At 37.9% G+C, this 68,270-nt stretch overlaps 3 protein-coding genes and 1 non-coding gene across 6 annotated transcripts; 1 reads left to right on the top strand and 3 right to left on the bottom strand.

Annotated features, from left to right (window-relative positions):
- Nucleotides 1–22,634: 22,634 nt before the first annotated feature.
- LOC132599806 (glyoxylase I 4) lies at nt 22,635–24,108 on the bottom strand. The gene is made up of 2 exons (XM_060313006.1): nt 23,723–24,108; nt 22,635–23,049 (listed from the first exon to the last, which is right to left on the bottom strand). Exons 1-2 carry the CDS (start codon nt 24,038–24,040, stop codon nt 22,786–22,788), a joined length of 582 nt encoding a protein of 193 aa, XP_060168989.1. The 5' UTR covers nt 24,041–24,108; the 3' UTR covers nt 22,635–22,785.
- Nucleotides 24,109–31,826: 7,718 nt separating this feature from the next.
- LOC132644197 (uncharacterized) lies at nt 31,827–32,772 on the bottom strand. Its single transcript, XM_060360773.1, has 2 exons — nt 31,893–32,772; nt 31,827–31,846 (listed from the first exon to the last, which is right to left on the bottom strand). Exons 1-2 carry the CDS (start codon nt 32,770–32,772, stop codon nt 31,827–31,829), a joined length of 900 nt encoding a protein of 299 aa, XP_060216756.1.
- A 1,862-nt stretch (nt 32,773–34,634) lies between these two features.
- Nucleotides 34,635–44,897, top strand: LOC132644814 (uncharacterized). 3 transcript variants are annotated; one of them, XM_060361427.1, is made up of 8 exons: nt 34,638–34,948; nt 36,841–36,954; nt 37,056–37,124; nt 37,239–37,258; nt 37,333–37,385; nt 37,523–37,553; nt 37,644–37,725; nt 44,041–44,897. In XM_060361427.1, exons 1-8 carry the CDS (start codon nt 34,756–34,758, stop codon nt 44,265–44,267), a joined length of 789 nt encoding a protein of 262 aa, XP_060217410.1. In that variant the 5' UTR covers nt 34,638–34,755; the 3' UTR covers nt 44,268–44,897. The 3 variants fall into 3 exon arrangements, with proteins under 3 accessions (XP_060217411.1, XP_060217412.1, XP_060217410.1); XM_060361428.1 differs by lacking the exon at nt 37,239–37,258 and having other exon boundaries at nt 34,635–34,948; nt 37,523–37,549; XM_060361429.1 differs by lacking the exons at nt 37,239–37,258; nt 37,523–37,553 and having other exon boundaries at nt 34,636–34,948.
- A 17,342-nt stretch (nt 44,898–62,239) lies between these two features.
- LOC132601003 (small nucleolar RNA R71) lies at nt 62,240–62,344 on the bottom strand. Its single transcript, XR_009567455.1, has one exon. It is a non-coding gene; the product is annotated as a small nucleolar RNA R71 (small nucleolar RNA).
- Between the last annotated feature and the right edge of the window lie 5,926 nt (nt 62,345–68,270).

Below are 68,270 nucleotides of genomic sequence, written 5' to 3'. Positions count from 1 at the left end.
GGCAAGAATTTACTGAAGAAATTTGCAAGAGATTTTCAGATGCAGATAACAATAAATTTAATTTGATAGGGGATTTTAAGAAGTTAGAACAAAAAGGGACTGTAGATGAGTATCTGGAAAAAATTTGAGGACCTAAAAGCATGGGTACTAATTAGAAATCCAACAATTCCTGAGGAATTTTTCTTAGAATTCTTCATTGAGGTCCTAAAGGAGGATATAAGGAACATAGTTAAATATTTAGAGCCTTACTCATTTATGAAAGCAGTAGCGAAGGCCAGACACCAGAAGAAAGTGTTAAGACTCTGCTGCCAAGAAGAGTAAAATCCAGTGGTCTAGAGGGTCAACTTCTAACAGTGGTGGAAACAATGGTTATAGAGGACCAACTAACAACAATGGAGGTAACATGGGTAATAAGTTGTTTGAAACTAAAAGAGCACATAGATAATGTTACAAGTGTGGAGAAAAATACTACCCTGATCACTAATGCAAATCAAAGCAGCTCAATATTATGGAGGTTTGCATAGAAACAAATGAAGAGGATCAGAGTGATGTTATACCAACAGAAGAGGGCATGGGAACAACTGACACTAATGGACGAGAACTGAGCACATAATTCCAATATGGAGAGGTTATAGATGGAGCCATAAGTCTAAATACCTTGTCTGGTAGTGAAATGCCAAACACAATTAGACTGAAGGGTGAAAACAAGAAGAATAAATTGATTATGTTATTAGACTCTGGAAGCACTCTCAGTATTTTGTATCTAGAGACTGCTAAGAAATTGGGGTGTTTGATTAAAGAAGCAACTCCCATGAGAGTAACTACTGCAGATGGAAACCAAATAATGAGTCTCCACATCTGTCACAACTTTAAGTGTAAGATTCAAGATATTGAATTTGAAAACTCAGTAAGACTTATCAGAATAGTTATGGTTCTTGGGGGTGATTGGATGAGGAGCCATAATCCAATTTTATTAGACTTTGTGAAGTACAAGGTGCAAGTGACTCACAAAAGGAAGAGGATGGAACTGAGTGGCATCTATCATCAAGCAAAACTAAAAATTATGAATGCTACTAGTGTGAAACAGTTGCTAAGGAAGGGGCATACTATATGGGCTCATTTGTTTACATTATCAGCTGCCGAAGTACAAGATGGTGCAAGCATACCTGGGGAGATCAATCAACTTATTTAGCAGTTCCCAGATGTATTTGCTGAACCGACCTCACTTCCTCCACCAAGGTAGGATGACCATTTCATTCCATTAAAACTTGACTCAATTCCGGTAAGCATCAGACCCTATAGATATAACTACTTCCAAAAAAATGAAATTAAGAAACAAGTCAAGGATATAATGAATAATGGCATCATCCAACCTAGCCATTCTCTTTTTTCCTCACCAGTCCTCTTAGTCAAGAAAAAGGATGGTAGTTGGAGATTTTATGTGGATTATAGGGAGCTTAATAAGATGACAGTCAAAGATAAATTTCCTATTCCATTGGTAGATGGTTTGTTAGATTAACTGAATAGGTCTTATGTGTTCTCTAAAATTGATCTAAGGGCTGGATATCATCAAATTAGAATGTTTGAGGGGGATGTTTATAAGACAGCCTTTAGAACTCATTTAGACCATTATGAGTTCAAAGTCATGCCATTTGGGTTAACAAATGCCCCAGCAACATTTCAAAGTCTCATGAACCATGTATTTAGAAAATTTTTTAGGCAGTTTGTGCTAGTGTTCTTTGATGACATATTGATATATAGTTCTAATGTGCAAGAGCACATTTACCATCTCAAGGAAATACTACTTATACTCAAGAAGGAACAATTGTTTGCCAAAATGTCTAAATGCTCATTTGGATAAGAGAAAGTTAAATATTTTGGTCATATTATCACCGGTCAAGGTGTTTCTACTGATCCAACAGAGATAGAAGCAATGACCAAATGGCTTGTTCCTAAGTCACTCAAATCATTGAGAGGATTCTTGGGGCTTACTGGTTACTACAGAAGATTTTTAAGGAACTATGGTATAATAAGTAGACCACTAACCAATCTATTGAAGAAAAATGCTTTCAACAGGTCTAAAGAAGCTACTGTGTGCTTTGAGCATCTTAAACAGGCTATGACTACTGCACCTGTCTTGGCCTTAGCAGATTTTTCCAAAACTTTCATCATTGAGACTGATGCTTGTTCTAAAGGGATGGGGGCTGTATTAATGCAAGAGGGCAGACCCTTAGCATTTTTTAGTAAAGCTTTGGCACCTAAACATCTTGGGTTGTCTACCTATGAGAAGGAATACATGGTTGTACTCTCAGCAGTTTATAGATAGAGACATTATCTCTAAGCTGGTCATTTTATCATAAGAACAAATCATCATAGTCTCAAGTTTTTGCTTGAGCAAAGGGTGCCTACTGCTTTACAACAAAAGGGATTAACCAAGCTATTGGGATTAGACTATGATGTTCAGTACAAGAAAGGCGCTGAGAACAGGGTAGCTGATGCACTATCAAGGAGACAAGAAGATGAGGCATATTACAATACAATTACAACTGCAGAGCCTACTTGGATGTTGGAGGTTTCCCAGAGCTATGAAATGGATCCTACAACCTTGCAACTAGTGACAAAGTTAATTACTGATCCTACAAGTAAGCCTGACTACGCTTTACATCAAAGCATAATTAGATACAAGGGAAAAATCTATATGGGAAGAGCTATTGATTTGAGATTCAGAATTTTCACTGCATTTCACACTTCTCCCTTGGGGGGTCACTCAGGACAACAGGGCACTTATAGAAGAATTGGTATGGTTATTTATTGGCCTAATTTGAAAAGGGACATAATTGCTTGGGTATCTGCTTGTGATGTTTGTCAAGGAATAAAAACTGAGCATGTGCATTCTCCTGGGCTCTTATAACCTCTACCTGGTCCTGATTTTCTATGGCAAGATATAGCCATGGATTTCATAGAAGGACTTCCGTCTTCTGGTCATAATAATTCTATCTTGGTTGTTGTTGACATATTAACCAAGTATGGTCAACTTCTACCCTTAAAACACCCATATACTGCTAAAGAGGTGGCAGATTTGTTCTTACAGGAGATTTACAAGTTACATGGTCTTCCCAAGTCTATTGTCTCTGACAAAGATTCTATTTTTACTAGCCAATTCTGGCAACAACTATTCAAATTCACGGGGACTAAACTCAACATGTTTACTGCTTACCACCCCCAGTCTGATGGTCAGACTGAGAGACTCAATAGGTGTCTTGAGTCTTATCTGCGAGCCTGGCATTTTCCAACCCAAAACAATGGATGAAATAGCTCCCTCTAGCAGAATGGGGGTATAACACTAACTTTCATACTACTCTAAAAACTACGCCATTTGAGCTGCCTATGGTTATGCCTCACCCCAAATTCCTATGGGTTTACTACCCCACTCTACTCATACTCAGGTAGGTGTTTGTCTTGCTCAAAGACAGAGTCTTTTGCACTAATTAAAGGACAATCTACATACAGCACAAGCCAGGATGAAATTTTTCGCAGATAAAAATAGGACTGACAGAGTTCTACAAGCAGGTGATTGGGTATATTTGAAGCTCCAGCCCTATAGGCAAGCTTCTGTGGCAATTCCCAAGAATCTTAAGTTGAGCGCTAAATTCTATGGTCTTTTTCAAATATTAGAGAAGATCGGGTCAGTTGCTTACCGTTTGGATCTTCCCGATGGGTCGCAAATCTACCCAGTGTTTCATGTTTCCTAACTGAAGAAGCGTGTTGGTCCCGAGATTACTGCCATACCTCAACTTCCTATTTGTGAAGAAGAGGGTCGAGTATTGATTCGACCGTTGGCTATACTTCAACATCGCATAGTCAAGATGAACAATGCTGCGGGGGTGAAGGTTCTTGTGCATTGGTCCAATTTGAGTGAGGATGAGGCTACTTGAGCAGATTGGGTTACATCAAAGCCCAATTTCCCGATTTTATTGCTCAGCTATGACCTTGGGGTCAAGGTCGTTGTGAAGGGGAGGGTATTGTTATGCAGGTGCAATTGATTTAGGGTTTCTATCGAATTGGGAATTTGGGACTAATTTTAGGAATTAGGGATTTAGTTGATTAATTATATAAAGGAGAGGTCATGTAATGGCCCTTTTGGTTGTTATAGTGTTTTGACCTATTTAATCTTGTTGACCCTTCCTCAGAGTCCCGTTAGTACGATGTATGACTTAGTGAAGTCACTAGGTTGGTTCCCGCAAGGTTCAAGTGTAAATTGAGTCATTGATGGAGAAACTAGTTAAGTTAATGAGTTAGAGTTGACCACGGTCAACGCCAGGTTAGAATGACCTCGTGTCAATGTTTTGAAAGGTTCAACGAGTTAGTATGATAATTTTGAACTTGTCCACAAGTTTTGGTGAGGGTCCGAAGAGTTTCAGATGGGTTTGGGTTTTGTCGCGCTCGTATTCGATGTTTTCTCTGTAGGTCTTTGGATAGAAAGGGATCCAGATTGATCAAACGACCTTTGTTTTGTGTAAGGTTTGAACCATTAGATCCGTATCGTAATTACGAAGCTATAAAAAAAAGGAATCATCACGTTTCGCCTCCGTATGAGGGAGTTATGTCCTTTTTTGTTCTGGCTGTTCTGGTAGGTTCGCAGTAGCGGGACTGCCGCAGCGGCCATGGTGATCGTTACAGCGACCGTCGGGCCAGAACACCCCATTTTTATATACCAACTCCAAACCATTACCCACAAGACCCTAAAGTCAGTTTTCAAGAGAGAAAGAGGCAAACTTCATTCCATTCATTGCTGAAAGCATCTTGGAGGGTAAGTCACCTTTATTTGTTCCTTTCCCTTTCTTCTTCAAGTTTCATGATTAGTTTAAGGTCCATCAATGGTGGGTAAAAGTCCTAGAACCCTAGAATTAGTAAACCCTTAAATAATTGATGGGTTATTGATTTTGTTGTGATTAATCATCTAGGAGTATAGATTATCACTTTCTAGGAAGGGAATTTGATTTCTTATGGTTGAAATCGCATGTTGAGACTTAGGGTTCTAATAAAAATGGAAATTTTGTCCTAAAATATGTTTGAAAGGGTAAATTGATTAGAAACCTATGAATTGAAGGTTAATGATTGTAGAGATAGAAGTTATGATAAATGCACCATTAAAGGATGATTTCATCCATTGAAAAGGGTAGAAGTAAGTGGGTCTTCTTCCCCAAATTTTTGTTCTTATTTAAATACATGGTTTTTTTCTTGCTTAGCATCATATTGTTAGACTTTGACCGCTATGAGGCTCTTCGAAAATAGAAGACTCGTATGGGGTAGTTCGTGGCTCCTGTTCTGCATTCGAGGTAAGTTATGGCTTACTTTAGTTAGACTTTGATTAGCGAAACATATGTATTGTGTAGAATTGATAGGAGAAAGCATGATTAGGTCTTCGAACATGGTGTTTTGGTTGGATATTAGCTAGGTTAGTATGACTTCTGATTTTGTGGGCTCGTCGCCATTACTTTATGTATTGAAATATGAGGTGCAGTTGTATTCATACTGTGGCGACTCGGGATGGATTTCTATTAGGTTGATTGTTGTTGATGGTGGCTCGTTGCCCTGCTATTGTGATTAGATTTATTACCTAAATTTCGTGTTGTACCCAGTTCTCTCTTATTGTTACACATATCATCGGAGAAAGGAAGGATAATGAGTTTAGACTTGAATTGTGATATAAACTTATGACAGTACGTAGATGAAAACTTGATGTATGATTTACTGTTGATGATAATATATAGAAACATGGAGCATCTTGGTGATACAAGACTTAGTTGTGAGGCGTACTTGCTATATGTGGAAGTAAAGAGGGACATAGACTCTTATGTTGGTTGAGATGGTTTGTATGATTCATTTCATGGTTGAGTTGATCTAAGTCTTGATACGACTTGTGGCTTTTGACTTGTACCTTCACTGTTGCTTTATGGGTTTGCATTGATTTACCATGTTTACACTCATTCATGCATTCATACACTCATACATGATGGAAATAGTTTGGAAATGATTCATGAAAGACTTATGGCATGAAGCCTTGTGTTTGACATTGATATTGCTAATTATTCATAGTCCATACATACTAATGAACTGGAATACGTTGAGATATACATTGTGATGTGAAATTAGTGAAGAAGTTAATATAATCTTCTTGTGATACTATTTGATTCATGGTACTTGATAATCGCTCATTAAAAGTGACGTGACAATATATAGATATATGTCTATGAAAAGGCATATTTGAACGGGGGTGGGGATTCTACCTAGATTATGAGCTCATAGTCCGAGGTTCGTCCCGGAAATGAGTGGTACATGAGGTGAATCAGTGTCCGAGGTTTTTTCCGGAGCGGAGGATTTATGCTCGGGTCCGATGAGTATCCGGAACGAGTGGTATATGGGCACCATGGGTCCCCTGCAGGTCATGACTATTGGGAAATGACACCAATTAGCATGTATGTACAGTTCGAGTGATTGGCCAGTGCATTGCATTGTATTGCACATCATCATACATTGCATTGCACATCATTACATTTTATTCTACATTATTATATGCTCGTTTACTTCTGATTTTGGTATGGTTGTTGAATGGCTATTACGATATAGATATGATCATTGATTGAGTAAATTTGTAGGTTAGTGATTCTACCTAGGGTCGGAACTTGGACTTGTGATTATTATGTGAGATTATTGAAACTTGACAGACTTGTGGTTTAGAAGCTCCATCTTAGGCTGTGACTCTGTTATGGGATATTCCGTGACTTGGATTTGAGTATTAAGTGCCTATCTGTTTATCTTGTTGATTTTATTTTATGCTTATATATGTGAACTAATCTTAGTCGGCCTATGATGCTTACCGGTACATAGTGTTTGTATTGATACTACCTTGATGCACCCTTTTTGAGTGCAGATTGTGTTCCAGAGATTTCATCCAGACTACATCTCTAGCTTGAAGCTAGTTTATTCGATCAGATCCGAGGGTGAGCTTCTACCAATGCCATGCCACCTAAAGATCTCTCTTTCCAGATGTCTACTTTCATTCCAGACATTATTTGTTATTATATTTGACATATATTTTATTCTTTAGACATTGTTGGTTAGAGTCCTTGTACGATGTCTTTCAGATTTTGGGGGTGTAATAGTTAAGACTTCCGCACTTATATTATTTATTATTTATGACTTGGTAGACTATTTATTCATTAACATGTTCATTGATTGTTTAAGTATAAATGATTAAAGAAGTATAAATTGGCTAGTGATTAATGAATCAATAGGTAAGGGTTCACTTACTAGTGATAATAAGTTAGGTACCCGCTCGATTAGTAATTAGGGTCGTGATAGGTCATGTGCGTTGCACAGGTCAGTGGGCCAATTCATTAATCTGGCTCAGCAATCCACGTGAGAGCTGATCAAGGGCCAAGATTAGAAGATCATCAACGGCTGAGATCTCATTTCAACCAACTGAAGTTGCTAAATAACTACCTTGCCAGCTAAGAGGGCAATCATTGATCTGGTAATCATGTTCTTCTATCTTTCTTCTTCTTCTTCTTCTTCTTCTTCTTCTTCTTCTTCTTCTTCTTCTTCTTCTTCTTCTTCTTCTTCTTCTTCTTCTTCTTCTTCTCTCCCAAATTCTCTTCTTTCTAACCTAAATTCTCCATTACAGGAATCCACTGAAGCTCGAAGTCATCACATTGGAGTTTCATTCTTGGATTGAGTTCTTTTATCCAATTCCCCATCATTGTAATTGTAACCTGCTGAGTTTCATTAAAATACCACTGTTTTCCCCCAATTGTCAGTTTTCTATTACAATTCCAATTTCATATTCTCGAGTCCATTACACACAGTTCCTTGCATTAGAATCTAAACCACAACCGACAAAGGCATTTAAGTGAAACTCAATGTAGATAACGCCAAATGCTTTGAACCAGTGCATCCATATTATAAACAGAGGCAATGGTATAAATAGAGGATGAAATCACATATCTAAATCGATAGACATGTACCTTATCATCCTATATTACTAATAAAAGTCTCTCTCTTCAATTGTCCATAATTGAAGTTATTTGATCTTTGAAGAGATCCATTCAAGTTCTTCATAAATCACAACCAATATACGTTTATTTAGTAAATAAACCTTAACATGCCAAGCATAAAAATTGGAGTTTCGGTCTTCCTCTTCTCAAAGCTATTTGCAAGACTTAAAACACATCTGGCTTATTTGATATATTAGGTTAGGTCACATTTCCGTCTTCTCCATCATCATATTATAAGATTAAAACCCAGAAGATTTTTTTATGGCATTCATGCACACAAAATTTCAGAGGAACTGACGGGTTAGGATATTTTAAATTTGAATGTTGGGTTTATTTATGGACGGTTTGGGTCCTATGGATGGGGTTAAAAGTCTACGTGGACCAATAAATTAATGCCTCTTGTTTAATTAAAAGACCCACTAATGCCATGTCATGATTTTGTTAAAAGAAGGGCATTTTTAGACCTAAAGCAAACGTTAAGGGCAATTTTGAACCAATGGGTGGATGGAGGGCATTTTTAGACCATATTCAATACGTTAAGGGCATTTCTGACCTTTTTTTCGATATTTTTATAGTAAGACTTAGACCTTATTTGTTTGCACTTCAATGGAGGTCTGATCTGAATGGTTCAGGCCTTATTTAGTTTTCGATCTATCCGTTAAATAAATATTTGTTTGCATTAAGATTTGAAAAATTATTTGGTCTGAATCTTAATCATTTAGATCTTGAATCGAGTCTTAATATCATTAAGAGGTATTTTTTAGAAGGATAATTTTTACCACAACTTCGTCCACAACCATCAGGTCCACTCCTACCCCCAACCTCACCAACCACAGACCCCCAGCCCCTCTTTCCAACACTCAACCCACCACTACCAACCACATTTGCTGTCATAATTACTACCACCCTCCAAACCCCTACCCCACTATCAACCATTTTTGTCATCACAACTTCCGTCACCACTGTCAACAACCTTACCCTCCCCAACCCAACCCCACCCTACCCATCTACCTACTCTCTAACCATCTCACTACCCCTCACTAGCCGCCCTCATCCTAATCACCATCACCATCTTTTTTAACACCACCACGTTGTCAACCACCACCAACCATCATCACCAAACACCTCTATCATCACAACCACCACTAGCAACCATAACTGCTGACAACTATTATTGTTAATCGCTACTACATCTACCACCTCCATCATTATAATTATATCAATAGCCTGTTAGAAATTATCTATTGTGTGGACTTACATATAAATATAACTATATAATTCCGGGACATAGGCCCGGTGATGTGACAGCTCACAAGCCAAGGATTATATTTTTTTTCTCAGATTTTTGACTTATTCCTCATTTTTACCATTTAATTATCCGCTACAGTAAAAAAATAAATGAAACTTCACTTAGAAGTCTAACGGTTATGACCTTTCCATCTCCAATAGTAGTTATGCATCCTTTCACAAATAAACCTTCCGGATAGATCTTCACTGCTAACATCGAAAATGCTCACTCCAAGAACTACGACCCTGGTTTTGTAACGACCCGTTTAGTCGTTACTGTAAAATTTTGAAATATTTGCAACCTTGATATCCTGGACCTTTCAGTTCGCTAAGTATTTCTGACAGATATCTAGCCTTGCAGGATCCGTTGTACGGGAAGGAATTAAAATATCAAAATTCGAGTCGAAGACCTAGTTAGACCGCCCCAGCGCTGGGATGACAACCACAGCGGTTATGCCCCAGCGACCCTGACCCCGCTGAAGCGTAGGGAGGGTTGTGGCATCAGGCCACTGAAGCGGTTGGTCGACCGCTACAGTAGTGACGCACAATAAATTTCCCTATTTAAAAGATCATTTCGGGAATTGGCTCCATTTTCTCATAAACCCTAAAGTCCAGCCGCCCTCAAGTCTTTTTAGGAGCCCAAATTCAGATTTTGTTGGGAATGTAAATCCTCCTAACCTTTTCTAAATTCCTCCTTTCACATAGTAAATTGTTCCTAAGGTCTTCACCTAGATAGCTAACAAAATGGGTATCACCAATTCCTAGATTTGGAAGGATGATTGGTTAGCTTGTTCTTCATATGGAGTTAATTGATTTAAATCTCCCATGTTCTTCACTCTAGATGGATTTCTAACCTAGATTCCTATCTTCTTCCTAAATTGTAAATAGATTTCTTCCATGAATCTTGAAAATGGTTTTTTTTTTAAAGAATAGAGTTAAAGATGGCAACTTGGTCTAGCAATAACTCTTTATGGATAGGAAAAAAGTTCTTTTGGTAATGAAAGCCTAGAAAATCTAAGGGTGGTCCAAATTCCTAAATTTTCCTTATCAATCCGAAATCCCTTATAAGTGTGCTAATGGTGATTCCTATCCTTGGCTCTCATGAGTATTTCAAGTTCCTTCGTTCGGATTATGATGGATGAATTGAAGATCTACGAATGTTCGTGGCACCCGCTCGGCCAAGAAAAAAAGTGTAGCACCAATAAATCCATGAGAGATTATTTGTAAAAAGGCTCCATTAAGTCCCGTATCGGTTATAATCGAGATCAAATACATTATGTAAGGTATAACTCTGAAAAGAGGAAGAAGCCGCAGATTCGTGAGCAAGAGCGTATTTCACAGTTTTGTTGATACATTCCTCTTGAGAATGAAGAAGAAGAAAGATTTTTTTTTTCACAGGAAAATTTGGTCACGTAGATCTTCTATTTCGCCGAAATTCGTTGATTGCTCCGTACGAATGCCCAAAAGCGGTATATAAGGCGTACCCAGTAAAACTTACAAGTAAACCAGATATAAAGATGGCGACTAGGGTTGCTGTAACTATATTCAACAATCATTTGCCAAAATCGTTCCTAATCCCTACTAAGTAAAGGGGGATGTGTTCAGTCCCAAGCATCTTCGTCAATACTCCATCTGCCCCCCGCCGGGGGGTTAGACTCCGATTAGATTCCCGTATTCATGTATTAGAAGGAACGGAGAATACATGTGTAGGAACTGGAGATTTGGAATGGATTCATAGGATGGTACTGTTATGCAATTTATGTGTTCGAGCTTGTGGCCTGTAGATTCCCTAGGATTCTTGTATTATTTTCCTTGAGCTTTGGTGGATTTTACGTGACTTGAAAGTTAGATGTTTGGTATGCTTTTTACTATGGCCCTTGATGAGGAATTTCCCTAAGATGCGCATAAGTGGTTCTAGGCAATCTATAGTGAACCTTAGTTGTTATGAAAACGGATAAAATATGTCAAGGTCTGTGAATCGATTCTAGAATGGGTATTAGTGATGTATTGTAAGTAGAAGGTGGAATTATCTTTGTTAATATTTATAGGCAGTGAAAGAAGCGTGGTGATATTGTGTGTCACCGATCCGTGTTGATTACCGGAGACTATTGATATATCTTGTACATGATATTGTGGTACTTCACCTGTTGACTTTGATTACGAGGATAGTGTTCTATATGACTTGTGTAGTTTTTCATGATATTGTTGGCGTACCCATGCTTGGTACTTGTGATATTGATCTGATTATTCATGTTGACTCATACATCGCACGCATTCACATCTCTTATGATATATTGCTGATACATTGTTGATGCTTGACGAAACACTGTGATGAGCTGAACTCACTTTGCATGAGAGTGATGTGAGTAGTCCGATATCCGATGGTTGTCTCAGAATCATGGATTGTGTGCGAGTGATATGAGTAGTCCGATATTCGATGGTTGTCCCGAAATTGTGGATTGTGTGGAGTGATGTGAGAGTCCGATGTTCGATGGTTGTCCCGAAATTGTGGATTGAGTAAGTACAAGAACTTCACGAGTCTCCCATGGGTTGTACTACGGGGACGTCGATACTTCCGTCCGGAGCACATATGTACACAACATTGCATTGCATTTGCATTCTTACATCATGGCATTGCATTGCATTATGGCTTATTTGTGATAACCGATGATTTATTTATGTTGTTGGTTTCAGATTGGATATATTGAGACTTGAAACGATTGAGATTAGTTGCTAAACCATAGGCTATGATCTTGAACTATCCTTGTTGATTGTTCTTTATTCTAGTTGCGTAAGTTGGGCTACTAAAGATTTGGTGATTAAAGATTATCAAAATGGCTAGTTGACTCCTATACTAAGATTGGATAGCGTAATAATATTTGACTTGTGATGGTAGTCTAGAAACACAGATTTTTAGCTACATTTAGCCTTTTATTCACTACACTTTAATTGCGTTTGAGCTAATATGTTACTGAATATGTGTGTTTTGTTGTATAGGACTTGTTTTCGAGTTAACGAGCATTTTAGAGTTAAAACGGATGTCTTAGGACTTTGAAGTCTGAGTGAAGTTCAAGAAATGTAACCACAATCGAGTTCGGGATCGAGGACCAAAAATAACGGCATGCGAAGACGAAGAAAAGCAAATGGGGTGAAGAAAATATGAAGTTGACAAAAAAGAAGGAAATTGATCAAATAAATAAAAAGGCTAACAGTGCCTTTACAGTTGACAAAATGGAAGTCAAATTGAGGTTTGTCTAAATAGAAAAATAATTGTCATGCACTGTATCAAAGTAAGAAGTGAGAATGGAAGGCAAACAAGAGTGTGTCTACGTGGCATACAAAAGTTGGGGAAGCAAAAGAAAAATGGAAAGGATCCTAGACTTTGTCTACGTAGCATAAGTTGTCAACAGACTTCAAGAATTTCATAAAAACTGCCTTACGGTGACGCTCCCTGAGAGAAAGAAAAGGCTCTGGAAATTTGCCCTGCCGCGACGCACAGGGCGGTGCAGCCCGCGTCACGGCAGTGTATCTCTCTGCAGATTCTTAGTCCGAGTTTTTTTAAAGGTATTTCAGTCCGGGCCTATTTTTGGAGGGTTTAAATATCTAAAACACACATTTTTAAGGGACTTTTTTTTTTTACCTAGGAGGCATTGGAGGAGCGTAGAAGAGGATTTTACAACCGAATTCATTACTTTCTATCACGATTCGATTCAATATGGGAGTTTGGATGAATCATCGGTTGTAATGTTTTCTAATTCTATTTACTCTATGTTCTTTTATTCTATTATGGAGTAGTTTCTTATAGGGTTTTGACAGACATGATGTATTGATTGACGTTTTTAGATTCAATTCTTGTTTTATTGCTTGAATTCGTTAACAGGGTTTTGAATTGAATTGCAAAGTTATCTACCATTTTATTTAACCGAAAGAGGAATAGTTTGGTGAATATCTTTGCATTATTTTGTTTGGTTTTAATTGGTGATTCTTCTAAGTAATCGAAAGAGCTTCTTGAATTATTGGTTGAACCAAGAGAGGAAAATAGTCGAGAGACGTTTTCCTTTAGACTAAACCCTTAATGTTTTCTTGCATATGTTCACAGGCTTTTCATCAGTCTTGAACTCGTGGATAGTAGTTTTATTTGATTATTGAGATTTTTTTTTATGCTTTAATCGGAAGAGAAAGTGTTTTATGAATTATCTTAATATAAATCTGATTTAGCTCATGATTGAATGATTTTATTGATTAATCGGAATGACTCTTAAATAATTTATCTTGGGTTATAAGCTGACGATATTTATGAGAAGTCGTCTGAAGATCTATTTCTATCCATAATTTTTGAACATTCTCAGGGCTTGCATTAGTTTAATTTGTGAAATCTGTATAAATAATCGGAAGATGTTTATTAGATTCTAGAGTAAACTAATTACTTATTGAATTCGAGAGACTCAATAAAATTTAGAGGAGAATGATAAAACGAATCGAAGCTAATTGCTAAAATCTTGCATTTGTCTTGTCTACTACCCTTACTTCTCATATTAATAGTAACCTTTTCTTTCGTTGTCAATTGTCTTTAATTACATTGTAGTCGATAATCGTGGTTTATAACCACAACAACCTCAAGTTTTTATTTCCTGAATAATACTGAGCAAGGTTCCGTTTGAGTAATTATTTGTACCAATCCCTGTGGAGACGATCTTAAACTATACTATCTTTGACTAGCGAAACGCTTAATTTATATTGTGTTTTGCGCTCGTCAACTTGCGAAACCGGTGTGGAATTGCCTAGTGGTTATTGGGAAGGGTTAAGAGACTTAAGAATTCCTAATGTTACGGCGAACGGTAGAAAATGTGTATTGCTGATCTAGTTACTTATCATGCTTATTTGTGAAGTCTTTTATTGATATGTGCTTCTAACCATTGTCGGCCTATGATGCTTACTCAGTATGTGTTGATTGTACTGATACTACTCTTGCTACACCCTTTTTGGGGTTAGAGTGTTTTAGGTGATTGATTGTGACATGTTCGGAAGATGCACGATACCTATCTTGAAGGCCTTCTCCCACTTCATTCCGAGATGGAGGTTGGGTGTTAGAGTTTTGTTGTAATATGGATTTACATTAGTCGCTCTTGTACGAGTCTAGACCAGGTTTTGGGAATCGGGATGAGTCTTTGTAATTATTTAATTATTGTAATCACTTCCGCAGTTTGAGTTAATATAATTATTGATTTATGTTGTTAATTATATACTTGTTGGATCAAATGAATTTGTTCTTTACTTGAAAATGTGTTATTTTGATTGAGGGTTCACCTATCGAGGTGGAAAAGGTAGGTGCCCGCGCGACTCTAAATTGGGTCGTGACGGGTTTGGTTTTTACTTCGTTCTTCCGTCTTTCAATGTGAAAATTTTATGTTGATTGTTCTGAGCGGTGCCATCATTTTCCTTCCTTTCTCTAACTGACTTCTATTTCTCATTCCTTTGTGCAGGCTGCTTAGTTTATAGGAGTAATTAATTCAGTAGTGTCATCTTCGCACACAAATGAGTGGTAAATTGGTGTTGCTTTTGTTTATTATGTTCATGAATATTTTTAGGATTTTCTCCTCAAGGTATTCTTAGATTAGAAATCAATGTTTGTAGTCTCTGTATATTTCTATTATATTTTCACTTAAACCCTATAAGAATCCATTTTCTACTGGATACATGTGGTATGCTTAAATTTGATTCGGGATTGGCCGGAAGTAGTTTGGTTAAGTATTAGAGTACTGATGACAAGCAATTCATGGAATCACATTTTTTCCCACCATTTTTTGTGGTTTCCGCCTAATAACTATGTCTCTATATTATGCAAGCCGAAGAGTCCTATTAGTTACGAGCCCTGAGGTTAGTTTCTTTTTCCCGGCTTAAATCCTTCTTCTTTTTACAATGCAAACCCTGGGAATTGAAGTCACAGGGACATTACCATTTTGGAGTATAATTTTCCTCGTGTTTGCAATGTGCTCTAAATTCCCTATTCTTAGCCCCTGTAGCGTACATGCACCAAATTCCCTAGTCTTCCACAATTCTCCACTGTGCAGAACTGTAAAGGGGAAATTTGCAATGCCTTTTTTTCCAGGGTACCAAACAGAGGTACTCCATTTTTGCCTCCTTCTTCTTCTTCTTCTTCTTCTTCTCCTTTTCCTGCTCATTCTTCTTCTTCTTCTTCTATTATTTTACTTTTTATGTTCTCATTTGTTCCAACATTTGATTTTTGCAGTTGGAGAATATAGAGAAACTATAAAACTTAAAAGATATCCTTCTCGTACTCTTCCTTCGCCTTCTTCCTCCTCCTCTTATTCCTCCTCCTTCTTCTTCTATTATTTTCCTTTCCACGTTCTCTTTTGTTCCAACATTTGATTTTTGCAGTTGGAGAATATGGAGAAACTGTCCAAAAAAAATCTAAAAGATATCCTCCTCCTCCTCCTTCTTCTATTATTATTTTGCTTTCCAGGTTCTCCTTTGTTCCAAAATTTGATTTTTGCAGTTGGAGAATATAGAGAAACTGTTCAAAAAAAAACCTAAAAGATATCCTCCTCCTCCTCCTCCTTCTTCTTCTCCTTCTCCTTCTCCTTCTCTTCCTGCTTCTCCTCCTCCTTCTTCTTCTTCTCCTTCTGCTCCTCCTCCTCCTCCTTCTTCTATTATTATTTTTCTTTCCACGTTCTCCTTTGTTCCAATATTTGATTTTTGCAGTTGGAGAATATAGAGAAACTGTCCAAACAAAACCTAAAAGATATCCTCCTCGTACTCTTCCTTCGCCTTCTTCCTCCTCCTCTTCTTTCTCCTCCTTCTTCTTCTTTTATTTTGCTTTCCACTTTCTCCTTTGTTCCAACATTTGATTTTTGCAGTTGGAGAATATAGAGAAACTGTCCAAAAAAAATCCTAAAAGATATCCTCCTCCTCTTCCTCCTTCTTCTTCTTCTATTATTATTTTGCTTTCCAGGTTCTCCTTTGTTCCAATATTTGATTTTTGCAGTTGGAGAATATAGAGAAACTGTTAAAAAAAAACTTAAAAGATATCCTCCTCCTCCTCCTTCTTCTTCTCCTTCTCCTCCTCCTTCTCCTCCTCCTTCTCTTCCTGCTTCTCCTCCTCCTTCTTCTCCTTCTTCTCCTCCTTCTGCTCCTCCTCCTCCTCCTTCTTCTATTTTTATTTTTCTTTCCACGTTCTCCTTTGTTTCAATATTTGATTTTTGCAGTTAGAGAATATAGAGAAACTATTCAAAAAAAACCTAAAAGATATCCTTCTCCTTCTTCTTCTCTTCCTGCTTCTCCTCCTCCTTCTTCTCCTTTTTCTTCTTCTCCTTCTGCTTTTTCTTCTTCTGCTCCTCCTCCTCCTCCTTTCTTCTATTATTATTTTTCTTTTCACATTCTCCTTTGTTCTAACATTTTATTTTTGCAGTTGGAGAATATAGAGAAACTGTCCAAAAAAAAAAAAAAACTAAAAGATATCCTTCTTTCCTTTGTTTCGAGCTTGAAATTTCTATCTTTCCTACGGCATGCTTCAACTGGGTTAAGAAATGTTTCTTTTGCAGACGCAGTCTTAATTCTTCTGTATAATCTTTAGTGGAATATAATCAGGTGCATAAAAGATTAAGGATGCCCGACATATGTTTGATTTAATTCCCGTTTGATGTTTCAGGTTCATTTGAATAGTAAAGAACTCTTCAAATAAAATGTGGTGAAGTGAGAAGCAAACTAGAATTGCCATCTCTTACGCTACAGTCAAAGTACATTTTTTCTCCAAACATTTTCAATTTATTGCTTTGGATTTTGTACTTTTACTCACTGCCCATACCATTAAGGTTTTTCGACCAACAATTTTCTTATTGCTTAATGATGTGTGCTTTTCTTTATCTCAATCTAATAGCTTCTTTTTTAGTAACTCTACATGCTTTTGTTATGTTGTCGTCTTACATATTGAATGTTCATCTAACCTTTTCTGCATAGATAAAGGTTTGAAAACAAGATATTTGTTTGTTGTTGTTGTTGTATTTGTTTGTTAAAACTTCCTGACTACTGATTGATTTCAAGTTGGACTTTTGGGATCTATAAGTATTCCTCTCTATCAAATAATTATATTCAAACTATTTGCTTGCCGGGAACTATCTATCAATAATGTCCGTGGTGTACCGGATCTAATGCTTAGTGCCTACCACTATTTCTTGTGATTATAAGTTCTCTTCCATGACAAAATATCATAGAGTTATAAGGTTAATACTCAAATAAACATGTTTCTACAACTTTATCCACCATTATGAGTCATTTATAAGTAGAATCAGAGTTTTTTTTATGAATCAATTCTACATATCCATCTTAGAATGCAACTTGCGAGTCTGGTCACAGGAACAATTTAAAAGTCTAGATATTTGTAGTAGATCGATGAGGATAATGAAGATTTGTTTATATATATATGAGTTAATAACTATTTTTATGGTTACCTATTAAAAAAACTATTTTCTTCCTTTCTATAAGTTGGTTGTATCTCTTTAGTAGAGTTTGTAACTCCATTTTTTCTTTGTTTTGCTGGTTTTCAAATTGAATCCTGATATGCTTTTCCTTAATTGTTGGGGGTACATGAAACTGAGAAAGCCAAAATACCATTATGAGGAGACATAACCCCCCAAAAAATCACCACTAGGAGGAGAAACTATTTTATCTTGTACTAGGATGTCATTGAATTTTACTTTCAATTTTAACTGTTTTTGTACCTTAGCCCAACTTAGATGGTAAAAAGAAGCTACTACACATAGTTGGTTGTATGCTTTATCAGAACCACATTATTGGTTCAGTTAACTCTTTTTACCATGGTGAAATTTTGAAGTTGTATTCTCTTTCCAATCATATCATTCTTATGTCTTAAATTTCAATTGTGGAAATCTTTTGTCCAACTATTTGATTCTTATTTTTTTGAAACTTCTAACGTAAAAGTTATTAGTTGTTTTCATATGTTTGTAAACGTCAATTTGCATGTTTGCAGGAGATAGCTTCCATCGCATTCAGCTCCCCTCCAGTAGTCCATCGGTCCATTTCGTCCGGTGGGCTCTTAAATATAGTACACGTGTCTCTTTAACAAATAAGTGGTCCAGATTAATTCACATAACTTAACCCCGGTCAAATCTTCTTCAATCTCTCCTCTCTGGTATCAGACAAGAACCTACTACCCCTGCAAAACTTGCAAGTAATCTAACAACTAACCAAAACAAAAGTGGCGTCCTCCTTGAATTTCTTGGTGAAATTAGCTGTTTAAGTTACTTCGTTAGAGGGTGGTCGGTATGCAAAAATGGGGTCGAGCTGTCCTGAGGTTGCCATAGACAGTAAGAACTAAGGAGGACCCTGCAAATTCATTTAGTTGGTACACAAGCTAAAGCTTGTTTTTAGTTCTCAGTAGTGTATTCATATATTTCAATTGGATTTTGATTTGTTACCTAGAGATTTTCAATTCAGCACATAGAATTGAAAGCGAGTACAGTTCGTAGGGGCTGCACTTTGATTAAGATATGGTAATGGAGTACTATAAATTTTACCAACGAGTGCCTTGCGCATTAACATTGTTCGTTCCCTCCTGTTTGAGAAATTTGGAAGGAAAGAAAAGGAGTTTTACTCTTATTTGGCTGTGGAGAGGAGATACGGAAACAGAGTGAACTATTAACCAGGGTTAAGTTATGTGTGTTAAGTGAATTAATCTCTGGACCACTTATTTGCTAAAGGGACACGTGTACTAAATTTAAGAACCCACTGGACGAAATGGACCGATGGACTACTGGAGGGGAGCCGAGTCCGCTTCCATCAACCCTGTTTTGTCGTGATACAATCCAATAGTCTGTAATGCACTGGCACTTCTTCAGCTATAGAAATATCTTTTGTTTGTGACTATTTTGCAAATGAATCTTGATATTGTTTCTGTTATTCTTTATTGTTGGTGATCTTTAAAGTAATGAGTTATTGTCATTATATGATTTCTTTATAATGATTAAATGTATTTAACAGTAGGATATTCAAAATTGGATATGTTTGAGGTTGTGTCATATGTATCAAGAGAGGTGGAGGGGGAACAGGAAGGTGCGCAAATTTTCATTTTAGTGGAATTCTATTAATGGTACTTGCCGATACATATTAATGATGACGTAGTCTTAAGTTTTATTCTTACTTGGAACACTTGAAGAATCACTTCTACATATTTGTCTATTGTTTTCATAGTGTAAGTGCTTTAGTGTAATTATATTCCAAAATAGTCCTAGACTACATCCAACTTAAATTTTTGGACCTCTTGTAAATATTTTTGTGTCTACCTGAATGTTAGATTAAACTTAGTTGTAGATTATTATCAAAACTATATTTGGTTGCATGGTTAATCCAAGCATAATTTTAGTGTTTTAATCTGGTGGTTTGTGTACATCTCTTCATTTGTTCATTCTTCACTTCCAGATTAGATAGTCATGACTTTATAACGAATTAGCATTTGAACATTAAGATTTATCCCACTAATAGAAAAGAGGGGCAAAATACCTTAGAAAAAGTTCTCTGAAAAACATAATTCGAGATTAGAATCTTTTTCTTTATCCTTCAATATTTTTCTCATAGTTTTTTACTCTTGCATTTCTTTCAAACCTGTCCTGGAAAATGATTTTCTTGAGCCGAAGGTTTATTAGAAACAACGTAAATCTCTCTATCCCGCAAAGGTAGGGGTAAGTCTGCGTACACCCCACCCTCTCCAAACCTTACTTGTGGGACTATACTGTGTATGTTGTTGTTGTACTTTTTTCTTTGAACAATTGGCCCTCAACCCAATCGAATATATTCTTTTCTGCTTTCCCGAGTGTGTGGAACTAATTAACTTGGTTCAAGGCATTCAAGTTAACTCTCATACTCGCTAAGAAGTTGGAGAGTATAAATTAGAAAGAGGTTTCTACAACATTATATATGTTTGTATTCTAAATGTTACTGAATTTTGTTTCCTTATTTCAATAACTACTAAAAGCATATCAATATGTGAACGTTGATTGGTACAGATGATATGTGTAGGCTATGCAAAATGTTGTAGAATACAAATATATATAATGTTGTATAAACCACCATCACCATCATTGTCAACACCACCATGTCGTGTATATTTGTTCTCTCCCCCATTCACGAGTTTTTCTCAAGCCACCGAAGGATATATTTTAATTTTTCTGATGACCGTGCTAAGCACGGGCATATTTCCTAGTTTAATATAATTGTACATAGATTGTTATCAGTGCGGGCATATTTCCTAGTTTAATATAATTGTACATAGATTGTTATCAATTAAAGAAGCCCAGTTTTCTGATTTAATAAAGTATTAATTTTATGGGCAAAATAGATAAATCTTATTTTATAAGATATGGAGTTTATATGCGTAGAAACCTAATTAATTTTTCAGTTACTTATGGGTTCATAACTGAAGAGTTACACCTCTTCATAAAGGTTTCTTTGAAGAGTTATGTCTCTTCCGAAGAGGTGCCTCACTATTATATATTGGTTGTAGTCCCTAAGCCTGATACTGATTATTTTCCTCTCTGCCCCATTAAGAGAAGTGTCATTAAGAAAGTAACAAGACTTAGAAGATTATGACTTCATTCAATCGATTCCTATTATAGATCAAGGTAAGTGTTCTTACTGTTCTTCTAGGTTTATATATCTGTTTAATAATTTACTTGCGATCTTGTGTGGATTTATAAAATTTTCCAACATAGCCATCATATCGCCGCCATGATCGTCATCGCCACCACCAATACTATTGACACCACTATTAGCCACTACTACTACTACCAATGCTTACTACCAACCACCGCTGTTGCCACCAATATTATCCACTACTACTACTACCAATGCTTACTACCAACCACCTCTACCATCATAACTAGTACTACCACCAACCGCCACCAGCACCATCGTCAACCAGTATACATTCTCCAGCCACCACCATCAACGGCACCAATTACTTACATCAACCAACTCCGCATCACAACCACCAGCATCTGCGTCAGTCACTGCAACACCAAACACCTCCACTTTCACCATCATCACAACCACCACCACAAGTCTCTACCATCACTAGCCAACATAAATATTTTATATTTTAATCAAATGATAATTTTATTGTATTGGAATAAATATATTTATTTTCTAATATTTAATTTATTTTTATTTAAATTATATACACATTCAGATGTCTAAAAAACAATCAGTTTTAATTATTCAGTGTCTAGATCTAGTGACAACATCTTAGTCATTCAGGTGTTTATTCAAATTCGGACGTCTTAATTTTAATGAAAATAAATCTCATCTTAATGAAATAAATGAGATGTAAGTCTCATTTTATATAAATACCTCTATTTATCATCTCTAAAATTCCTCCTAAATTTTGTAATAATGGTATTCTTATTAAAAAGAGTTGGGGTCATCTAAGTTGATTTGGAGAGGTTCATGTGGAAATTATAATATGATTGCACGTAGTATATATGTATACGTCTCCTCTATATGTTTATATATGTATTTCGCTTTATGTATTTCGTTATACACGGATGTATAATAGTAGGTACATGTTCCCATTATATCCTTTAAAATTTGCATATGATACACAATAATATGCACCTGTATTATCAGTGATGTAGTATATCCGTATACATCTCCTCTATATGTTTATATATGTATTTCGCTTTATGTATTTCGTTATACACAGATGTATATTAGGTACATGTCCCCATTATATCCTTTAAATACGTCTCCTCTATATGTTTGTATATGTATTTCGCTTTATGTATTTCGTTATACACGGATGTATATTAGGTACATGTCCCCATTATATCCTTTAAAATTTGCATATAATACACAATAACATGCACCTGTATTATCAGTGATGTTCTCCAAATCAATGTCATCAGAATTTTCGATATCACATACACCAATTTAAATCACTTAGTGCCTTCCACACATACTCCAAAAAAAAAAAAAAAACTTTAAACAAACTTTAGGCTAATCGGGTAAATAAAATTGTTGGGCTGATTACTGGCAAATATTTCCTAGTTGTTGCTATATATTTCTGAAAAAATTTCCTTTTTGCAACCGTGATAAAATCTCACGGGATTAGACATGTCAAAATCTCAGTGAATTTCTTTCGGATTCAGCATTGTATTTTTTTACTATATGGTTTAATGTTGCCTTCCGTTATATTTGAGTTCGAAGTTCTATTAGATTAGAAATAAATACTACTGATTTCAGGGGTGGACTGCACGAAGATTGAATAAACTAAGTTCGAAGTTCTATTAGATTAGAAATAAATACTACTGATTTCAGGGGTGGACTGCACGAAGATTGAATAAACTAATTAGAAGCTACATTCAAATTCAAATTGAAAACAGCATAGTAAGGAGAAAAAGAACATGCAAATTTAAGCTTTGGCAGCGTTGTTATCATGTTTTCCCAAGTCAACAGGAGGATTGTGACGATCAGAAGGGAACTTGATGCGACCAATGGAACGTTGAGGGACCAGCTTCACATTCTCACAATTGCATATCTCAATCATGAAACCATCTGGATCCTTGAAGAAGAGTTGGTCGATGGCTGCTCCTTCTTCTTCTTCTCCTACCGTTCTCTTTAGATACTTTATCTTGAATTGTTCCAACCTTTGCACCATTCCCTCCATGTCTTCACTCTGCATTAAACCACCAACTTATTGAATATTCTTGTCCACTTACTCCTTTTAGAAATGCACTGCACGCAAATTAATATACTCTCTTTATCAAAGTTTGCTAATAAACTTGGGCTTCCAATTTTTATTATGGGAGAATGTTGAAATTACTTGTCGAAGATGCGCGGAACAGAAATGAACTATGAGCCTACTCCGTTAGTGGATTAAAAAGAGTAGCTCGTCGAATGAAAAATAACTTTAAAGTGTTGAAGCTAATTTTATAAATTCGTTATACGTGTGTTAGATAGTTTGTCTTGATTACGTGCCTAAGCACTGGGGATTTAGTAAACATTTTCAAAAGACTTCCTTCACTCTTGGGCAAAGTCAATTTAATTTACTATTATCTCAAGTTCTCAACTCTTTAACTTCATAAGATTGCTTAATCAACCTTCAAAAAAACTATCACTCTAAAAAATTTGCAAATATTATTATACTATATCTTTAATAAATATTCCTTACCAAAACATTTCCCATCCATCAAACAAACCCCCCAAAAAGAATTATTTTCATAAATCATTTTTCCAAAAAATACTTTATTTAAAATAACAAAAAAGATATTGCTAAACCTGACCCTCATAAAACAAAAATGAGGTTAGCAAATAAAACGAAGGAAATAAAAAAGGCTGAAAAACTAAACCTGGAAAGAAATATGGTTGTCCATGGGGTCGAGGTTATCAGTATCATTAGGCAATCTATCTTCATCTTTAGCATGAACCAAATGAATCCCAACACCATAGTTGAACAACCAAGCTCCATCGAAATCAAAAGCTTGCGGCCTCTGAATTAATACGAACCCAAGTACTTTGGTGTAAAAATCGACTGTTTTTTTAACGTCCTTGCAAAGTCTCGACACGTGGTTCAACGCCATTAATGGAATTTCGTCATTCTTCTTCTCGTCTTTTTGTTCTCTATTATCTTCTTCTTGCTCATTTTTCCTTTCTGCTTGCCTCTGCATATTTTTGGTATTATTGAGGAAAGTGGTGAAAGTATATTGGTAAGGAAAGTTGATGTATGGTGAAATTAATTAAGCTCTAATTAAACGGAGCTCTAGCAATGGCGGTAGCTGAAATTTTTGGTGTGACACGTTGGTGATTTTTGCATGAGGGTTGTGTACGTGTGAGAATATGAACAAGCAGAGGTGACGTGTGTTACCTAAGCCCAAAGGTTATGAAAAATACAATCTTAGGAGTGTACTTACAAAATGTTCATATTATATTTGTCTTTTACGGTAGTAAAATTAATATAATAATGTAGTATCATTTTTTATAGGATTTTTTTTTATCGGATGTCCACGAAGGTACTTTTATAGGAACTATTCTCTATAAACGTGTAGTTGCACGTTATTTCCAATCAATCTGTTATTTCCAATCAATCTCAATTATTGTAAGAAAATTTAGATAACATATTTGTAATTATATATATTTATTTTATGAGTTATAATATAATATAAGATTGTATCTACTTAATACTTATTTGAAATTGATGTTTTCAGTATTTATTCTTTTTCCCTTTTCCCGTATATGTGACAGATAATTCAATATTAGAGATTAAGCGATCATATATTCATTTAGTGTCATTTAAAGATATAAAAGTGTTGAAAATCGTTATTAAATAAAATTACATTATAAGGATATCATTCACTTTCAAGAATATTTAGGTATTTATTTATAAAAATTAGGTTGATTATAAAAGTAAGGTATAATAATATTTTTTGTCAATAAAATCAAGTAATTAAACAAACCTTACCTTACATAAATTCAATAGTAAGGCTGTATTTCTTAGTTCTCCAGAAGCCATTTGCAGTCCTTTGTTAAATTTATTATTCTAGTTGTTTACCCTCAAAATTGGATAACAATTAAATTTGTATGCGGTTAAAAGGATATGCGGTTTAATTTAATACGAATGTGTCACGACCCGACTAGGGGGCCGCGACGAGCACCCGGTGCTAGCCCACCCGGGCACCCCTTAGCTTACACTTATGCTTACATTTAGGTGAGCCACATAATTAGACATACATTTCCTTTCATCCATCAAACTAGTCCCATTTGGACAACAACATCTTTATATCATCATAGGCATCTATGCCACATCAATGTACATGGGCCGACGAGGCCGACAAAATGATATACAAAACATAAGCCGACAAGGCCAGACATATCTAACCACGTACACGTGACTACGAGCCTCTAAGAAGAGTATAACATATCACATGAGCGGGATAGGACCCCGCTATGCCCATAATTATGTACACAAAAGAATAAGTACCTAAAAGCTACGGCTCCGAATGAAATGGAGCTCTGCTATGTAATCTCTGAGAAAGCTGCTATGGGTCAAGCCTGTCTCCCTGTGCACCTGCGGACATGACGCAGCGTCCACAAACAAAAGGACGTCAGTACGAAGAATGTACTGAGTATGTAAAGCATGATCAACATCGATATGAAAGCTTAAGAGTCAACATATGAGATAACATAACATGGGAGATAATAATATCGTCGTCATAGCACTTACTTGCTTTCCACAAGGACATTCCATTTCTATTGCGTACCCGTGTACATACATCCATATCCGTATTTATTTACCTTCACATTCATTTTTATAACATATTCGTACTCATATTGATGTCACACACACACACACACACACACACACACACACACACACACACACACACACACACACACACACATATATATATATATATATATATATATATAGCAATAGCGTGCCCGACCATAAAGGTTCGGTGTTTCATACATACTTGGCCAACCAAGGCTCAAGGTCATACATACCTGGCCCTACCAAGGCATCAGGGTTATTCGTACCTTCTGCAAAAGTGCGCGCGCATTTCATAATCATATACATACTCTATATATATTCATATACATATATTCTTACCCGGCGTCATAAGCTCGGGGTCTTATTATAGCCCTTCATAGGCACACATACATATAATAACTCATAACCATCTTTAGCATCATTTTATTCTCATCATCATTACTATCATTGTCATTATCGTTACATCTACCCTATAGGCTTACTCGTCATACGAGGAACTTAGTACAATCGTAGCACATCGAGCATCGAGAGCTTACTAGCTCGGAGAATCAAATCGTTTGAAGGGAATCATAGTCTTATAGGAGATTTAGACGTTTGGCCAAAGAACCATGCCTTATGAAAGAAGGGTTAGCCTTACATACCTTTTCGTTCGACTATATAACACTTGCACGTTCCCTTCCACGCTTGCGTTTATACCTTCATCAAGGTCATACTATCGTTAGAATTGACAACTAGCATAAATGGCTAAAGCTAGGGAAAATCGGACAGCATCTCCTTTATTTATACAACATTCCTCCATATCGTAATTCAACTCCCAAACGTCAACAATACATTTACAATATCATAACAATAGCCTTTAGTCATCTACATTACCCATATTCTCAATTCACTTCCAATTTTCCATATTCAAGACCATAACACACGATTTCGTCCATTCATATACAATGCCTATTTCATGATCTTAACGTCATTTATAACCCATTCATGTCACAACACAACAACAATCATGATTCAATTCAAACTATTTCTCAAAACGTCACTATTCATCTTTCATGACCCATTTTGCTATACTCTTCTAAAATCCAAGCATTTCAACTTCCAAATACCTTAAACAACATATAAATACCATAAATCTTACCTTAGATGTTGTAGGAACAAGCCTTAGTCGAAATACTCCATTTGAGCAAAAACCCTAGTTTTTCTCCATTTGGATTTCTTGACTTGAATAATCTTTAATGGGTTTCCTTAATCTTGATTCACTTGATTTATGTCGTTGATGGGTTATAATCCTTGAAAACTTGTGTAATAAATGTAGAGAGATGTTTTAGAGAGAAGGATGAAATGTGGAAATGATTTCATGAACTTGGCCCCTTATTTAATAACCCATCACTGATCTGTCGGGTTCATTATATGGTCCGTATAATTGACCGTGAAATGTGTCTTTCCTTCACCCTTCACTGTGAACGTTATACGGTCCATTATACGGACCGTATAAATTTGTACGGTCCGTATAAATGACCGTATAACTCCACCAGCGAGCAATCTTTTCTGTGATGGTTCTACAGTCCATTATACGGCCCGTAAAACATTATACGGTCCGTATAATGAGCCGTATAACCCATCAGTCCACTGCACTTGTTCTCGTCGCTTCGTTTGATCTCCAAACCTTATGGAACCTTCTTAACACTTGTTTAACACTTCATTAGCAATCTAAGGGACGTTATAACTCTTTCCCAAAACGCCCTTAAGTCATCATTAACCCGTTACTCGTATTTTTCACTAGTTCATTCACTTGCGTACCAACGGAAGATTTTTCGAGGTGTAACAGAATGATTACAGAGCGACAAATAATAATGTAAAAGCGAATAAAAACAGTCAAAGCAAGATATAACAACGATTGATCCTCATACACGACCGACCGGTTGGCTCGGGACTCCGGAACCGGACTCGTATCACAGTGATAGATGAATGAACAATTATAGAACACTTAGAGAGATTGATAAACACTTAGAATCAAATTGTATTGCTTAGTATGTTTGCGCGTGTCCAGAACCAGCCAAAAGTAAAAAGGGTCCTCCTCTTTATATAGTAGAGCAGTCCTAACCCTAGTACAAGTCTAAATAAGGTATAAAATCTTCAGTTATTGACAAGTGAAATCAGCGCCGCCATATCCGACTGATGGCGGATATTTCGGACCCTCATTTATCATTGTTAACCACCTTCTCGTCCTATTTCAATATTCAGTTCCAATCGAACTCAGTGAATCGGAATCAGATGTGCTCGGTCTTGCTACGATCCAATGTTTGACCTTGACCCCAATTGGGATTCGTCCGATCCAACAATGACCATCATGATCTTAAATTTCTTGTCGGGAAACCGAGGATACCCTTGCCCTCGATTTTGTCCGTATACAAATAGTCCCTCCATTTTCCGGAGGGAAGTATTAACTTTAGGAAATGGATCCGGATAAAGTCGAGTAGGTCGTACCGAGTCGCCTTGGAAAAGACATTCCCATCAAATCCTTGCAGTCTGACCGATGTCAGTTCATAATTACTACAGTCGCCTAATTAGAGGTATCAAAATGGGCTGGCCCATCCCATCCCAACCCTAAAGGGCCAAAGAATTAAATGGGCTAGGACGGGCTAGCCCTTTTAATTGAAGGGCCTACAAAATGGCAGCCGAACCCAGCCTTAAGCGGGCGGAGGGTTAGGACGGGTCAGCTTTTTAAGTTTTTTCGTCTTTTGAAATAAAATTTTCTGAGTGATTTTTGGTACACTTTGAACATGAAACTTTTGCAATATGAAATAGAATCTTCTACCACCCATTCTTGCTCAGATTCATATCATAGAAGAAACAATTCAAGAGAACAAATACTATAAATTATTATTTTTTATCACTAATCCAAATCACTGTCAAAAGAAATTAAACATAATATAAATTATAAGACTAAAAAGTATTACTCTAGTTTCTAATTTACTACTTAGTAGTAAGTACTTTTTTTCTCATTCTTTTTTGTCTGTTTGTTTAATTTACTTATATTTTTTTTAAAAATTAATTAATTTATTATTCTTTTTTGGCCTCAATGGCTGGCCTCAGCCCAACCCTTGAGGCTGGCGGGCCAAGAGAGGCTGGACTTTTGAGCCTCACTTTTATATGGGCCAAAGAAATCCTAGCCCAACCATACTTAAATAAAGGGTTGGGTTGGGCCGGCCTCGCGGGCCAAGCCTATATTGACAACTCTACGCCTAATCAGTCTCGAGAATCTGCCCCTTGTCAGAACTCTTAAATCCTTCAAAATTTTTTGTACTCCCCATTATATAAAGCCCATATACTTCCTTCTTGCCATGCACTTTGAACCCAAACCCTCAACCTCATCTTTTAATAAACCTTTGCTTAAAACTGCCAAGTTCTACGTTCTCTTCTGAGTCTTGAACCTTTCGTAAACCATTATTTTCACCGCTTGACACTACGCTTTCTTCTTGATCATGACTTCTCTACCGTTGCTAACTCAAAGTGCGGACCATTCTTCATCGCCGCCTCATTCTCCGCCCTTGTCAGCGATGGGAGTGACCAGCCCTAAGGAGGAGTTGGAGTACCATGCTGCGAACATTTTTCCTGCCGGTTTCAAATACGCGAATGATTGTAAAATATCTTCTCACCTTGATTCTGTGGAGAAATTCGAATCCTTTATCGACGAAGCCACCATCCCCGTAGCTCAGAATGATTGTAACCTAGTTGCGGATGTCAACGTCTACCCTGTTGAAAGTGGGGTAAGAATCAATCACCATGTTGTTGGTTATTCGATGATATATACCTACCCCTTTGCTATCGGGTTTTCTCTTCCCATTCCTCAAGTGATTGAGGACTTCTGTCGTCGATATCGCGTTTGTATTGGCCAAATTGCTCCACAGATTTGGAGGCTTGTGTACTGTCTCGAAATTTTGGCCAACATAGCCAGAGTTTCTTTTACCCTCGACCACTGACCCACAATTATATACCCCGGATAATCCAAGAAGGTATAGTTCATTTGCTCCCCCCGCGGAACTTGAGGTCTCATAGATCCGGAAGATGACTATGATAGGGGATGGCTACATCGGTTCGTAATGATTCGCACAGACCAACTCCACCGCTCCCTGTCCGTAAACTTCTCAGAAACGTGGAATCCCACCCCGAATCCGGTCGAACGTGAGCTCGTAATCTCTATCTTCAAATAGGTGGTTGCACCTTTAGGGGCCTCTCGTGACGTGGGCCGTTCTTGAAGGAGCATGACACCCGAAGGTTGGAAAGGCAAGAACCATGGTAATGTTTAATCTGTTCGTGGAATTCCATAGTCTATTTTTCCGTTCTATATTCTAACTTCGACTCTTTGGTTTTCAGGGCTCCCGACGAAAAGGTCTTCAAAAGGAAAAAACATTGTCGAAGAGGATGTCGAGGATATATTTGAGGGAAGAAAGACTACGGTTGCATCAGCGAAAGCATCCAGTCAGAGAGTCTCTGCAAGCACCTCGACCGTTCCCTCAGGGATAGGCTCTCGGGTCAGATCGAGCAGTCTCTTGGAGACTTGATAGGAAATTCCTCGTGATGGACCACCCCCGGTGATTGTTCTTGGTGAGAAGGATTTCCCAGAACAAAACAGACCTGGTTCGGCTACTCCTAAGGACAATCCCGAGGCTATTTAGTTGATGCTTAAATATTGTAGAAGTACCCGAAGGTATGGGCCGAAGTTCCCAACCTTCGGTTCCCTATACTGGTTTGGAATTCCTCTATGTTTCTAGTTTAGGACCATAAGTTAGGCCTTTTTGTTTTGTGGAACTGATGTAACCGAGGAAATCGGACATTCGTTATATAAAGGAAATTAGTAGAACCCTTGGATTGGGTTTTCACCAGCTTTTATCGAGTGCAGTTGGATTTTACCCTCCGTTTGAACTTTCCTTTTCGTTCATGCCTTTATTACGTCGAACTTAGTAAATGATTCTAGAAATTCCCTTAATAGATGATTGAACTTGATACTTGAAAGACTAATTGACTTATGTAAATACCCTATAAGGAATTTTGGAACTTGAATGCTAAATGCTGATGTGACTACCCGATATAAGTGATGATTTAGCTTCTATGCTATAATTCAGCTTCTATGCTATGAATTTGATTGTTTTATTTGGCCTAGCTACTCGGGAGGAAATGTAGTCACTATTGATCCTAGTGTGATAATTCCTAGCTATTCGGGAGGAAGAGTGGCAACTTCTGGGTTCGCTACCTGGGGTGTGATTATGCCACTATTCGGGAGGAAGGATAGCCACCGTTGAATTTCATATTCTGGTGTGATACGCTGCTATGATTAGGGAACCTCAAAGGTCATCCCTTCGTTATGATTGATTTTTGGGCCTGTATTGACATGTGTGATATTTTTATTCTCTCATGAAATTGTTGTTGATAATCATGATTAATTGAAAGGCATATTTGAAGTGGTAACTTGACAAGAGGCCTTATAATCGGTTTTGATAATTCTTATTGAGATACACAAGTTGAATAACTGCTTTTATATTGATTTCACATGGGTTCCAAAACTGGTTTCTTTAAGTATTATTGTACTCTATTTTTGTATTACTTGTTGTCCCCAAGGCACTCACTAAGTACGAAGTACTCAGACATGTCATTGCTGTTTTTTATGGTATGTTAGGTAACGGAGAAGAGCAGGTTCCTGATACTTCATGTGCTTAGGAAGGACTTGCTGTTGCTGCTAACTTGGTGAGCCCACATGTTCATTCGTGGGACACCCTCATTATATTTATTCATTTTATTAGTTTTCAGGGCTGCGTCCCGATGAGTCGAACTATTATTCCTTTATCTTAGAAGCTCCATAATATATATTCTTGTGGTAGTTATTGAGTTATTGATTAACTCTCGGGCACATATTACGTTTGACTAAGTATTTGATTAATAAAGACTTCCGCTAATTTAATTCATATATTCATGATTTGTTTACATTTATTTTATAAACTGTTGGAGACGAATGTTGAACCTGGCGGGTTCAAGTATTGTTAGTGCATCTTTTATGTTCTTCCGATGTTGTTCATGACGTCGGATGCCGGTCACGTCTAGGGCGGGTTTTGGAGCGTGACACTGAGGAAAGGGTTCCATACCCTGAACACATGCAACTGTCTTTTTCCCTTTATTGAACTGAAAATCTAAGGGATACCCATGCAATCTATGACATTTTTCAATGAAGTGACCTGACCTCTTGCAGTACTTACAAAAGAGACCCTGATTCTGAGAGTAATTGAATTGATTCTGTGAGTAATTTGGTTTCTGAGGGTATGATTGGTTATGAGAATAATTTGGTTTCTGGGGATAATTGGTTTTTCTAGATTCAAAGTTCACCCTTTGTGGATATGAAGGGGAGGATTTATGATTTCTGGCATTAACAGAGAAGGATACAGCTTCAGATGCAAAAAAAGGAATAGATGCCTGAAGGTCAGACTGCTGTTCATCATGAATTAACACGGAATACACACCGTCTAAATCTGGGAGAGGTTTCATCATCAAAATGTTCCTCCTAATCCCAGCATATAAATCATTTAAACCAACTAAGAATTGATGAACCCTTTGATCCCCTTCTAGCTTCACCCACTCATCTTTACATTGACAAGTGCAAGGAGGATATTCAATGGAAATAGTTAACTCATCCCAAAGTTTCTTAATCCTATTGAAATAAGATGCTATACTGGAAGAACCTTGAGAGATTGAAGATATGTCCTTCATAATTTGGAAAACCTTAGTACCACTAGCCTGACCATATCTCTTTTCAATTTCTTTCCAACTATCAGAAGCAGTCTCAGTATGCATAACAGTATCAACTATCTCTTTATCTAAACTATTACGGATCCAGGCAATAACCATGTCGTTACACATAATCCAAATTTCAAAAGTAGGGTCAGTTTTCCCAGGTTTAATAATCGTGCCATTTATGAACCCCAATTTTCGTTTGGTAGATAAGGATATGAGCATCCCTCTTCTCCAACTACCATTGAAAGGCGTAGTAATAAGTACCATCCCAGGGTAGTCGGAAGGATGAAGATACAAAGGGTGGGTATGAGTGATGGTGGTACGAGAGGTAGCAGCATTAGAACTCATGGCAACAACAATACAACAACAATGTAACAACAATACACCAACGTTTATCAACGAGCAGTAACCTAGATCGAAATACAACAAAAGAAACCCAGATTGAAGTGTGAAATATCAACAAGTAGTGACCTAAGTCTAAACACAGCAAAAGAAACCCTAGATCGAAGTGTGAGACGGAGCGGATTTACCAGTTTCTCCTTCAAATCGAAGAAAAACAACAGCTTGCTTAACAGCGACGAAGCTCACAACAATGGCGGAAGTAAAGATTGCTCAACATTAGCGAAAATCAACAGAAGCCTTTGACCACAAAAAAAAACCCAATATTCGAGAAACACGAACCCAACAAAACTCAATGAAATTGCTCGAGGGTAACGTCGCTCGAACGAGAAAGACGAGAGCTATACGGATCTATGCTCTGATACCATGTAAATTGGATTAAATGCGGAAGAATCAAAGAAAAACTAAGTGTGAAAACCCTAACTCATATCGAAGAGAGAGAGAGAGAGTAAATAAATTGTGTTTCTTTCTTATGTTGTGTAAAATATCAAAAATGACAAAAGTGTATTCTGTACAAATTAGTCCTATATATATATATGGGCCGGGTTACATGGCCCAATGTACAAAATTGAAATATCAGAAAATACTAAGTTGGATCAGGCCCAACTCTAACAGTTATTTGTTGTGTTCCCTTTCTCTTTAATTTGTTTGATATTTTTTTTCTTTTTTGTTTTTAACAATTGACGAGTCAATAAGTCAATTAATGGACACTGAAATCTTAAAAGTATAAATTACTTTTATTATACAAATATTATTCTTTATTCTTTTTAATTTGTTGATTTAATATATTGATTAATTGACAATCTTACTGAATTTACTCCCACTAAGCGTTTTATGTCTACTATTTTCTCAATTATATTCCCATATACTCAAAGAAACAGAAAAGAAATATATATAAAAAAAATCATAACAAACCTGGAAAAAGAGAGAAATATATATATATATATAGAACTTTGATTTGATTAATTAAATCTCAACCGTTAACTTTTAATCGTAACACATGTTTTAGATAAAATGGAGAGGAGCCCTCCCTAGCTGTCAAAATTTGAATTGAACTGACTGGTGAAGGTTAATGTGTCACATCATGTTGCGTTGCTAGTGTTTTTCCTGTGGAGTCTTGCTGTGATGAAAAATGCAGCATCAAGCAAAAAGTAGTTTTTAAGGATTGGTCACCTCAAAATTTAGGAAATATTTCCGTTCAGATACATGTTTGATACCGAGCAACTAACTCCCATCATTAATAACTAAAATTCATTTTATTGTAAATTTTTTTGATGTTTTTAATGAACTATTTTTTTTTATAAAAGTTTATATAATTTAATTAGACGTTAAAAATTTAATAAAAGGAAATATCTCATTTGTTATTTCATTCATTACCATATACCCTTTTACATTGCCCTTTATTTTGTATTAATTAAACAATAATGAGAATTACACGTTAAGGAGTAATAAAGATCCACAAATAATATAGAATTTACAACAAACATCTCATTTTTAGTCTTTGCTGTCAAGAATTTTGTTTTAAAAAAAAACTTATTTAACCTTACAATATTTGAAAATACTTTTTACTATTACACAAAGCTTTTTTCTTCTTCAAGAAATTGGTTAAGATAACTTTTGGGCCTTTTGAACCATAGAATTTCTTAATTTTTTTCAAAAAATAATTACTTATATATTATATACTTAATTTTAAAAAATTGACTCTAACTATATTTTCCCTGAAATATAAATACATATTTAAAAAGAAGTTTGAATTTTTAAATACCTTATTTTACATATTAAAAACATAAAAAGAAATAGTAGTTGAGTGGAAGGTTGGCGAAGTCAACTAGCAGAAGCCACGCGTAAACTTCACTTGTTGTTCCTCTGTCTCAGCTCCACACTTTAAAGCAGCGTTGTTGTTCACCGGGCAAAGTGAAAAAGGAAGTGAGAATGTTTATGAGAGACGTGTCTGCTTGTAATACATACAATTATGGTGATGCCCTTTATTGGGATGCGCGTTATGTGCAAGAAGCAGGCAGTGGTTCCTTTGATTGGTACCAACGTTACTCTGCTCTTCGCCCTTTTGTTCGCCACTATGTTCCTACATCCTCAAGAGTCCTCATGGTTGGCTGTGGCAATGCTGGTAATTCCTCAAAATCTGAGCCCCCCCCCCCCCCCCCCCCCTTTTTTTTTTTATGACATAGAGGCAGGGGAAACGGAAAATGGGAATTTGAGGTAGCCAGCTACCAGATCACTACCTCAAACATGTGGATTTACTTCATTTGTATTGAGGTTTAATTCTTTTACTTTAATTGCTCCGTGTATATGATTCTTGAAAAGTTTATCTCTATTAGGTCCCTCCTTTTTTGGGTTTCTCTGCTTTGAGCTTATTTTTATTACCTTTGATAAAGAAAATCATCTCAATTTGACTCTGATGTTAAACTTTTCTTGTTTGATGTGAAATTAGAATTGGCTGTGGTGATGCTGGTAATTCCTTAATATGTGCGTAAAAAATTGCATTTTTTGTGGATTTACTTTATCTGTATTGATGTTTAATTCCTTTTCTTGAATTGGAGTATTGGATTTCTCTGGTTTGAGCTTAATCTTTTTTTTTTAATTTGTTTTTTTTTCCCGATAAAGAAAATGATCCCAATTTGACTCTGATGTGTCAAGATTTTCTTGTTAATGTTGAACTTAGAATTGGCTTATTTTTTTTTTTTTGTTTTTTTTAGCCGGATATGTGATTTTTGAAGAAATTTATCTTTATTAGGTCCCTTCCTTTTTGGGTTTCGCTGGTTTGAGCTTAAGCTTTGCAGGGTGTTTGTTTTGTTTTATTAGCCGATAAAGAAAATCATCTCAATTTGACTTTGAGATTAGAATTGGCTTAAATTTTTTGTTTAGGTTGCTTTGTTTTGTTGCAGGATATGTGATTCTTGAAGAAACTGGTCCTCCTTTGGGGGTTCTCTGGTCTGAGTTTAAGCTTTTTTGTTTTGTTTTGTTTTTGGTTTTGTGTTTTTTAATCTTTGATTTATTGGAATACATTGTTATGTGATTTTTGAAGAAATTCATCTCAACCCCCATGTTGATATTTCGTTGTTTTATATGAGCTAGGATTTGCATTTTCTTTCACGTTATCGTTGGTTTATTTTGATCTCTACCTGGTATGTGATGCTTGAAGGAATTGTAAAATTTATATCAGTTGGTCCGTGCTTTATTTAGACTTGGGATTTTGCATCCTTTGTTGAGGGTTTTACGTGATTAGCTCTGTTTTGCGCTTGGTTTTCTAATGCTTCAAGAAATTTTTGAAGGGCTTGTTGAATTTAGTTTTAATTTTAGATCGGAGGACACTATCTAGAGGCTTGTGGCATGGATTTTCTACCCTTTTTGAGCCTAAATTTTTCATTTTTATTGATTTTAATGGTTTGCTTTGTTTGCCACCTGAATATGTAATACTTGAAGAGATTTATCTCAATTTGGTCCAAGCCAAAGTTCTCTGTTGGATGCCTAAGTATTTTATAAAAGTGTACAAACATACCCAGTATAATCTCATGAGTGGGGTCTGGGGAGGGCAGAGTGTACCCCTACCTTGAGTGGTTGGGAGGTAGGGAGACTGTTTCCGAAAGACCCTTAGCTCAGGATAAAACATGACAAAAAGGTCAGACAAGAGTTGATGAAAGTAAAAAAGTCATGGCAGAATACTATCGATAAGCATTATGAAGAAAAGGAATAGTAACTGGAACAAACTAATACAGTAATCAAAGTACCAGAAATAACAAATAGTAACAGAAAATCGAAGGGCAAGAAACTACAAAGATAATACTACGCCTACTAGCATGGAAGGGTATACGATATAACGCTCTACTACCTACTAACCTTCTACCCTAATCCGCGTCCTCCACAACCTCCTATCTAAGCTCATGTCCTCGGTAAGCTGCAACTGATGACAATCATGCTTCCTCTGTTATTGTGGATATGATGTTCAATATTATGGATTTAATGTATTTACTGAGATCAAAAGATCTTTTTCTTGTTTAGTGATGTCGGAGGACATGGTTAAGGATGGTTACGAAGAAATAGTGAATGTCGATATATCAACAGTGGCTATTGATATGATGAGAAGGAAGTATGAGGATGTTCCGCAGTTGAAATGTATGGTAGCTGAAGAACTTCTCAATTCTGATTTAGAAACCTTTTCACTATTCTGGTGGGATAAAATTTTGCTATAAAGTTTTCCTTATGTAACTGAACAGACTTGGAAATGGACGTCAGAGATATGAGCTTCTTTTCTGATGAATCATTTGACGCTGTCATTGATAAAGGTAATGATATCTCCCTCTCTCATGTGCTATTGTTTATTATTTTCCATTCACTTACTAGCTTTTCTTCTCTGCTTTCTGATCTTTCGTGGGATCATCTGGTCATTACTGTAACAGGAACCCTTGATTCACTAATGGTTAGTCGCATCTTGCTCCCTCTCCGACCTCTTCAAATTTGTTGCATGTGCTAACTAATTCTACACTCTTTCAGTGTGGTACCAATGCTCCAATTTGTGCTGCACAAATGCTTGGAGAAGTGAGCAGGTTGGAAACTTTATGGTGTCTTTATTGTGTTTCTTTGTAGTTATTCGTTCTATTCATTTCCTTTTCTCCTCTGCTACCTCAAAAATATTGCTCTTTTGACGAATAAAAACTTATGGCAATTGTCTTTTCATGTGTAGGCTTCTCAAAAATGGAGGTGTTTATATGTTGGTAACTAGAGGGCCAAATAGATTCCTACTTGTAACTTTTATGGTATATTTTGGAACACCAAATAATTGTTGTGTTTTTTGCTCTGTGTAGATAACATATGGTGATCCTACATCCAGGATGTCTCATCTGAATCGACCAGTGTTTAACTGGAAAATTGAGTTATACATCATACGTAAGTTTTTGTTGCAATTCATGCCAAAATTGTTCGGTCTATCATGCTAGATTATCTGACTACTACTTGATCATTGCAATATCCTAGATCAATATAACTATTTGGTTTACATGTAGTATCCTTTGTTAGAGATTTGTGAATCTATATTTAAGGTATGTTAAGTCAATAGCAAGGCTTATTTGTGAACCTATACATGCACACTAGTTTTATAATTTAAACTTTGAAGTCATAGCATTGTTTAGTTTGGTGTTTAGAAAGTTTAATACTACAAATTAAAAGTTTTTTCAAAATATACATCAACATACCCAGTGTAATCCACAAGTGGGGTCTGGGGAGGGTAGAGTGTACACAAATCTTACCCCTACCTTGGGAGGTAGGGAAGCTGTTTCCGAAAGACCCTCGGCTCAAGAGAAAGCATGACAAAAAATTAGACAAAGATTGAAGAAAGTAAAGAAGCCAATGCAAAAATAGTATAGATAAACACTATGAAGAGAAATAACAAAGTACAAGAGATAGCAGTTAGTCACAGGAAATCGAAGGACAAGAAACTACAAAGATAATACTACGCCTACTAGTATGGAAGGATACACGAGATACGCTCTACTACCTACTAACCTTCTACCCTAATCCGCGTATTCCACAATCTCCTATATAAGGTCATGTCCTCAGTAAGTTGTAACTGCGCCATGTCCTGCCTAATCACTTCTCGCAATACTTCTTCAGCCTATCTTTACCTCTCCTGAAACCGTCCATAGCCAACTTCTCACACTTTTGCATTGGGGCCTCCGCGCATCTCCGTTGTACATGCCTGAACCATCTTAGCCTTGCTTCCCGCATTTTGTCCTCCAACGAGGCTACTCCCACCTTGTCCCGGATAACTTCATTTCTAATCCTATCATTCTTAGTATGCCCACACATCTATCTCAACATCTTCAATTTTTTTTTCTTTTTCAAAATGGGTAATTGTGTTCTTCTCAACATCTTCATTTCCGCCACCTTCAGCTTCTAGACGTGAGATTTCTTGACCGGCCAACACTCTGCCCCATACAACAAAGTAGGTCTAACAACTGCTCTGTAAACTTGTCTTTAAGCTTTGGTGGCACCTTCTTATCACACAAAGGCTCCGGAGGCTCTATCTCATCCGCCATGCCCCAATACGATGTGTGACATCATCATCAATCTCCACATTTCCTTGTATAATGGACCCAAGATACTTAAAACTTCCTCGCTTTTGGATGACCTGTGTCTCAAGTCTTACTTCCACGCCCTCGTCATGCGCTACATCACTGAACTTGTACTCCAAGTATTTCGTCTTGGTTCTGCTCAACGTGAACCCTTTGGACTCCCCGGTCTGTCTCCAAACCTCCAGCTTAGCATTAACTCCATCGCGGATCTCTTAAATCAAAACTATGTCGTCCGCAAATAACATATACCATGTCACCTCACCTTGAATTTTCCGCGTCAGTTCATCTATCACTAGGCAAATAAAAACGGGCTGAGAGCTGATCTCTGATGCAACCCCATCACAACTGGAAAGTGCTTCGAGTCTCTTCCCGCTGTCCTTACTTGGGTCTTGGCTCCATCGTACATGTCCTTGATAGAAAAATAATGTAATCTATATTTGAGAAAGGAATATAGGGAAGGTAAAGAATGCTCTTTAGTTATATTTCTTGAAAAAATCCTTTTATTTTAGCCTGAATAGATTTTAAAAATAAGTCAACAATTTCAACAAGTATATCTTCTGAAGTTACTTGCTTTTTTAAATCAGGAACTTCTGAAATAACTTGTAAAATTTTCTTATAAGTACTTACTATTTGTGAAGCATACTTAAATGACGTGTTATAAAATCACAAAATTGTTATTAGGATGTGTAATAGCAACTGTACCCCCTAACAAAAGTTCTAGATCTGCCCTTATGATGCAATCATGTCTTACTCCTTGACTTAAAAACAAAAATTCATGTCCCATCCCTAAAATGTTTAACTATGCCTTAGGTATTTCTCATATTCGGACCATCTATGACCAATGAACTCTACCTAAGGCACATTGACCAATTTTGCCAGGCACCTTTTTGTCCGAGCTTTGCTAACAGTTAATGGAACTGCATTCAGCTCAATATTAGATCCTGGCTTCAGTGCGAAACATTGCTTAGACTTATTCCCAAGCTTAGCCCATCAGCTCAGGTGCTATGGCATGGTTTTAAGATAAATTTTCGTTTTCCTCTTTTAAGTAGCGTATCTCTTGAGTCTTGCTATTTGACTCAACAATAACATAAGGAAAGGGTGGAGTTCTGAATGGCCTTGTTTTTTTATTTGTATGCTTCTTCTGTTACTTAGTAGCCTGAGTTGGCCATTAAGCTGAAATAAGATTGGCTGAGGACTCAGTTACATGATTACGTATACTTTAGCTGACATTACAAGGTGTAGATTTTAAGTTTGTGTCTCAGATAATTTTGGTAATCGCATTAGTCAAAAGATGTCATCTCAGTCAAGATCATGAAGTACTTCTTCTATTCTATTGAAAATGACTGACATTGTTTTATGTGGAGATTAAAAGGAAAAATGTTTAGCTGGATTATTTTATTTACTCATGCAAGTTTTGGTCATAATTTGTGATGTGAAAGTAGAATAATGAAAGGATGTCATGGAAAGTCTTTTTTTTTTTTTTAAAAAAAAAGGTTTGGTGGTATATATTTGTTTGAATTGTTAGAAAGGAAAGAGATCAAGTTTTCCTGGACAGACTGCATAAAACATGTACAAAATTTAAGGGAGTTAAAATTGCATTTAGCACTTTAGCACAGTTGTTCGCGCTCAAATGCTTATGCTTGATATTTGCATATTTCAGCCCTTCTTTGGGGCTGGTGTACGGGTGAATCACCATTTCTGTCACCCTTAGTCATCATAGATATAAATCATTTTAGCTCGCATCATTCACGAAAGAAAAAGGGGGAGTAATTCTTTTCCTTACAGATCCCCGCTTGTAGATGCCTAGATGGAATTCAAGCACATTAACATGTAGAATCCGAAAAGTCTGTTGAGCTGTAAGTGTGTAGTATTTGTTCGGAAAGGACCTTTAGGACACAATCTGGCTAGTATTGGGTACATAAATGCCTGACCCAAACTGGGAGCCGTGAGTGGTACATAATGGGCTTAGTTCCCAATAAGTGAACTAGCTTATCTTTAGCAAAACTATGGACATCCATCAACCAGTTTAACTTATTTGCATCATATAAATTATCATGCGCACGCAATTGTGTAGTCTAAATAAAACACAACAAACCATAGTGATGCTATTACGGTTCTTAAAACATAACGACAGTCGTTCATCTTGTCAAGGAGTGCATACAGCACCATAGATATCTGAAAAGACATAAGCTGTTCTAAACAATTGAAGGAAAGGAATTACCTTCTCATCTCCACCAAAGTAGATATATGGCTTCGGCGGTCAGCTACTATTGAATCTGAAACACGAAAAGTAAAGAATGAGTTCACTGACTCAATATTTACCATTTCAAAGAAAAAGGAGGAATGAGTCCATTGTCTTAGCAAGTGATAACCATATCCATAATTTTTAGGGACAAGCTACAAGTTCCAGAAAATGCATTCTATCAAATTCAAGTATAAGGACACATAGCACTACAGTTATATCTTTCTGAACAAACGTTATAGTCAAAAGGATAAGTCAAGCTCATGTCTATCTCAAAAAGTGTCAAGGTTCTCCATTTTTTTTTAATCTCTTTTACTCTTTATTCAAACTGGTTTTATAGTTTCTCTTATGACTACTAAGGGACTATACTTCAAAGATATCTATGTGCTACCTCACCCCTTCGATGAGGATAGAAACTCTCTTACTGAGTATCATATACACTATAATTCCCTTCTGAAAAGCTGTGTTGATAAGACACTATTTTTCTATGCATGACCTACATCGTCACTGTATTTCTTTAGCTTTTCCCCAAAACCTTTCTCATGTCGTTCTTATCACATTTGTTCTTTATGCAAAATCTCACTTGTTTTTTCATACATTTTTTGATAATATGCATCACTAGTCAACAAAAACACTAGCTGATTTTTTCCCATATGTCCTAGCCTAGGTGGATAGAGTTTACTAGTTACCTGTTGCTGGTGGAATTAGTCGAGGTGCGCGCCCGTGGAATTAGTCGAGGTGCGCGCCCCGGACACCACATTATCTAAAAAAAAAAAAAAAAAAGGCATCACGAGTCAAATCAAGCTTTTAAACCTGCAATGAACAATTAGAAGCATGTTCAAACAAAGGAATCGTACATATATTCTTGATAGCTTAAAACACAATTCTAATTCATCATGGTACGCGTGAAAGAATTTCAAGCATTTCATCGAAGCGTATTATGTGCATATATATACACACGCTACAGGCTTGTCCAGTCTATGTAATTTAATGAAGTCTTTCTTAAAGCAGTTCTAATTCTTTGAAATGTCATTATTCATCTCAAATCATGCTGGTTACGGAAGCCTAAACTATAGTTAATGTCATCACTTGTCTTAGGTCCTTAGCTTCTCTTAACCTTACTTTCATCACTTATTTCTATATAATGCTTTCAGAATCTAATCATCTATTGAGAAGTGACAACTTTCAAAATATGGTAATCTTTCATTAGATTTACCCCGATCCAATCTTGGTCACATTTTTAGCCCTGACATATCAGCCCATATATTGCTCATACCCATTTTGGAGTAATAGACGTGAATCTGATGAGTTCCTTGGAATACACAAAATATGCCATAAATTAGGTTTGGGTTTTACATTGACTGCTTAGAAATCTTTTGGGAATGGTTGGGTCTCTTCTCGTTAGTATCCCCAATGAGCTTTCCCTGAATTTATGCCTCCAAATATCCTAAAACGAGTTAGACCCTAAGTTGCTTAGACTCAGTTGCGGGTGTCCGATGCGGATGCGGATTTAGAGGTCGGATCCTTCATGATCTAAATTTTAAGATTCGAGGATACGGATCTAGGTACGGATACGAGTGTGGAGATTTGGCTAAATATAATTCAAATATCTAAAAATAAAGTTTTAAAACCTAAATTATGAGATATTATGAGGAAAAGTTTGAGGAGAAAATATTGTTCAAAAGGAGATAAAAGGAAAAGGGAGTGACATAGAAATTTCTATATACGAGGTATTCCATTTTCTTCAATTTCACCATAGCTTTTGTTTTGATCACACAAGTCATTGAATCTGTCCGGAATTTCTCCCTCGATTTTGGTCAAAGTACCCAAAATTGGTGGACCAGATTGGGTACGGATCCCACACCCACACCCACACCCACACCCACACCCACACCCACACCCACGTCGTGTCGACACGGGTGCGGCACCGAAAGTGAAGAGTCTGAGCAACATATGTTAGACCCATAAAATTTGAACCCAAGAGGTTAAAACCAAAGGATCAAAAGCCCGGTTTCAGGACTTCTGCTGTGGTCACATTGGTTCTACTATGACCACAATGGTTCAGATTTTTTCTTTAACACTTATGAACTGCAACCGCATGGATTCTACTGTGGGAGATCCTGGTATCTTACCATAGCCATGTAGGCGCTGCTTTGTGCACCTACATGAAGACAAAACCCTAAGGACCAAAAAATTAGTTTCAAGACTTCTACTGGAATGACACTGCAAATTGGTTTTTTATTTAGGCTTCTGAACATCTAGTGTGTCACACTGTATCCACTTTGAATTATTCTATTGAGATAACTAAATAAAATTCTATTTGTTGGAGCCTTGGGATCCAACCCCGTGCACCCCGATTTATCAGACTTCATTATATAATTAACCTTCTATCAAGAATGAATATTCTGGATTCTTCGTACTATTTACTCCTAAAATAAATAAAGCTCGCACTAGGCCGGGCCTTTCCGTGTTGTTTTGTTTCCGCCACGAGAAAGGTGCACGCAAGAGGTATTCCCATATCAATCCATCTCCATAGGAGACAATACGAGCAAAAGATGTGAATCCCTCTTCCTTCGATTGCTTTCATTTTTTGGCCCGATCATGCTTCATCTTACTTGGCCGTGCAAAATTGAAATGATTATTGACCTTTTTTTTTTTTTTTTTTTTTTTTTGATTTTGTCAGTTCACTTGTAATAGCCTAGATTTCAGTAGCCAGAACAGACAATGTCTTGTTTTGTAATCTCAGCCATGTAACTTTATTTTCTTTTTGTAATGTTGCATCTTCTTGATGCAATTATTGAAATTTCTACTTCATCAGAAAAAGTTCCTTTATTATTGTCTCAGTCTGATCTTGTTACTTATTTCTACCATCTTACTCCCATTTTGCAGCTAGACCAGGATTTCAAAAGCCTGGTGATCCCCCTTCTAATGTGAAGTCATGCTTGGAACCTATTCCCCTAACCGAGAAGGGCCTACTTCCAGCAGATTATGTGATGGAAGATCCGGATTCTCATTTTATATACATCTGTAAAAAAATGGATGAATCAGTGGAGCTGAGCAACAAATCCGTAGATCTATTAACTGGTGATTTACAAGGAATCGCTTTAGGCTTGTGAAGCATTGCTACTTCAAGTCAGGGTGTTCAAATTGGCTCTGAAGCGTGTACTCTTGTTATCTAGGCTTCTAGTGTATCTCCTTTTATTGTATTCATACTTCAGAAAAGGAGACTTTTGGGGTGGGAGAGGGGAGGATCTTGTTTGTCTTTGTTTTTCCTTTGTCCGGGCCAGCTTTCCCGCGCCTCGACTATTCCACGGGAACTACCACTTCTCTAGACGGATGGGCAGAAATCATTGATCCCCCGTGATGTTTAATCTTCTCTCTTTTCTTACCTTTCCTTTTTTAGGGTGGGAAGAGGTGAACGGGAGAGGGGGAGGGGGGCAAATATTTGGCAGTGGTTCTGTTGAGCATTGTTCGGCTATAAGAAGAAGCCAAAATAAGTGACTCGCTCCCAGATGGTCTTGGGCGTGCCGCGAGCTTTTGCTAGGTGGTTTATATTGTGAATCTAATAAAAGATACCCTTAGTTATTATCAGTATCTAAACAATTTTGCTTCATAAAGTTGTGTGGGACAAGGCTAGAATACTTGTTTCAGTTTTGTACTTCCAGTTGGTTCAGGCCTATTTACAAGGCTTTCTGGTTTTCAGTGCTGCTGCACAATCATTCTGTTATGGAGTTATTGTTTGGTGTTGTTGATTGTGAGGATTATAATCTCTCTTGCTACAGGATGAAAGGAAATCGACTCACTTCGGACTTACTTTTGTTCCTGCATGATAATGAAGACCTTAAACTTAAGCCATTTTCTCCCGACGCAAAAGGCAATGTGGGAGATTAATGAAACTGGTCAATGGTGCCTTGAATATGGATGAAATATCCTAAGGATAGTTTATCATATGGCTATCGTGTTTTGATTATGGCACCTAGCCTCAATTGCGATTGCGGTTGACGGGTGTACTGCATAGATAGCCGAATTGAGGATAGCTATTTAAGGCATAGCTGAACTTAATAGATTTTTGCAATTTTAGCTGTTTTAATAATAAACTTCAGAATCGTGGGTCTGACGTTTCAAAAAACTTCAGCCATACGGGTTTAAAATTAGACTATCCTAGTCCTAAGTCCTAACTGCATAACATTTATGTTGACTTCAAACTCAAATTATTGGTGGAAGAGCTATCTTTTTTTCTGTTTTCTAAAGTCTCTTTAGTGGACAGGTACCTATTTTGGTTGTACGGGTAAGCTAAAGTATACTGTTAGAGATTCTAATCAATTGGCTTATCTTGTTGAAAGCCTAAATTTATTGCATTTCACCCTTTTCCGAATGGAAATTCAATGAAAGAATAATGTGTTTTCTTTTTTAACTAGATTTTGCAAACAAACTCTAAAATAGATAAAGATTACTTTCTGTTCAAATTACTTTCGAAAACAATTGTTGGTTTTTGTTTTATACTAGTAACAATCAAGAAAAAAAAGGAGGAGGAGGAAGAAGAGGATACATGCTTTTCTCTTAAGTTTGTTTGACATTGATCATAATTTAAATAACTTGAAAAAATAGAATATATTTTAAATAATAGGGTAAAAATTGGATATAATTCCTACTTTCGGGTAGGCACCGTGATATTTCGATAATCTAACATCTTTACAATTTAATACAAACTACATTCTATTTATGTTGTCAACTACAATCGGCAAACTCCCCTTCCCCTAGATTCCCCATTGCATTGTAGGGTTTTGAATCTGAATGTACATATGAATGATTATAGGAATTCGCGACTTTTGTAGCAAAAAAAAAAAAAAAAAAAGTTGAACTAAACTAGCACAAAAAAAAAAAAAAAAAAAAACATTAGTAGGTTTCATGCACTAAATTAGTGCGTGAAAGGACCAAACTGCAAAAATGCAACTTGGGCCTTTCACGCACGAATTTCGTGCGTGAAGGAGGCAACAAAAAGTCCCCCCTCCTTCCCCACCACAGATCCCGACCATTTCACCCCACCACAGCCTGCCATTGACGCGGTCCCCAACCCCCCAAAACGCTATTTTCGTGTTGTTTTTCAATCCAAAACTCAATATTCTTGGTATATTGAAGTGTAGGAACAAGTTTCTACGGTTAGATTTTGGAATAGAGCGGCGCGGAGCTCATTTTGAAAACTCAAAAACACATTCATTCTAGGTATTTTACTACGAATTTTTTATTACATTGCTAAATATATTATTACCTTAGGTATGGTGGGAAGGATTTGTGGTGGATTGCACATTTATTTTGTGCGTTTTTGGGCAGTCCGCAGGGTGAGCGGCCGGTTCGTGATCTACAGGGTGGCCTACATCTGCACTTCGACGACTCCATGTTCGAGGACTTCGTGTTTGATACAGCACCATCTGCATCTCCTGCTCCGGGGGCCACTCAGGAGCCCTCTCACCAGGCATCTCAGGAGGCCGTCGACACACAGGTTTGACTTTTACAAAAAAGTAAAATAATTTATTAATAATTTATTAATTATTTGTTCATGCTGTCAAGCGCTTCGAGAGAATGAGAAAAACGATAACAAGTTTGTGGCGGGGGAATACAAGGTCCACAGTTACCTTAGAGCATATTCCGGCCAATTCCACCCACTTGGTAATGAAGCTTATTGGCCAAACGAGTCGTTTTCGATGGTTGCTAACAAGGATTACATCAGGAAATTGGGCATTAACTCACGGAGTCGTAGACCCAATCAAATGGATGTTAGTGAAAGAACTTACTCTCGCAAGTGCTCTACATGTAAGCAATATGGCCATGACAAGCATTCGTGTGGGCAACAAGGCCGTGGTAGTACAAACACGTCTCGAAGTAATAGAGCCTCTAGAACTTGAAGATTGTATTGTTATTATAATTTATTATTGTATTGCTTTGAATTAGTATTGTAATTAAATGGAATGAATTATTTTTTAATTAGTATAAACCTCTCGTATTGGATGAATTATTATTAAATCAAATATTTATATTTGTACATTCAAATATAATAAAACACTTAAATCAAAACCCTATAAATATGACAAGTTTCAAAACTTACTTCGGGGCACTTTAGAACCCCTAAAACGACGATCCAAACGTTTAGGTGGACTTGATGTAATGAGCCGACATTATTGTACGCAAAAAAAGATATTAAGTTTATATAAAATATTGATATTTTGGGGTTTTGAAACATGACTAATCTATGCCCAAAGTATGAAAAAAAACGTGATTTGAAAGGTAACACTAAAAAAAAAAAAAAACCAAAAGACCTCCTTCACGCCCGAAATTCGTGCGTGAAAGGCCCAAGTTGCATTTTTGCAGTTTGGTCCTTTCACGCACTAATTTAGTGCGTGAAACCTACTAATGTTTTTTTTTTTTGTGCTAGTTTGGTTCAACTTTTTTTTTTTTGTGCTACAAAAGTCGCTGATTCTGATTATAGATGTTGTCTCTAGATTTGAACACTGAATAATTAGGACTGTTTGCTTTTCAACATCTGAATGGGCATAATGTATTTATTTAAACATAATAAATATACAATTCAAATATAAAAAAAAACAAAATACTAGAAATAAATACAAATTTAACAAAATAAAAATATTATTTGATATTAAAATGAAACATTTATGTTTGCTAGTAATGATAGAGATGTTTGTACTGGTGGTGGTTTTTGTTTTTTTGGGGAGGGGGGGGGGGGGGGGGGGAGGGGGTTTGGTAGTGTTGGGTGTTGGTGGGAGGTTTGCGGGTAGTGGTGCGGTGGGTTTGGGGTAAGGTAGGTGGTTGGTGGTTGGGAGGTAGTGGGGTGGTAGGTGGGGCTGGTGGTGAGTTGGGGGGGAGGGTAGGATTTGGGAGGTAGGTGGTGGGGGTGGGTTAAAGGGTAGGGGTGGGTAGTCATGGGGTGGGTGGAGGGGGTAAGGTTGAGGTGGTTGGTGGTATCACGCCCCGAACCATGCCCAGGCGTAACACGACACTCAGTGCATAAATGTATTTGACCCAGCGAACCCATAGGCTGGCTGAATCAACATGTGATATCACAACATGCTAAAATAAGGAGATAAAACTAACATATGTTGATCTACTAAAAAGTCTGGCTGAAATATATAAAAAATGCGAAAAATATTGTTTAAGTCTAAAACATCTTAAATCAATGCCGCCAATATGGCTAACACATCAAAGTTTGCTAATATCTGACTGACTAAACTATGTCTATCAAGCCCCCAAAGAATACTGAAAAGATAACTGTCTAAAACTAGAAAGATTGAAAGCAGGATAACGCCCTGGAGGAACTGGGGCTCACCAAACAGCTGATACGAGTAGTCCTAGCTAGCTGGATCGTGAACCTGTATATCGTTGCCTGTATCACGATGTAGGCCCCCAAGCAATAAAAAGGGACATCAACACATTTGAATTGTACTGGTATGTAAAGCAACTGAAAGAAGAAGTATAAGTACTGAAACTGAAACTGAACTAAACAGGAAGGCAAGGATCTGAAGTACTCCATGTTCTGAATGAAGAATCGCCTATATAACTGTAAATATGAACTGTGGCCTAGAGCCCAAATAATGTGCACAAAAACTGTGGCCTCAGGCCCAAGCAATACGTATGCATAAACTGTGGCCTAGGGCCCAAAATTACAGATACAGGTCTTCAACATTAAACAATTTACAAGACTGAGACTGGCTATAGCTGATAGCATGATAACTGTTTCTGACTTAAGCCAATAACTGATTATACACTGACTGAGACTCATGTGATGTCAATGCACGAGTCTATAATGATTACGTACTGACTTCATGATATTCACAATGATCACCATGAACGAATTATGAAATGCCATTTTGAAACTATTACCCTAGAAGATAACTATTCTACAACTATTCAAGAAACTAGGGCTAAACTGTAGTCTGAGTCAAATTACTGATAAACATGTAGAATAAGGCATAGGGAGAATCATGAACATCCCCTAATGTAGATAGTTAGTCTTACACACTTGTATATGCTCCAAAATTTGCAAGAAATGTTTGAACTTTGAGAAGAATCCCAAAAACCTAAGTCTTGAACGCTTATATGGGTTTTCTTGAAAATCCTAGGTTAAGAACAATGAATTCTTGCTTAATGTTCATAAATATATGTTAGAGTCCACTTGGAATAGGCTAGGATTGCTTACCTTAGTGTTCTTCGTGACGGAGAATGAGAGCAGGTCATTCTAGTGTTCAGGAATTTGAAAATAATAAAATAAGGCTGAGTCCGCGTATTTATACTGTTCACTGAAGCGGATGAAGTACGAACGCCAAGTACGTCCTGGGCCGCACCTTGGGGCTCGTACCTGGAATGTTAAATTCTAGTGAGTAACAAATTTTCCTGGTGAAGTGTAGGCAGCAGGTACGTCCCGTCCTTCCAAATACGTCCCGCACTTGGATCCTGTACTTGAAGTACGACCCGCACTTAACCTGCAAATTCCAATTTTCCAGCTCCAACCCTTCTGTCTAATTTTCTAAGTCTAGAATCAAGGCCAAAGTTTAAGTTAAGGGTTTGAGGTGTTACAATATCTCTCCCTTGGGATCATTCGTCCTCGAATGATGGATTCTGGTAAAGAGTGACTGCTAATACATGTGTACACCAACTGACATGAACACATGAAAGCTGAACCGAAAGGGATACTAAACCGATTAGCTTGCTGAAATGGGTAGCTACTGTACTGACTGAATGAACGCTGGGCTGAGTGACTACTAAACTGACTGAATACTGGAAAGACATGGAGACTATAAAGTAAACATTCTGAAAGGGAAGGTAAATTACCTTCTACATTTTCTGCTGACTTTTCAAAGAGATGGGGATATATGGACTTCATGTCTTCTTCGGCTTCCCACGTAGCCTCCTCAACTTTCTGACTCCTCCAAAGGACTTTCACTGAAGCAACTTCTTTCGTTCTCAACTTGCGGACCTGACGATCAAGGATTTTCACTGGGACTTCTTCGTAAGTTGGACTATTATTGACTGTTATGCTATCAGTTGGGACAACCAACGAGGGGTCTCGTACACACTCCCTCAACATGGACACATGTAATACTGGATGCACAACAACCAAGTCTTGTGGCAACTCAAGCTCATAAGACACTTGACCAACCTTTGGTAGGATTCTATATGGTCCAATATAGCAGGGACTAAGCTTCCCCTTCTTACCAAATCTCATGACACCCTTCATAGGCGAAACTTTAAGAAATACCCAGTCATTAACTTGAAACTCTAAATCCTTTCGTCTCACATCTGTGTAAGACTTCTGGTGACTCTAAGCCGTTTTCAACCGCTCTTGAATTAACTTGACTTTCTCCAGAGCGTGATAGACCAAGTCTGGTCCTAACAACTCTTCTTCACCAACCTCAAACCAACCAATTGGTGATCTACATCTGCTCCCATACAAAGCTTCATACAGTGCCATCCCAATACTAGCATAGTAACTGTTATTATAAGCAAACTCAATAAGAGGCAAGTGAACATCCCAATTACCTTTGAAATCAAGGACACATGCCCTCAACATGTCCTCAAGAGTCTAAATGGTGCGCTCTGCTTGGCCATCTGCCTGAGGATGAAAAGCTGTGCTAAGATTAACTTTTGTACCCAATCCTTTATGAAAGGATCTCCAAATTTGCTGTGAAATGGGTCACATGATCTGAGATAATGGACACTGAAGTCCCATAAAGTCTGACAAATTCACGAATATACAACCTGGCATAGTCCTCCGCTGAATTTGTTGTCTTAACTGGCTAGAAGTGCGCTGACTTCGTAAGTCTATCCACAATCATGCAAATCGAATCATTCCTCCTAGCTAAACGAGGTAGACCTGTGATGAAATCCATATTTATCGTCTCCCATTTCCAAACAGTAATATCAATATTCTGAGCCAAACCACTAGGCCTCTGGTGTTCGGCTTTCACTTGCTAACAATTCAGACACTTAGCCACAAAATCTGCTACATTATTTTTCATATCGTTCCACCAATAAATCTCTTTAAGATCATGATATATTTTCATGGAACCTGGATGAATGGAATACCTGGCATAGTGAGCTTCTGACATAATTCTCTCTCTGAGCCCATCTATATCTAGAACACATAATCTGCCTCAATATCTCATGGTACCGTCATCTCTCCCTTGTTCAAAAGTCGTTGTCTTATGCTTGTGAATCCTCTATTTCAGCTGCAACAAGTAGGGATCCTTATACTGCTTCTCTTTAACTTCAACGACTAAGGAGGAAAGAGCTCTATTCTAAACAACCACACCGCTGTCCTCTGAGTCTAAAAGTCGAACTCCAAGACTGGACAAACGGTGAACTTCCTTGGTCATAACTCTTTTATCTGTATCAATGTAAGATAAACTTCCCATGGAACGCCAACTAAGAGCATCGGCTACAACATTCGCTTTCCCTGGATGATAGAGAATATCCACATCATAGTCCTTAAGCAATTCGATCCATCTTCTCTGCCTAAGATTCAACTCTGTTTGCTTGAAAATATGCTGTAAGCTTTTATGATCGGTGAAAATATCCATATGTACTCCATATAAGTAGTGATGTCTGATGTGCCGTGAATTTCGGCACATTTTATGTCTTTTGCACCAGAAGTGTTGCTTGTTTTTAAGTGTTTTTACATCGTTTCTTATGTTATTTTGGTGTTTTGTAGGGTTGGTTGACTGAGGAACGGAAATGATAAGAAATGCGAAAAAATGGACAACTTGGAGCAAAAGGACGGTTTGTAACTCAAGTTACGGACCGTAACGTGATCCGTACCTAGAGAGAAAGATCCAGATAAGAAGCCTAAGTAGTGTCACATGTTACACCCAGAAGGACGGTCCGTAACGCAAGTTACGGGGCGTAACACATTCGCCACTGAACACTGAAGCCATGATCCACTGGAAGATACGGACCGTAACCTGTGTTACGGTCCGTCGCAAGAAGCCTTAACGGTTGACCTGTATCAAGCTGATAAACGACGGAACCGAAGGACGGACCGTAACCTGTGTTACGGTCCTTAACGATGCCGCGAAAGGGTGTTTTTGTCCAAAACTTTGGCGCGATTTTTGGCCCTATAAATACTTAAAGTTAGGTATTTAACATTCATTCTGATCTTTTGGGAGCATTAACTTTAAGCCTTGGATATTTGTGAAGTGGTTAGAGCATTTAAAGCACCAACTTCACCCTTATTCCATATTGTATTAGCATTGTAAGTACATTATGTTAACTTTTAAGCTTTCTTTGTTAACCAAAATGATGAGTAGCTAATTTTAATTCTAAGGTTGTGGACCCCGTGATGGGTATTATGTGAATGAGTTTCTACTATTGATATATGCATAATGGTTGTTGGTATTTATTCTATCTTTGTGCGTTAGCGTTGGGTAATGATTGCAAGCATTATCCTAAGCCCTTGTGCTACCTTTTCTTGGGAAAGAGAGTTAGTATTGGTAAGATTGAATAACAATGACTCGGGGCGTTAACCCTCATTTAATAGACTAACTTAGAGATAAGAACAAGTCTAATTGGCATTATTGGTCGCTCTTCGAGTTCAGCTCTTTTACATTTGGAAAAATCATAAAGAGGAAATACGGCCTAACTGTTGGGAAACATTAGGAAGTGTCAAATGCATATTCTTAGAACAACCATTGGAAGTATATCACATTGAAACCTGAAGCATAATATCTAATCAGAGTGGGGAACACAACCTTAGTCTCTCTCTCGCATTAAGTACAATTCAAGTCGAAGTATTCAATTACATTACACAACAAATATTTCAAACTATTCAGAATAGGATTAAAGCCTTTAAAGACTAGTATCGCATACAATTAGTACCCTTTTCTCTCCATATTCCCTGTGGAATTCGACCCAACCTTGTTTTGATTATTATATTTGACAACGATCACTTTACGCCACTCATAGGTGTAATTTGAGCGTATCAATGTCATATCTTATGTGCAAAAACCACAATTGTCAATTCTAAATCATGAGTCGGATAATTCTTTTCATGAGCCTTAAGCTGTCTAGATGCATAAGCTACAACTTTACCATGCTGCATTAGAACACATCCGAGACCAATTCCTGAAGCATCACAATATACCATGAACCCTTCGGTTCCTTCTGGTAGTGTCAAAACTAGAGCAGAAGTCAGTCTCTTCTTCAACTCTGGTCACATGCATCTGACCATTGAAATTTGACATTCTTCTGAGTCAACCTAGTCAACGGAGCTGAGATGGAGGAAAATTCCTCAACAAAACGCCTGTAATAACTTGCTAGATCCAAGAAACTTCTGATATCTGATGCTGAGGTGGGCATGGGCCAGTTCTTAACAACGTCAATTTTTTAAAAATCAGTTTAACACCTTCGCCTGAATCACATGGCCTAAGAATGCCACTGACTTGAGACAAAACTCACACTTTGAGAATTTTGCATAAATTTTGCGATCCTTAAGTGTCTGCAATACTATTATGAGATGTTCTGCATGATTAGCCTCACTACGGGAATACACCAATAAATACAATGACGAATAAATCGAGATGCGGCTTGAAGACCCTGTTCATAAGTTCCATGAAAGCTGCTGGTGCATTCGTCAATCCAAACGACATGACAAGAAATTCAAAATGATCATAGCGGGTTCTGAAAGTGGTCTTAGGAATATCAACTTCCTTAACCTTTAGCTAGTGGTAGCATGATCTAAGGTCAATCTTGGAATAATACTAAGCATTTTGAAGTTGATCGAATAATTCATCGATTCTGGGAAGAGGGTACTTGTTCTTAATGGTGACCTTGTTTAACTGGAGGTAGTCTATACACATACATAAGGATTCATCTTTCTTTCGGATAAACAAGACCGGTGCGCCCCAAAGTGATACACTTGGCCTTATAAATCCCTTGTCAAGGAGATCTTTCAACTCTTTTAACTCTACTGAGGCCATGCTACACAGCAGGATAGATATTGGCTTAGTGTCGGTAAGTAGGTCAATCCCAAAGTCAATTTTCCTATCGGGAGGAACTCCGGTTAGATCATTTGGAAAGACTTTTGTAAACTCACTGACATCTAGTACTGACTGGAGAGTCGGAGTCTGGGCATCTGCGTCCCTGACTCGAACTAAGTGGTAAATACACCCGTTGGAAATCATCTTTCTGGCTCTAAGATAGGAAATAAATCTACTCCTAGGTACTGCTGAATTACCCTTCCATTCTATAAGTTCATCGGGAAAATCAAAGGTTACTGTTTTGGTTCTACAACGCACTGAGGCATAACAAGACTCCAACCAATCTATACCCATGATTACATCAAAGTCTACCATATCTAATTCTATTAAGTCTGCTATGGTACTGCGATGGTAGATTAACACTGGATAGCCCTTATAGATGGGTCTAACTATGACTGATTCCCCAACTGGTGTGGATACTTCAAAGGGTTCATGCAACTTTTCGTTCTATCCCAAATTTCTTAGCAATATAAGGGGTTACATAAGGTAGAGTGGATCCTGGGTCCGTAAGAGCAAAAATATCGAAAGTGAAGACTGTTAGCATACTTGTGAAAACATCGTCATGAGTCTCTGTATCCTGACGTCTTGAAAGTGCATACAAACAGTTCTGACCACCGCCCGTATTTCCAGACTTTGCTGCCCCACGCCCCTGCTGAGCTTGGGAATTGTTACACCTCCCGTTTTATTGCAAGGGGATTTTGGCTTATTGGTGGTATACACCTTCGGTACTGTAGTCCGCACCAGAGCTTTGGTCATGAGATATTTTACCTTGTATGTGTATAGGGGTATAAGTATATATTCTTGACATTACGAAGGAATTAGAAATGAAACGAATCGAATCGGAGCAAAACGAAGCAGTTCAGGAAACTGCTGAAACCAGTCAACGTCGACGGTCCAAGGGACGAACCGTCGACACATCGACGAGGTTCTGCAATCAAACATCTCAGGCGGAGAATCGACAGCGCATGTCGATGGACCGTCAACACGTCGCTGGACCGTCGACCCGCGGATCTGGAAGTTTCCAACCCTGGTTATAAATATATGCTCCCACGTTTTAATTCATTATTTCTCCCCAAAACAGACTCTATATCTCTCTAAAACCCTCTCTCTATTTCTACAACAATCTATACCAAGAAATCAAGATCAAAAGCTAAGATTTAAGAGACTCATATACTAGGAAGCCTATTAGATTTTGTGAAGAGTAAGAATTTCTTTGGCATGCAAGTGGAGGATTTCATTCTAATGGAGTAGAGGGACTCAAAATTTTTTTCCTAAGTGATTAAGGTGAGTTTTATGTTTTATATCATTGAGAGTATTGAGGGGTTAAAAGACTTGGATTATGGAAAAGGGGAAATTATGGAGTGCAAATATGAAAATAATGATATTCTTGAATCATGACTTGACTTGAATCATAGTTCTTGATACGTAATGAGTATAATCTTGCTATAAATAGTATTAAAGATGTTGTCGAGGCATTATATGAGAACGGATTCAGTATGGTGCTATAGTTAGGGTTATAAAGGAGTTCGATAGGGCATGTTGAACATTTAATAATGTCTAGCTTGATGAAGTTGGTGATTAAGATTTTGTTGGTGTTGTTGTTGATATTGAGAGTTATTTATTATGTGGGGGAAGTTATCGAAATAAAGGGAGATGTTACCCAATTTTCGTTAGCTTTAGTTCAAGCATAATTATGTTATCGATTATCTAATTTTAGTATGAATTCCCTTGAAGGTAGAATCGCAAGTTAGAGTGGCACGCAATTAGACGATAGAGTTGAAGAGATACAAGGTATGTAAGGCTAGTCCCTTCTTTTTCTAAGGCATGACTCCTACGACATGACTTCTTTTATTGTTCCATGACCTTCTTACATTCCAGAAAAATATGAGTCGACGTTTATAAAGAGCTTCCCATGGGATAAAGATAAGAGATATGTCACGAATATGATAACGACAATGATGAGTCTAAGCCTAGAGATCCAAAAGCTTATAATATGATATTTCCATGAAGCTAATGATCCGTACGCGATTCTTTGATGTTATTAATTGTTGCTAGACCCACCTTATGATGCTAGTTCCTTCAAGGTGAGGTATGATGATTATGATTACTCCATAATGGAATCGGGGGTTCGCGACCTTACGTCACCCCGATATAGTTATAGATTATCTTTGAGTTCTAATGCATGCTTTGCGATAAGTATATGATGATGAGATTACACCGTGCCTAGATGGCCGAACATGTCACCGCTAAGGCGGGCTGCACACGATTACACCGTGCCTAGATGGCCAGACATGCACCGCGAAGATGGGCTGCATATGATTACACCGTGCCTAGAGGGCCGGACATGACACCACTAGTGGGAGACGAGTGATAGTTACCCGGACGCGGGTTAACAATGATGATATATGTGATATGCATACATGTGTTTTCCTTAAAAGGTTAAGCAGGTTCTATCTTCAGCTCATGTTTCATTGTTTATTTGTTATGCTATTATTATTCATGCCTTACATACTTAGTACAATGTTCGTACTGACGTCCTTTCTTTTTATGGACGCTGTGTTCATATCCACAGTTAGACAGGGAGACGGTGCGGAGCCGTAGGAGCTTATCAGCAGAACTACAGGAGCACTCCATTATTCCGGAGGTACTGCTTATGATCATATTCTTTTGTGTATATAGTTAGGGCATGACGGGGTCCTGTCCCGTCCTTATGTCTAGTACCCTAGTAGAGGCTCGTAGATACGTACGTGTGGGTAGTCGATGTCCTATGATGAGCACATTATACTCTTGTATATCATTTTTTGCAGCCGCGAGGGCTTATGTATATAGACTTGTATTGCTTTGGAGATTATATATGTTCAGGTTGAGCAGGATAATTAGCATAATGTGAGGTGCTCGGTGGTCAGCTCCGAGTACCCGTCATGGCCCTCTAGTCGGGTCGTGACAGAAATTTCGAAGAGCTGCTGAATTAGTGGACTGAGTTACATTACCGTTACCTCCGGTATTCTGTCTTGCTAGCGGACAATCCCGTAGAAAGTGACCTAACTGACCACACCCAAAACAACCATCCATGCCCGAACGACATACTCCTGAGTGCTTTTTACCACAAGTGTTGCAAGTAGGGTGTTCGAAACTACCGTCGGTCACGCTGGCCTGTGATTGTGGGCCTGTTGTTCCAAAGTTTGACCCTTCTGATTAAACTTAGACCTCTGAAATGGAGCACTAGCTGTAGAGGGAGCAGGTCCTGATGACCTATTCTTAAAGATTTGATAATTTCCACCTCCTTGAGATTCTCCCTGATTGAAATTACCCGTAGACTTGGCTCTTTTGTTGAATTCTCTATCTTTTGCTTCTGTAGGGCTTCTTCTTCCTTTAGCCTAGTCTCATTACCTTGCACAAATGCCAATATCTTGGAAATAGTCATCTTGTCATTCTGAGAGGCTATATTGGCATCCCTATGCGATTCGGGTTTAAGCCCAAGTGCAAACCTTCTAACCATGGCCCTCATATCAGGAACCATGTGAGGAGCATGTCTGGAAAATGACACGAACTTGAGATAATAGTCCCGAACAGTCATGTCATTCTGCCTTAGATTCTCAAACTCAGTAGCCTTGGCTTACTTGACCTCAATTGGCATGAAGTGGTCAATAAAAGCGACTGCAAATTCATCCTATGTAGCAGGAAGTGCATCCTCCTCTCGGGACCGTTCCCATGTCTCATACCAAATATGGGCCACATCTTGCAGCTGGAAAGCTCCAAATTTCGCTGCCTCTGTATCAGTAGCATGCATCACACGAAATACTTTCTGGAGTCCATCAATGAAATTTTGCGGGTCCTCATCCTTTTTTGACACTGTCAATACTGGTGGCTTCATCCACAGAAACTCCTGAGTCCTAAAAATCTTCGACCCATTACTAGCACTTGAGGTAGGGGCCATTTCTTGTCGCTTGACCTGGTTTGCCAAAATTTGAGTGAGCAGCTGAATAGCTCCCCTAACATCAGCATACGAAGCATTGGGAGGTGTAGCTGTAGCATTAGCTGGGGCGGCTGCTTGAGCCTGAGTGTTCTCTTCTGTAGCTGCATCAACGGTAGCCCTCTGGCTAGTTGTTGTATTCCTCTTGTTGTACTTTCTTTTCAGAGCCATTTTTGAAATACGTAATTCGTACGAGTTAGAACAATTACTAAAAGTACTGCTCTAAATGCACGAACTAGAGTATGAAAGAAGTGAAACAAATCCTAAATGTCTTGGTGGTCAACTGTTTATATGTGTGGGTTCCTCACACATATAAAGGCGACCCCATTAGACACGGCTTCATAGATTCCCTAATACACTTGAACCTAGTGCTCTGATACCAGTCTTTGTCACGCCCCGAATCATGACCTAGGCGTAATACGACACTCAATGCCTAACTGCATGTGACCAAGCGAACCCATAGGCTGGTTGAATCAACATGTCATATCACAACATGCTAAAATAAGGAGATAAAAATAACACATGCTGATCTACTAAAAAGTCTGGCTAAAATATCTAAAAAATATGAAAAATACTGTTTAAGTCTAAAACATCTGAAATCAATGCCGCCAATATGGCTAACACATCAAAGTTTGCTAATATCTGACTGACTAGACTATGTCTATCAAGCCCCCAAAGAATACTGAAAAGATAACTGTGTAAAACTGGAAAGACTGAAAGCAGGATAACGCCCCGGAGGAACTGGGCTCACCAAGCAACTTATACGAGGAGTCCTTGCTAGCTGATCATCAACCTGTATATTGTTGCCTACATCCCAAACAATAAAAAAGGATATCAACACATTTGAATTGTATTGGTAGGTAAAACAACTAAAAGAAGAAATATAAGTACTGAAACTGAAACTGAATTAAACAGGAAGGCAAGGATCTAAAGTATTCCCTGTTCTGAATGAAGAATCGCCTATATAACTATAAATATAAACTGTGACCTAGGGCCCAAATAATGTGCACAAAAACTATGTCCTCAGGCTCAAGAAATACATATGCATAAATTGTGGCCTAGGGCCTAAAAATACTGATACAGGTGTTCAACATTAAACAATTTATAAGACTGAGACTGGCTATAGCTAATAGCATGATAACTGTTTCTGATTATGGAACTTAAGCCAATAACTGATTATACATTGACTGAGACTCATGTGATGTCAATGCACGAGTCTATAATGATTACGTATCGAGTTCATGATATTCAAAATGATCACCATGAAGGAATTATGAAACTATAACCCTGGAAGATAATTGCTCTACAACTATTTAAGAAACTAGAGCTAAACTGTAGTCTGAGTCAAATTACTGATAAGCATGTAGAATAAGGCATATGGAGAATCATGAACATTCCCTAACGTAGATAGTTAACCTCACACACTTGTATATGCTCCAAAATTTGCAAGAAAGGTTTGAACTTTAAGAAGAATCCCCAAAGCCTAAGTAAACCCTTATATGGGTTTTTTTGAAAATCCTAGGTTAAGAACAATGAATTCTTGCTTAATGTTCATAAATATATGTTAGAGTCCACTTGGAATAGGCTAGGATTGCTTACCTTAGTGTTCTTGGTGATAGAGAATGAGAGCTGGTCGTTCTAGGTTCAGGAATTTGAAAATAATAAAATAAAGCTGAGTCTGCCTATTTATACTGTTCACTGAAGCGGACGAAGTACGGGCACCAAATACATCTCATACTTTAAAGTATGGGCCGCACCTTGTGGCCCATACCTGGAATGTCAAATTCCAGTGAGTAGCAAATTTCCCTGGTGAAGTGCGGGCACGAGGTACTGTCACGCCCCAAAACCCACCCTAGACGTAACCGGCATCCGTCGTCATGAACAACATTGGAAGAACCTAAAAGATGCAATAACAACACTTGAACCAGCCAGGTTCAATATTCACCTCTAACAATTTATAAAATAAATACAATCAAGTCATGATATATGAATTAAATCAACGGAAGTCTTTCATATTATGAAACTTAATCAAAACATGACGAAAAAACCCAAGAGTTAAACAAAACTCAACAACTACCCCCAAGAATGTATACTATGGAGCTTCTGATGTGCCGTGAATTTAGGCACATTTTATGTCTTTTTCACTACAAGTGTTGCTTATTTTTAAGCGTTTTTACATTGTTTCTTACGTTATTTTGGTGTCTTGTAGGGTTAGTTGACTAAGGAACGGAAATGATAAGAAATGCTGAAAAACGGACAACTTGGAGCAAAAGGACGGTCCGTAACTCGATTTACGGACCGTAACGTAATCCGTATCCAGAGAGGAAGATCCAGATACGTGCCGCTAAAAAGGACGGTCCGTAACGTGTACCGTAATCTGAAGGAAATTTCCAGTAAAAAGCCTAAGTAGTGTCACATGTTCGCCCAGAAGGACGGTCCGTAACGCAGGATACGGGGCGTAACGTCATGGCGTAACGCATTGGCCACTGAACATTGAAGCCATGATCCGTTGGAAGATATGGACCGTAACCTGTGTTACAGTCCGTCACAAAAAGCCGTAACGGTAGACCCGTAACCTGTGTTACGGTCCGTAACGATGCCGCGAAGGGTGTTTTTGTCTAGAACTTTGGCGTGATTTTTGGCCCTATAAATACTTAAAGTTAGGTTTTTAACAAGAATTCTGATCTTTTTGGGAGCATTAACTTTAAGCCTTGGATGTTTGTGAAGTGGTTGGAGCATTTAAAGCACCAACTTCACCCTCATTCCACATTGTATTAGCATTGTAAGTACATTATGTTAACTTTTAAGCTTTCTTTGTTAACCAAAATGATGAGTAGATAATTTTAATTCTAAGGTTGTGGACCCCATGATGGGTATTATGTGAATGAGTTTCTACTATTGATATATGCATAATGGTTGTTGGTATTTATTCTATCTTTGTGCGTTAGTGTTGGGTAATGATTGCAAGCATTAGACTAAGCCATTATACTAACTTTTCTTAGGAAAGAGAGTTAGTATTGGTAAGATTGAATAACAATGACTCGGGGCGTTAACCCTCGTTTAATAGACTAACTTAGGGACAAGAACAAGTCTAATTGGCATTATTGGTCGCTCTTCGAGTTCAACTCTTTCACATTTGGAAAAATCATAAAGAGGAAATACGGCCTAACTGTTGGGAAACATTATCCTTAAGAGATCAAGTGCATACTCTTAGAACAACCATTATAAGTATATCACATTGAAACCTGAAGCATAATATCTAATCAAAGTGGGGAACACAACCTTAGTCTCTCTCTCACATTAAGTACAATTCAAGTCAAAGTATTTAATTACATTATACAACAAATATTTCAAACTATTCGGAATAGGATTAAAGCCTTTAATGACTTGTATCGCATATAATTAGTACCCTTTTCTTTTCGTATTCCCTGTGGGATTCGACCCTAACCTTGTTTGGGTTATTATATTTGACAATGACCGCTTTACGCCACTCATAGGTGTAATTTGAGCGTATCAAATTTTGGCATTGTTGCCGAGGAATACGGTTTTGAAATTACTGATTGTTGTGTACTTTTCTTTAAAACCTTTTCTATTCCATCACACCTTGTTTGCTGTTTTGGTGAACCAGGTGAACATGGCAGGAAGACATAATCGAAATCAAGGAAACAAAGGTGGGCTCCAAGTGAACCTACCTGCACAAGAAGACGAGGAAGATGAGAATATATTTGCGAAATTCATCATGATTATGCTTCTGCTGTGGTCCCTCCTAGGACTGGAAATGCTACTTTCAAAATTGATAGTTCTATATATCAGCTGCTTAAACTTGAAGGTTATTTTCGAAATTCTTCGGAGGACTGTCCACTCCGACATTTGAAGAACTTCCTGTACATATGTGCTCAACAATCTCAAGGTGTTGTTTCTGCTGATGCACTTCGGTTACGAGTCTTCAAATATTCCTTGGCTGACCAAGCAAGGGAATGGTATGAAAAGCTTCCCAACAATTCTATTCATACATGGAGCGAGCTAGCCAATACATTTATGAAGAAGTGGTTCCCACCGAGCAAAACGGCTGAACCTCGAGATAAGATCTTTGAGTTCAAACAGCTCCCGGGGGAACAATTATATTCGGCATGGGAGCGGTTCAGTAATATCTAGCTCAATCTCCAACTCACGGGTTTCCGGATGCTATTCTCACCGAGAAATTCTACAAGGGCTTTGATTTAATGAATCAGATTTCTGTCAATACTGCCGCGGGAGGATGCTTCATGGACAAGTCATTTATCAACATCACCCGTTTGCTTGATAAACTCACCAGCCACAATCAAGTTTGGCATTCAACTGATAGTGAGAGTCTCTCTTATGGTAGTCCATCACTAGTTGTTGTTGCAAAAGAAAACCATGAGAGAGATCATTCCTTTGCTCAATTGCAAACCATGGTGGATCTATTATCAAATAAGTTGACAGAAAAGGATGCACAAGGGGTACATGTTATTGAGGAGTTACGACCTCATCCACAGGGGATGTATCAAGTCCCTGAGGGGATGTACCAAGATGGGCTAAAACATTATGAAGATGCTAATTATGTCAACAACTCGCAAGGGGGTTATCAAAGGCAAAATTATCAAGGTCCGGGCCATCACTCATGGCAAAAGCCTCAACACCAATTGCAAGGGAACAATTATAGCAGAAATGATCAGGGAAATCCAAATCAAGGGAATTACAATAACAACAATTATGGCAACAAGAGCTCTAACCCCTACATTCCACCAAGGGGGCAAGCATCAAGTTTCCAACAGTGGAGAGACAATTCCGCTAGCAACTCTGCTAGCAATGCTGCTAATGATTCTGCAGAGCTGAAAAGTATGATGCAGAAAATGCTAATGAATCAGGACAGAACTGAGAGTACAATAAAGGGAATGTCTCAGGTTCAACTATCTCATTCAGCCGCCATTCAAAAGCTTGAATCGCAATTCAGACACCTTTCCAGAGAAGGGCATACTCCTCAACGTGGACAACTACCAAGTGATACAGTTCCAAATTCGAAAGGTAGTGGGGTAAACTCTGTGGAGCATGTAGCTGCTATTAGCACCCGAAGTGGAAAAATACTTCAAGGTGCTAATAAAAAGGTGATTGATATAGAGCCAATTGTTAAAGAAGAGGCAAAACCTGATGTATCTGATGTTATTGTGGAGGAAGAAACAGAGGAGGAACCCCCTATTATAACTGAAGAGGAGCAAAATCTTGATAATCTCAAGGCACAAGGAGAGAAACATGAAAAGGGGAAGGAAAAACTTTCTGGCGCTCTACGCCCTTTGACTCAAATGTTCAAATCTTCACCGCCTTTTCCTCAAAGGCAAGTGAGGAAAACAGAAGATGACAAGTGTTTGCGATTTTATGATAAACTCAAGCAATTGACGATGAACATTCCTTTCATGGACGCTGTTCAAGAAATACCTGGGTTTGCTAAGTATTTGAAGGATCTCTTAACAAAGAAGAAGAAGTCATTGAAACACGACACTGTGGGTATCACTCATCGCGTCAATGCTATTATTTCCAAGACCACAGTGCAAAAAAGGGAAGATCCTGGAGCATTCACCATTCCATGCACCATAGGGCAGCAGGATTTTGCCAAGGCATTGTGTGATAACGGGGCTAGCATAAATCTTATGCCCCTTGAGATTTTCAAGAGATCAGGATTAGGGATACCAAGGCCAACTACCATGAGGTTGCAGATGGCTGACAGGTCGATCAAAAGGCCAGTTGGGGTAGTTGATGACGTGCTTGTTCAAATTGCCGAATTCCTACTGCCGACAGATTTCGTAATTCTTGACTGTGCTGTTGATCAAGAAATTCCTATTATTCTAGGGAGACCTTTCCTTGCTACAGGGAGGGCTTTTATGGATTCAGAAAAGAATGGAATCAAGTTTCGGGTTAACGATGAGGAGGTGACTTTTCACGCCAGCAAGGGTATGAAATTGCCTAGTCTTTATCAAGGTATTTCAGTCATTAATTCTTTTGATGTGGTGGATGAAGTTGTAGAATTTAAGATGGAGGAAGAATGTTTGGGTGAAGCATTATCAGCCATCTTGGTCAATTTTGATGCAGAAGAAATGAAGGGATATATTGAGACGGTGAATTCACTCACCGGTCTGGGGTCTTACTCTTATGAGCCCAAGAAATTGTCTCTTGATTTAGAGAAACGAACAACTCCTCCAGCAAAACCGTCAATTATTGAGCCACCGAAGTTGGAGCTCAAGCAACTTCCATCCCATCTTAGATATGAGTTTCTTGGAGCAAATGCCACTCTCCCAGTTATTATGTCATCACTTCTGAATGAGGGACAAACTCATAGACTCATCGCAGTTTTGAGGAAACATTTAAGAGGTTTGGGTTGGACTATTGCAGACATCCGGGGGATTACCTCCGGAATTTGTGAGCACTAAATTCAGTTGGAAGAGGAAATTTCACCAAGTGTTGAGCATAAGAGAAGATTGAATCCACCGATGCAAGAGGTGGTAAAGAAAGAGATTATTAAGTGGCTAGATACTGGGGTGGTTTACTCGATTGCCAACAGTCCATGGGTAAGTCCAGTTCAATGTGTGCCAAAGAAAGAGGGCATCACTGTTGTCCCTAATTCTAAAGATGAGTTGATTCCTACAAGAACTGTCATCGGTTGGAGAGTGTGTATGGACTACAAAAAGCTGAACCCTACATCTTGCAAGGATCATTTCCCTATGCCTTTTATTGATCAAATACTTGATTGGCTAGCTGGAAGGTCTTATTATTGTTTCGTGGATGGGTACTCAGGTTACAACCAAATCAACATTGCATTGGAAGACCAAGAAAAGACTACTTTCACTTGTCCCTATGGGACATGCCATTTGGTTTTTGCAATGCCCCAGCTACTTTCCAACGATGCATGATGTCCATATTCTCTGACATGGTTGAAAACTTTCTTGAAGTCTTCATGGATGACTTCTCTATTGTTGGAGATTCATTCGATGAATGTTTAGACCATCTTGATCGGGTGCAACAAAGGTGTGAGGAGACAAACCTCGTTCTCAACTGGAAAAAGTGTCATTTTATGGTAAAGGAGGGAATTGTCCTTGGCCATAAGATTTCCTAAAGAGGGATTGAGGTTGACAGAGCCAAAATCGATGTGATTTCAAAACTCCCTCCAACCATCTCAGTAAAAGGGGTTCGGAGTTTCTTGGGGCACGCCGGATTCTATAGAAGATTTATGAAAGACTTCTCCAAAATTGCAAATCCAATGTGCAAACTCTTGGAAAAGGAGTCCAAATTCATTTTGAGGAGAAGTGCATCAAGGCGTTTGACGAGTTGAAGTTAAAATTGACCTTAGCCCCTATTGTTGTGTCCCCGGATTGGTCGTTGCCCTTTGAATTAATGTGTGATGCCAGTGGTCTTGCAATTGGCGTTGTTCTTGGTCGGCGGCTCAACAAAATCTTACACCCAATTTATTATGCTAGCAAAATAATTAAGGGAGCTCAAATGAACTATACAGTAACATAACAGGAGCTACTTGCTATTGTTTATACCTTTGAAAAGTTCCGGGCTTATTTATTGGGTGCCAAGGTAGTGGTTCACACTGACCATGCTGCCCTGCGGTACTTAATGGCTAAAAAGGATGCTAAGCCTCCGTTGATAAGATGTGTGTTGTTGTTACAAGAATTTGACTTTGAAGTCAAAGACCGAAAAGGGTCAGAAAATCAAGTAGTTGACCATCTCTCCAGACTTGAAGCACCAGGGAGACCGATTGATGTGCTGGATATTGATGACACTTTTCCGGATGAAAGAGTCTCGGCAGTCTCCAGTGATGTGGCACCATGGTATGCCGATATTGCCAATTATTTGGTAATTGGCATTGTTCCTGAAAATTTGAAGGCATATCAAAAGAAGAAATTCTTGAGAGATTGCCGACATTATTATTGGTATGAGCCTTACTTATTCAGGGCTTGTGCAGACAATATGATCAGAAGATGTGTAGCTGAATCTGAGGTGATGGATATTTTGAAGGCTTGTCATGATTCTCCGGTTGGTGGGCATCACAGTGGAAATAGAACTGCAGCCAAGGTGCTAGAGTGTGGCTACTATTGGCCAGCCATCTATCGTGATGCGAATATGTTGGCACGTTCTTATGATAAATGCCAGCGCCAGGGCACAATAGGTCGGAAGCATGAAACACCGATGAATTTTGTGTTTGAGTTGGAGCTCTTTGATGTGTGGGGCATTGATTTTATGGGGCCTTTTATGAGCTCATATGGCCTGAAATATATTCTTGTTGCGACGGATTATGTCTCCAAGTGGGTGGAAGCGGTGGCCTTGCCTAACAATGATGGTAGCAGAGTCATTGCCTTTCTAAAAAATAACATCTTTACTATATTTTGCACTTCTAGAGCTATTATTAGTGATGGTGGTTCTCATTTCTGCAACAAACCATTCGCTGATCTTCTTAAAAAATACGGCGTGCATCACAGGGTTGCCACTCCATATCATCCTCAAATGAGTGGTCAGGTTAAAGTCTCCAACAAAGAGATAAAGAGCATCTTGGCAAAGACGGTCAATGTGAATCGCACTGACTGGTCCAAAAAGTTGGATGATGCTCTATGGGCATATCGCACAGCGTTTAAAATGCCTATTGGGACTTCACCGCATAAGTTGGTATTTGAGAAGGCATGTCATTTGCCTATTGAGCTTGAGCATAAGACCCTTTGGGCATTGAAAAAGCTGAACATGGATTGGCATGAAGCAACCAAGCTGAGATTGTTTCAAATCAACGAGATGGATGAATTTAGGTACAATGCCTATGAAAGTGCAACACTGTACAAGGAAAAGATGAAATACTATCATGACTCGAAGATCCTCAAAAGGTATTTTAAGCCGAAGGACTTGGTCTTGTTGTACAATTCACGCTTAAAGTTCTTTCCGGGCAAGCTAAAGTCTCGATGGTTTGGTCCATTTGAAATTGTAAGTGTTTCCCCAAATGGAAGTGTCATTGAGGTGAAAACCGAGGATGGCACTCGGACTTTTAAAGTGAATGCACAAAGAGTGAAGCACTATCATTGGTGCATTGATGATGGTAAAGTGGTTGATCGGTATCGTTTGAAATACGGTTCATGAAGTGGAAATTAAGGTATCACGTCGAGCCGTGACGTTAAACCAAGCGCTATGTGGGAGGCAACCCACATTTACTGTTTAATGAGTACTTTAAATATCGTATTTCCTTTGTTTTCTTTTATGTTTCTGGTGTTTGTTGATGTGTTAGGATTCTGATGACAGAAGAGGCAAAAAGAAAGTAAGTGCTGAAGTTTGCAATGAAAGGAAGCTCTATGTTACGCCCCGTAACTCATGTTACGGTTCGTATAATGGAGCTTAACGAGAAAAAAGAGGGGCAAAAATTACTGAAGATGAGGGGCAGGTGTTACGGTCTGAGTTACGGACCGTCGACTCGTGTTACGGACCGTAACACATGAGCATAACCTTGACAAAAATTTGGGCAACCACTGGAAAATTTGCACCCATTACGCTAGGTAATACGAATCGTAACACGAGTTATGGTCCGTCGGCTGTATTGCTATGTCATTAATGAAACAGGAAAATGGGGTCGTTTAGGTAGACTGTAACACGAGTTACGGCTCGTACCTTGGGTTACGGTCCGTAACTCAAAGCGTAACGGTCGGGAATATTTAAATACATCACCCGACGGTTACATTCCAAATTCAAACGACACAAAGAAAAACGGTTCCCTCTTTTTTTTTTTAACTCCCCCTCTCCCTCATAACCCTTCTCATTCTCTCTCCCTCTTTCCCTAACCATCTCTCCCCTATTACCCTACCATCGCTGTTGATTTATTCTTGTGAAGTCCATCGCTGTTTTGGTTTAGTCGCAAGTTTTTCATCAGATTTTCATCCACAATCAGGTATGACAATGTGTTGACTCTCTCTAGTCTTCCATCTATCGATAGGATTGGTATGATCTTCCATGATTAAAGTCGTATACCGTACCATGTACTTCTGATTTTGAATGCTTTTGAATTCGCATGGATTATTGAGCGGGAATTGACAAAGGTGGGGGTTGGGTTTGGT

Source organism: Lycium barbarum, chromosome 6 (genome assembly GCF_019175385.1).
Source record: "Lycium barbarum isolate Lr01 chromosome 6, ASM1917538v2, whole genome shotgun sequence".
Classification (NCBI taxonomy): Eukaryota; Viridiplantae; Streptophyta; class Magnoliopsida; order Solanales; family Solanaceae; genus Lycium; species Lycium barbarum.
The sequence above is the reverse complement of the archived record's forward strand: the minus strand, read 5'-3'. Positions and strand labels throughout refer to the sequence as shown.

Bases quoted from the DNA above. Each gene is read 5' to 3' on its own strand.
- LOC132599806 (XM_060313006.1), bottom strand. From the start codon at position 24,040: ATGCAGAGGCAAGCAGAAAGGAAAAATGAGCAAGAAGAAGATAATAGA. The intron at 23,050-23,722 runs GTTTAGTTTTTC...GGTTTAATGCAG, and splicing joins ACAACCATATTTCTTTCCAG to AGTGAAGACATGGAGGGAAT.
- LOC132644197 (XM_060360773.1), bottom strand. From the start codon at position 32,772: ATGAGTTCTAATGCTGCTACCTCTCGTACCACCATCACTCATACCCAC. The intron at 31,847-31,892 runs GTAAGTACTGCA...AAAATGTCATAG, and splicing joins TCAGAATCAGGGTCTCTTTT to ATTGCATGGGTATCCCTTAG.
- LOC132644814 (XM_060361427.1), top strand. From the start codon at position 34,756: ATGTTTATGAGAGACGTGTCTGCTTGTAATACATACAATTATGGTGAT. The intron at 34,949-36,840 runs GTAATTCCTCAA...TTTCTTGTTTAG, and splicing joins GGTTGGCTGTGGCAATGCTG to TGATGTCGGAGGACATGGTT. The intron at 37,726-44,040 runs GTAAGTTTTTGT...CCCATTTTGCAG, and splicing joins AATTGAGTTATACATCATAC to CTAGACCAGGATTTCAAAAG.